This window comes from Ipomoea nil, unplaced genomic scaffold (assembly GCF_001879475.1).
Source record: "Ipomoea nil cultivar Tokyo-kokei standard unplaced genomic scaffold, Asagao_1.1 scaffold0164, whole genome shotgun sequence".
Classification (NCBI taxonomy): Eukaryota; Viridiplantae; Streptophyta; class Magnoliopsida; order Solanales; family Convolvulaceae; genus Ipomoea; species Ipomoea nil.
Window position 1 is genome coordinate 1,488,414 of NW_017616592.1, and position 55,587 is coordinate 1,544,000.

At 34.4% G+C, this 55,587-nt stretch overlaps 4 protein-coding genes across 12 annotated transcripts; 2 read left to right on the forward strand and 2 right to left on the reverse strand.

Annotated features, from left to right (window-relative positions):
• The first annotated feature begins 2,834 nt into the window (after positions 1-2,834).
• LOC109175061 (chloroplast processing peptidase) lies at positions 2,835-5,683 on the forward strand. Its single transcript, XM_019324323.1, has 5 exons — positions 2,835-3,424; positions 4,091-4,228; positions 4,811-4,897; positions 5,050-5,117; positions 5,207-5,683. Exons 1-5 carry the CDS (start codon positions 2,936-2,938, stop codon positions 5,361-5,363), a joined length of 939 nt encoding a protein of 312 aa, XP_019179868.1. The 5' UTR covers positions 2,835-2,935; the 3' UTR covers positions 5,364-5,683.
• Positions 5,684-18,012: 12,329 nt separating this feature from the next.
• LOC109175068 lies at positions 18,013-22,597 on the reverse strand. Of its 6 annotated transcripts, XM_019324358.1 has the most exons (6): positions 22,140-22,597; positions 21,903-22,015; positions 19,670-21,587; positions 19,366-19,467; positions 18,672-18,708; positions 18,013-18,641 (listed from the first exon to the last, which is right to left on the reverse strand). In XM_019324358.1, exons 3-6 carry the CDS (start codon positions 21,410-21,412, stop codon positions 18,142-18,144), a joined length of 2,382 nt encoding a protein of 793 aa, XP_019179903.1. In that variant the 5' UTR covers positions 21,413-21,587; positions 21,903-22,015; positions 22,140-22,597; the 3' UTR covers positions 18,013-18,141. The 6 variants fall into 6 exon arrangements, with proteins under 6 accessions (XP_019179903.1, XP_019179895.1, XP_019179877.1 ...); XM_019324350.1 differs by having other exon boundaries at positions 18,013-18,708; XM_019324332.1 differs by having other exon boundaries at positions 18,013-18,707; positions 19,329-19,467.
• A 14,058-nt stretch (positions 22,598-36,655) lies between these two features.
• Positions 36,656-40,342, reverse strand: LOC109175112 (pentatricopeptide repeat-containing protein At1g25360-like). Of its 4 annotated transcripts, none has more exons than XM_019324373.1 (3): positions 40,237-40,342; positions 37,246-40,173; positions 36,656-37,076 (listed from the first exon to the last, which is right to left on the reverse strand). In XM_019324373.1, the coding sequence occupies exons 1-2, from the start codon at positions 40,239-40,241 to the stop codon at positions 37,764-37,766; spliced, it is 2,415 nt and encodes an 804-aa protein (XP_019179918.1). In that variant the 5' UTR covers positions 40,242-40,342; the 3' UTR covers positions 36,656-37,076; positions 37,246-37,763. The 4 variants fall into 4 exon arrangements, with proteins under 4 accessions (XP_019179918.1, XP_019179913.1, XP_019179922.1 ...); XM_019324368.1 differs by having other exon boundaries at positions 37,246-37,433; positions 37,588-40,342; XM_019324377.1 differs by lacking the exon at positions 40,237-40,342 and having other exon boundaries at positions 37,246-39,804; positions 39,983-40,067.
• A 9,199-nt stretch (positions 40,343-49,541) lies between these two features.
• On the forward strand, positions 49,542-54,228 carry LOC109175561 (rho guanine nucleotide exchange factor 8). Its single transcript, XM_019324837.1, has 7 exons — positions 49,542-49,701; positions 50,457-50,573; positions 50,702-50,856; positions 51,486-51,560; positions 51,647-51,913; positions 52,577-52,897; positions 53,580-54,228. The coding sequence occupies exons 1-7, from the start codon at positions 49,542-49,544 to the stop codon at positions 53,988-53,990; spliced, it is 1,506 nt and encodes a 501-aa protein (XP_019180382.1). The 3' UTR covers positions 53,991-54,228.
• Positions 54,229-55,587: the final 1,359 nt, after the last annotated feature.

Here is a 55,587-nt window from a genome sequence, read left to right on the forward strand (position 1 = left end):
CCCCAAAACGACGTCGTTTTGGGAGGCGTGCGGCACACAGTGCTATGTGCGCCGTGGTGTAGGATATAACGATTGATCTCTCCCGCAAGTTTAAAAGCGGAAAATAATATATGTGTATTCTCATTTTTTACACTCAACTTTTATTTTTACACACAAAATTTTGATGTAGACACTTGTATTGGGATCTACATAAAAAAAATTAATTATAAATGATGGGGTGTGGACCCCGGCCCAAGAAGAATTGGGAAGCCCAAAGAGAATAAGATGTAGCCCAAAGGAAAAGAGCAGAGGCCCAAAAAGTAATAAAACCCGAAAGGAACTCAGACCGAGTCCAGGAGTCGGGCCGACCCCAAGGTTGGAACGAGGACTCGGTCGGCAGAAGTGACAAAGAGCCGTTGGAAGGCATTTAAGGAGGCATTGAAGAGCCCGGTCAAAGAGCCGTTGGGAGGCCCAGTAACGACAGTCCAACGGCCCTCCGACATAATTAGCAATCAAGGCCCTTTAAGAATGTATTTTAAAGCCCGAATTAAAGGAGGACCTACTATATAAAGGCCCCTCCCAAAATGTAAAAGGGGCGAGTCCATGCCCAAAGAATAGAAACACACGTTCACTAAAATTGCTTATTCCTTTCTGTTTTTAGTAGCTTTATTGAAAGGTGTATCCATCAACCAAGGTTGTGTTGGACCTCCCTGGGCCCAAAAACCCTAAAACCAACAATAAATATCTGTTGTATTGGGATCTACATTAAAAAAATTAAATTATAAATATCTGTCATATTATGGAGTAAAATTTAGAAAGTAAGATTTGAGAGTACATGTAATAAAACTATTTAAAAGCTATTTCAAACGAGGTCTTAATTATCTGCTTTATATATTTAATATTTTAGTTTTTAGTGAATTGAAGGATTTAGGGTATAAAATTAGACTTTAGGTTTCTTTGGCAAATAGTTGTTAGCATATTGGGTTAGCAGATTTGATTAGCTGATAACATTAGCTGGTTGTAGAAAGATGCTTGGTAAATTAGTTGTTAGTTGATAACTGATTACATACAGAATGATCTTTAAGGATATACTATATTTTCTCAAAAAACTGATTTGAGTAGTTTTCTGAATTTTAACGTTTTGGAGCAATAAGTTGTTACAAAAAGCTGATTAACCAAACACTCATATTGGTTACGTTGTTTAACCAAGTCAAGCAGCTTATAGTGGTTAAACAAGTCAAAATTTACTAATAAGCTAACTATGTTATCAAACATGACTTTTGTTATAAAAATTATAAGAATAATTTTTCCGACCGTGATAGTATCTAATATAATTATATATTCATATTTAATTACAATTAGTGTGTCATTAATACTCAATACGAAATATAGCCTTATATATCATATTTAATTTAATTGTATATAATATTATCAATACTAGTATTGATGACACCTTATAAATTTTTTTAAATTTATTACTTTAAAAAAATTTAAATTATGATTAATTCACAGGATAGGCAAGAAATAGAATAGTATTTAATGTAATAGTACTGACTCAAATTGAGGAAAACAAATATAACTCTCACACAAAAATCAAACTTAAAATTATATAATTACCAAACTCGCTATTTGATCTCATTTTGGTTGCCACCTCCATTAAATAGTTCCATTTTTTTAGATGATGAAAAAAAGTCATAACTCTTTTGAATGTGTGTAAACCTATGTTGTTTGGTTCAATGTAATTTCTTTACAATTGAATTGAAATTTGTTGAAACCTTAAATTACGTTGTTTGGTTGGAGGGATTTTACAATTTTACGGAACTGCAATTCCTTCCCTTTATTGAATTGCAATTCATGAGGTACCCCATGAATTGTAATTCAATGCTTGTAAGAAAGGAAAAAAGTGAAGAAATAACAACAATACTCAGGGGGCAAATTCAGAAATTTTCTTCAGTGGGGGCGATAGAAAAATAAAATGAAACACTTAGAGACTGAGCCATAAATATTGTTGACTAGGGATAAAAAAAAAATACATTAAAAGGCGATAAAGAAAATATTCAAAACAAAAACGTAATCCAAATAGAAATTACATTATTAAATCACTCATCTCGGTATTAATAATTAAAAGAAAATCCCAATGTTAGATATAAAGAATCCAATTAGAATTAGAAATTAATCTCATAAATCACAATTATAATCTCACTATTAATATTATAAAAAGGACAAAAAATAAAATTTAGAAAATCAATACCTTAAGGTTTTGAACTTAGGACACTCCACACACTACTAAAAACTTAACCATCTAAACTAACTCATTCTTTGATTAAATTTTTGTACATCTAGTATTTATACATGTTTATTCTGTATATATAAAGGACCCATACAAACAATATATATAAAAGGGATGAGGTGGGGGAGGGGGGCAGCTGCTTTCACGGCCCCCATTGTGGTTCCGCCCCTGACAATACCTTAGTTATTATTATTACGAGTATTACTATTACACAATGACATTTTAGTCTTTACAACATTTCTTTTCTTCTCATTCTCAATAATTCTATTCTCCATACCAAACAGTGTAATTGAATTCCTACATTATTCTCACCTTATTCCTTTTCCATGAAATTGTAATTCATTTCCTTCATAATTATTTACCGAACACCCTATTAACTTGTAAAGAATTACAAGAAAGTAAATAGCTCCATTCTTCTCCTCCCCAGAGAGCAATGACCAATTGGGCGCTACTAGTATACGTCTCGTTCATGAGACTAGTTAGCTGGTTTTATTTTTGTTTCCGGCCCGGGTAGCGCCCCCCTGTATTTCCAAATAGCTACATTCTTTTGTTTGGTTTTGTTTATTAATGCTATAAATAGTTAAATACTCCGTGAGAGTTAAAGTGGTATTGTTGTTTGCGGGAGAGCAAAATTAGATTGAATTCAGCTCAGTTCAATTCAATTCAATGATAACACTAAATTGCACCCATCCTTTCTCTTCGATTCAAAACCCTAACTTTCCCTCTATCCACTGCTCAAAAGATCCAATTTTCTTGCCTCATTTATCTAATTCTTCATCTAAATCCGTCCCCTTCAAACCCCTATCCAACACTCCAAAGTCCACACATTTTCTGCATAGGAATTCTGGAAGCCACAGCTTTCTGACCCACAGCTCCAAAAGGACTCAAGAATCCGACAAGGAGACCAAACATGAGGTGGACTCTGGCGGCGGCGGCGGCGGGGACGGAGGGGGTGGAGGAGATGATGGGCAGGTGGAGAAGCGCGATGGGTTCTTGCCAGAATGGCTGAATTTAACCTCGGATGATGCGAAAACGGTTTTCGCCGCGTTGGCTATATCTCTGGCGTTCAGGTCATTTGTGGCTGAGCCCAGATTCATACCTTCCTTATCTATGTATCCCACATTTGACGTTGGCGATCGGATTGTGGCTGAGAAGGTAATACCTTACCTTCTGCGTTTGAATGTTCTTTTATGTTGTTTAGTACGAAGTTGTTCATTTTCACACTTGTTATTCATAAATTTGGAAGTTTTATGGGCATCTGTGTGATGAGTGTGTTGATTTCTGTCATTGAGAGTAACTTTGGAAACTGTAGTTTGAAGTTAATTGTCATTTTAAAGCTGTTCTGCTTTTAATTCTTGAGGAACTTTGTGAATTGGTCTTGCCCACAAATGGCAAAATTCCCTCGGCCCCACACCCGGGCCTGACAGGATAGTCAACGGTTCATTAGGCGGGCTCGATATTGTGTCTTTGCCCACAATATACTTCTAAAGAACCATCTGAGCTGTCTGTGCGGGTACTCTGGTACTCGGTCTTGTTAAGTACAAGAGCTTATATGTTGAACTTGAACTAAAAATACACAAATCTAAGAAGGTTATGACAAGATTTTGCAATTTTGAGATTTGGAAGTAATTATGGTCTATGGAGCTGTAATTTGATTCATAATGCATATTTGCTCTTCCTCGCTGATAGTATGGGTCCTTTTCTTAACACTTCTCAAGCTTGAATGTTCAATATCAGAAACTTAGCGGAGTGAATGTTGGGTTTAATTTGATTGTTTTATTATCCGACCTGGGAAATTGATGCTCACTCTGTCATGTTCAGGTCTCTTATTATTTTAGAAAGCCCTGCCCTAATGATATCGTTATCTTCAAAAGTCCTCCAGTGCTTCAGGAAGTCGGATACACCGATGATGATGTCTTCATCAAGCGAATTGTTGCCAAGGAAGGTGATACGGTCGAGGTGAGACTATAAATGCTTTCTGTACCTGATTTGCTGTCACAAACCCGGGGGGCTTTAATCTTCTGTCTAATGTATACAGTCTTGCAAGAATGCAAGCTCATTTCATAACTCTAGATTTCAACGACTATGGGGGTGTTTGGTAAATAGTTGTTAGCTAATTCAGTTAGTGGGTTTGACTAGTTGATAGCATTAGCTGATTGTAGAAAGATGTTTGGTAAATTATTTGTTAGCTATACTGATTACATGCAAAATGACTTTCTAAAAAAGCTGATCGAAAAAGCTGCGCTGAGCAACTTTTTGAATTTGAGTTTTTTGGAGCAATAAGCTGTTACAAAAAGCTAATTAATCAAACACTCGTATTGGTTGTTTAACCAAGTCAAATAGCTAATAGTGGTCAAACAAGCCAAAATTGGCTGATAAGCTAACTATGTTACCAAACAAGGCCTATGTTAATTGCAAATCATATGATTTGAAATGGCGGACCTAGTTTAGTAATGCTGGACTGTCCTATAAAATTTAGACGGCTAATTTAGTAGTGGTATGTAAAGTTCATCGTTTGTGACTTTGAGCTTTGTAGTGCAGGTTCATGAAGGGAAACTGATCGTGAATGGAGTTGTCAGAAACGAAGATTTTATTCTCGAGAAACCCAACTATGAAATGACTCCAATTGTATGTTCATCTTTGCCCTAATTTAGCTCTATAATTCTCCCTGCTTCCAATAACTAAAAGGAAAACGAGAACCATTCTTTCCATAACGGTCTTTTAAAAACGAACCTAGACCTTCAGTTATGCTTACAATGTCTTCTCGTGTTTCTTTGCAGCGTGTACCAGAAAATTCAGTTTTCGTGATGGGTGATAATCGGAACAACAGCTACGATTCACACGTGTGGTAAGAATGTCGTTTTTTCTCACCTAATTTATTTATATTGGTCAAGATATGCTTTCTTTAGATATCAGTTTCCTTCCCTTCTCTACCAGGGGTCCACTTCCTTCGAAGAACATAATCGGGAGATCTGTCTTACGGTATTGGCCACCAACAAGAATTGGCGGCACAGTTTATCCCGAAGGCTGTGCTGTTGACAAGCCCGATACTACTAGTTTGGCCGGTGAAGATACGAGTTTGGCCGCCCAATAAACCCGACCCTGACAAGTTTTGACTATAGACGTGTAATCTTCGTCCATCCAATAGGATCGAACTTTGATAGACCTGTATACAGGGTTAAAGTTGTAGTCTTTGGGTGTATGTTACTTGGATCTTTAGGTATCTTTGGGTCTTGTGTGTATCATGATAATGCAATAATTTGTGAAAGGTTTATATACCACAGAGGATGCTGTAACATTTATATAGAATGCAGACTCATTACTTGAATTGAATGTTCATACTAAACATCTAGTATGCACATCAAGATTGAATAGATTGTTGATTATCTGAGAATATTCAGTTAGATTCGTATAGTTGAGGTAGTAGTACTCCCTTGGCTTCTAACTAGATCCGGCAATTCATATTTCATATAAATGGTTTGTTAACAAATTGATACGATAATAACACAAACATGATAATGTTAAACATAGACACGATTAGAATTAAAAAAAAAAATTAAATTTTTTTAGTACAATCTAACATATTTGTAATTGTTGTAAATATTTATATTTATGGCCATTAAACTATTTAGACCTTTCATTTGCTTATCATTTAATCATGTATTGATGTTGTGTACTTGAAAGGTTGTATATGACCACTATATAAAGTGAGTGAAGATGAATGAAAGGGACACACTTACATGATGGTTATACTATAACTTGGTGTTCTTCTCCTCCTCCTTTTTCTTCTCTTTACGTATACAAACACACACATATATATATATATATATATATATATATATATATACGCAATTCCGGGTGTATAATTGTGCAAGCATCACGCGGCGACTAACGAGTGAAAAGGCCAAAACTTAACACGTTATCAGCACGGGCCCAAGATAAGAAACAAAGTGATCAAGGTTCATCAAGGTCACAAACATGTTATCGGTGTGGATGTACGGGACACTGGTCTCGTACATGTCGTACACCAAAGCATCTGGTTGAAGCTTACAAAATGACGCAAAAGAAAAATGATAAGCAACCGTCAAGAAAGGAATCTCATCACACCAACACTGATTTGCCTGAAGCAAATGTAGTGATGAATGATGATGATGATCTTTTAAAATATGAGCTTGAAGACTTTGGTGATCAAGAATGATCTGTCTTACGCTCTTGGTTTATGAACCTATTTTTCGTATCGTTATTTTTGGATTATGAACTTATGTTTTTTTTTTCATATCGTTTTATGACTTGATTTCTATGTTTTCTATTTTATCATGATGAATGGTTCACCTCTTTTTTTAACCTTCACATGCTATTTTTTGTACCAAGGCATTGGTTAATTAGTAACAAACAACCACTGTTCGAGAAGTAACCCCGAAGATCTTACAACATTACAAAGTTGTTGTTCGCACAATGGAGCATGAACCAACATTGTGTTTGGTGGATAGTGCAACCACGCATACTATCCTAACGGATATGAGGTTTTTTCGTACCTTAAACAAATCAAGTAGTAATATTACTACCATTTCTAATGATCAGGTACAAATAGTGGGCTCCGGAAGAGCATCCATCATCCTCCCTAAGGGTACAAAGCTACTAATTGAAAATGCTTTGTTGTACCCTCAATCTAAACGAACCTTGCTGAGTTTCAAGGATATTCGTTCAAATGGTTTCCATATTGAAACCAAGACTAAGAACAAAGAGGAGTTCTTGACCATGACTCAGTTGATCACTGGTCAAAAGCGGGAGGTTGAGGAACTTGCCTCTTTATCCTCTGGGTTATATTATACCTATATACAACCCAATGATTCATTTGTGGCACTTACCATGAAACTAAAAAATCCACATTCTTTTCAAATGTGGCATGACCGTCTGGGTCATCCTGGGCAGAATATGATGGGCCGGATCATATCTAATTTTGCTGGACATAACCTGTCTAGATCTCAGGTACTTTCGCCAAATATGTTTACATGTGTGGCTTGTGCGAAAGGTAAATATATTGTACGCTCGTCGCATACTAAGGTTGGACATGAATCGCCTATATTTCTGCAGAGATTGCAGAGCGACATTTGTGGACCTATTAGTCCACCTTCTGGACCATTTAGATATTTTATGGTCCTTATTGATGCTTCCACTCGTTGGACTCATGTTAGTCTACTGTCCACGAGGAACAAAGCTTTCGCTAAATTTGTTGCGAAAATTATTGAGTTGAATGCCCAATTCCCAGATTATCCCATTAAATCAATAAGAATGGATAATGCTGGAGAATTCACATCAACGGCTTTCAATGATTATTGTATAGCCTTGGGCATCAAAGTGGAGCATCCTGTACCTTATGTCCATACTCAGAATGGCTTGGTTGAGTCTCTGATTAAGCGTATTAAATTAATCGCTAGACCATTACTGCAGAAGTCTGGTTTACCAGTCTCATGTTGGGGACACGCAGTATTACATGCTGCAGCTTTAATTCAAATCCGACCTAGTGCATATCATGATTATTCCCCCTTGCAACTACTACGTGGCGTAGAACCCAACATTTCCCATCTGCGTGTATTTGGGTGTGCAATTTATACCCCCATACCACCTACAAATCGTACCTCCATGGGCCCGCAACGAAAACTAGGTATATATGTTGGTTATGAATCTCCTTTCATCATTAAATACCTAGAGCCCATGACAGGAGATCAGTTTACCGCGAGGTACGCTGACTGCATTTTTGATGAAGATCATTTCCCGGTATTAGGGGGAGATAAAAGACCTTATTTAACGAAATGTCGAGAAATCTCATGGGATGAAAAGGATCTTCAGTATCTAGACCCACGTACTAGTCAAACTGAACTAGAAGTTCAGAAAATTATTAATTTGCAAAATTTAGCAAATAACCTGCCAGATGCTTTTACTGATAACAGAGGAGTGACTAGGTCCCATATCCCTGCTGTGAATGCTCCTTCGAGAGTTGAAGTCCCCGTGGGACCAAGTATGCACACTGACACTCCCATCGCCAGAAGCGCGGGAGACCACTTGGTGCAAAAGATTTAAATCCACGGAAGACGAGAATTGGTAAAATATCTCAGTCACTCCAGAAAAATGTTAACCGTCCTGAAGACGACCGTCCCGAAGACGGAGAACCCAGTGAACCTGCACGTGCTCTAAATAATACGAACACTGGGAATGCGGAACATCCAGATCAAAATATTTTGGGAAATGACGATGATCTGGTTGATGTCAATATAGAAACGACCATAAATTTTGTTGATACAGGAGAAACATATAACAGAGATTTAATAGTCGTCGACGACACTTTTGCCTATGCAGTTGCCTGTAATATTCCACAAAATAATCTGGATCCAGAACCAAAGTCAATAACCGAGTGCCGGAAGCGCTCTGACTGGTTGAAGTGGAAACAGGCAATTGAGGCAGAGCTCAACTCGCTTAATCAAAGAAAAGTTTTTGGTCCCACCGTACTTACCCCAAAAGATATGATCCCAGTAGGATCCAGGTGGGTATTCGTACGGAAGAGGAATGAAAACAATGAGGTGGTTAGATATAAAGCGAGATTGGTAGCTCAGGGGTTCACGCAGAGACCCGGAATTGATTTTGATCAAACATACTCTCCTGTTATTGATGGCATCTCATTCCGCTATTTAATATCATTGGCAGTAAGTATGAAATTAGATATGTAGTTGATGGATGTAGTGACTGATAAACATTATTTTTAGTGTTATTTTTAATGATATTTCTATAGTTAATTTACAATAATTGATTAATTTTATATCTATTTTATTTATTATTGTGATTAGTAGCTTTGTTAATATTATTCAATTTTAGATTGTTTTACTTATTAAATTTATTTTATTATTTGATTTTTGTCAGTCCAATAATTCCTTGATCCTAATTTAATAATAATATTATTAATTTTAGTAGTACATGATCAACAGGAGTTTAATAAAGGTGGATTAGTTATATATGGTTTCTAATAAGTTGATTATTATTATTATTATTATTATTATTATTATTATTATTATTATTAGCCATTAAATAAATTTTGTAAGTCAAGAAGGTATACCAGCGGTGATGGGCGAATTAGGTGGATCGCGAATCGGTCTTCCAACGCGAGATCAAAGCTTCGACTGGCAATCTTCAACAAATCTGGCCTTTGGAGATTGGAGATCGGATTGACAAGCTCAAGACATGAAGCTCCAGCATTATAAATAAGGAGCAAAGACATCAAGGTCGATCATCAAGTTCACTCCGGACCAATTCCGGTCGGAGGTGATTTCCAGTGTTCGGTCGTACGAATATTTGGCGGACAGTAATTCTGGTTCGGTGGTCGGCGAATTCTGATCAGCAAATTCTCTTCCGGTCGCGGCTGCAATTTCTCCTGGCGGCAACAAATTGGTGGTCTGGGCAGCAACAAGCAATATTCACGCGGCAATCTCCATTCTCCTTACTCCTTCTAATATCATTAATTCATTTACTTCGTAATTAGTGTTTGGAAGATTTTCTTTGTGATTAGTCATTGCTAAGTGTGTTTAGGAGTTATTTACTTAATTGTTGCTTCATTAGTTTAGATAATTTTGTTAATCTGCAATTCTGAGCACAACATCTCATACTGCCATTTCTTTCTTCCACTTTATTTTTCCCTTGTTATTAATCTATTTTGATATTAGGTTCTTGGTGAAAGGATGATATTGTATGGTGTTTCTTGTTAATTTTAAAATGCATTGCTAGTTAATTGATTTTGCAGTAGTTTGATTCTTATATTGCCAACGAATTAAGTTTTATTCTTTTTATAAGATTAATCGTGTTAAACTTTGACCGATTTTATTCATGTTCTTAGAGTCTCGTTTTCTTATTAGCTGCTGAGTTATTTGCGATCTTATTTGTCTGGTTTTTAGTTGCTCAATTCTTTTCTTGGTTTACTAAATTGCATTGCTTTAGTTTTTTTTATTGATATTAAGCTTATCACATTTTGAGTGCTTCAGAACATTTCATTCAATTTTTTCTTTTAAGTTTAGTTATTAAATTGCTTCGTATCAATTCCCTGTGGGATCGACTCTTGCGAAAGCACACTACTACTACAGAGACTCGTGCACTTGCGAGGACTTATTATTTAAATTGTCCATCAGTGACAGCTTACCTTTATGGGTCACTAGATGCTGATATATACATGAAAATACCCGAGGGTATTCAAAATTCCAATATGAGGGATAAAGATCGAAACATGTATAGCATCAAACTTCAAAGGTCATTATATGGCTTGAAGCAATCTGGTAGAATGTGGTATAACCATCTGAGTGAATTCCTCCTGAAGAAGGGATATGTTAAAAATGATATTTGCCCTTGTATATTCATTAAGAAGTCATCTAATGGCTTCTGCATTATATCTGTCTATGTCGATGACATGAACATTATTGGAACAAAGGAAGACCTTATAGAAGCATGTTCATGCTTAAAAGCAGAATTTGAAATGAAAGACTTGGGAAAAACCAAGTTCTGCCTCGGCCTGCAGATCGAGCATCTTCCAAATGGAATTTTCATTCACCAAGCCAACTACATTAATAAATTATTGGAGAAATTCTATATGGATAAATCTCATCCCCTTAGCACCCCAATGGTGGTCCGATCCCTTGAAGCGGAAAAGGACCCATTTAGACCTAAAGAGGATAATGAGGAGGTTCTAGGACCTGAAGTTCCTTACCTAAGTGCTATTGGAGCCTTGCTTTACCTGGCTAATTGCACAAGGCCTTATATTGCCTTTTCAGTGAATTTACTTGCTAGATTTAGTGCATCTCCGACCAGAAGACATTTGAGTGGAATAAAGCATATCTTTAGATATCTCCAAGGGACAAAAGACCTTGGTCTTTATTTTGAAAACAACCAGGACATTACTTTGAAAGGGTATTCAGACGCTGGTTATATGTCTGACCCTCATACTGCTAAATCGCAAACTGGTTATGTTTTTCTTTGTAGAGGTACAGCTATATCTTGGAGGTCCATTAAACAGACCTTAGTTGCTACCTCATCTAATCACTCGGAGATAATTGCTTTATATGAAACCGCACGCGAATGCGTATGGTTGAGATCACTGATACAACATATTCATCGCTCATGCGGAACAATGAGCAATGTTGATTCCCCGACTGTCCTATATGAGGACAATGCGGCATGTGTTGCACAGATGAGTAATGGGTACGTTAAAGGAGGTCTTACTAAACATATTGCTCCTAAGTTCTTTTACCCACATGAACTCCAGAAGAGTGGTGAAATACTCATTGAAAAGGTTCGCTCTAGTGAAAATCTGGCAGATTTGTTCACTAAGTCCCTGCCTACATCCACTTTTGAGAAGTATGTTTATAAAATTGGGATGCGGAGTCTAGGAAGACTGTTGTCTTCAGGGGGAGCGATAAACTCGGTCTAGGAGACTTTTAAATCCTGAAGATGATGCCCAGAAGGCTTATGGTTGTACTCTTTTTCCCTTAGCTAAGTTTTTTTTTCCCACTGGGTTTTTCTTAGGCTAAGGTTTTTAACGAGGCAACCGATGCAACACATGATTGATACTACATGTACTCTTTTCCTCGACTAGGTTTTTCCCACAGGGATTTTCTAGCGAGGTTTTTAACGAGGCATGAGTATAATTATTTAATGGCCAAGGGGGAGTGTTGTAAATATTTATATTTATGGCCATTAAACTATTTAGACCTTTCATTTGCTTATCATTTAATCATGTATTGATGTTGTGTACTTGAAAGGTTGTATATGACCACTATATAAAGTGAGTGAAGATGAATGAAAGGGACACACTTACATGATGGTTATACTATAACTTGGTGTTCTTCTCCTCCTCCTTTTTCTTCTCTTTACATATACAAACACACATACATACATATATATATATATATATATATATATATATATATATATATATATATATATATATATATATATATATATATATATATATATATATATACGCAATTCCGGGTGTATAATTGTGCAAGCATCACGCGGGGACTAACGAGTGAAAAGGCCAAAACTTAACAGTAATATCTATTTAATAATTATGTCAATTCTGAATTGTGATGAAATTTGAACTTGAGACCTCCTTTATGGAATGCAACTCTGAATTGGGATGGAATTCGAATTTGAGACCTTCTTTATGGAATGCAACTCTGAATTGGGATGGAATTTGAACCTGAGACCTCTTTTATAGAATGCAACTCTAAATTGGGATGTAATTCGAACCTGAGACCTCCAATATGGAATGCAACTGTTATTGTTGTGTAAGGCAATGTTTTATGGGCAAATTATTGTTGTTGTGTAAGGCAATGTTTTATGGGCAAATTATCGTGTGGATCATGGTCCACACAATACTATGTGGACTATAACAAAAAAGACATTTTTAATATACTAAAATTATATTATGTGTACTGAATGTACATTATACAAAATAACGTATTTTTTAATACTCAAATAATATGTTCTTTCTGAATACAATGTATATTTTTAATATACTAAAAGTAAATTATTTATGTATGAATATACAATATTAGATAGGATGGTCCACACAATAATGATTGTGTTTTATGTATATGTTCATGTTGACCAATTGGCAAATTATTCTGTGAACCCGGGTTCACCTTGCAACCTGGGTCCAAAAATGTACAATTTATATATTGAATGTTTCATAATTTACCTACTGAATGTTTACAATTTTGTATACTAAATGTTCACAATTTACATACTGAACGTTCACAATTCAAATTTAAACATTCAGTATGTAAATTGTCAATCATTATACCCTGCACCACGGAGCGCATAGCACCGTGCGCCCCGCGCCTCCCAATTATGTGTATTTGTTTATGTAGGGACTTGACGCGATTATGTGTATTTGTTTATAAATTATGTGTATGTGTTTATACAATTATGTGTATTTGTTTATACAATTATGTACATTTTTTATACAATCATGTACATCTTTTTTATACAATTATGTACATCCGAAACATGAAATTTATGTATATTATGTTAAGAGTTGATGTTTATTATGTTAAAAGTTTATGTATATTATGTATTATGTTAGATTATATGTATTATCTTTTTTTTTTTAAAAAGTATGTGTATTTTGTTATACAATTATGTACATTTATGTATACAATTATGTGTATTCTAGTATAAAATTATGTACATTTGTGAACCTGAGATTTTTTTTAAAAGAAAAATAACCGTCAACACAGGGTAGTGAAATTTCAAAAAAAAAATTACAAAAAAAAATCTGTAACTACATCGTTTTGCATCAGGGCGCATAATGCAATGCGTGCCCTGGTGACTGGTATTTGTCATAAATTGTAAACATTTAATATATAAATTGTATATTTTGATCTAAGTCCACCTTACAAGATGGACCCAGATCCATGGCATAACTCTCCTGTTGAGATTCAGATCCAATGACATGTTCAAATTTAACTTGGAGGCCTACTAAAGGCACTCAAAGGCCCAATAACAAGAATTCGAACTAAGAAGATCCAATAAGTTTTCAACCAATCGTTATACCCTGCGGCAAACGATGATGTACATCCATGTGCATCCATTCTGAATGCCGCGCGTTCTACCCTGCGGCAAACGATGATGTGCATCCATGTGCACCATGGTGCACACGGATACAAAAACAACGTCGTTTTGATTAAAAACGCGCGTTCCACTTAAAAATAATCCAGTTTCAATTCCTAGCAACAACATTATGTTGTTCATTCATTCTGAATTTTTAGTTATGAAATTATGGATGTGTAGTTATGCAATTCTGGATTTATAGTTATGAACTTATGGATGTGTAATTATGCATGGTGTAGTTATGCAATTCTGGATTTATAGTTATGAAGTTATGGATGTATAGTTATGCAATTCTGGATGTATAGTTATGAAGTTATGGATGTGTAGTTATGAAGTTATGGATGTATAGTTATGCAATTCTGGATTTATAATTATGAAGTTATGGATGTGTAGTTATGCAATTCTAGATGTATAGTTATGAAGTTATAAATGTGTAGTTATGCATGCAATTCTAGATTTATAGTTATGAAGTTATGGATGTATAGTTATGCAATTCTGGATTTATAGTTATGAAGTTATGGATGTGTAGTTATGCAATTCTGGATGTATAGTTATGAAGTTATGGATTTTTTTTTAAAAGTCGACGTCAAAACGACGTCATTTTTGCATCCGTGTGCACCATGCATGGTGCACAGCAATGCAGCATAACGCTCCATACCCTACACCACGGTGCACTAGCACTGTGCACCCCGCGCCTCCCAAAATGACGTTGTTTTGGTAAGTTATGTAGGGAGTTGACGTGATTATGTGTATTTGTTTATACAATTATGTGTATTTTATTTATACAATTATGTGTATTTGTTTATACAATTATGTACATTTTTTATACAATTATGTACATTTTTTTTATACAATTATGTACATTTTTTTTTTATACAATTATGTACATCCGAACAGGAAATTTATGTGTATTATGTTAAGAGTTGATGTTTATTATGTTAAAAGTTTATGTATATTATGTATTATGTTAGATTATATGTATTATCTTTTTTTAAAGAAGTATGTCTATTTTGTTATACAATTATGTAAATTCATGTATATAATTATGTGTATTCTAGTATAAAATTATGTACATTTTTGAACATGAGATTTTTTTTTTAAAGAAAATTAACCGCCAACACAGGGTAGCGAAATTTAAAAAAAAAAAAAAATCTGAAACGACGTCGTTTTGCATCAGAGCCCACAATGCAATGCGCGCCCTGGTGCAGGATATAAATTGCCGTTTTCAACTTGTACGCTTATGCTAATTGATGAGTTTTAAAGGTGAACCGAAAGTTCAATCATTATATCATGCACCAGGGCGTACAATGCATTGTACGCCCTAACCAAAAATGACGTTTTTATAAATTGTATGGAGAGTTGACGCGACAGACACCGTTCTGTCCGTCCAATCCCGTTATAATTTTTTATTTATTTATTTTTATTCTACACTTGTGTTTTATGTGTATTCTGTTAAGAGTTTATGTGTATTCTGTTAAGAGTTTATGTGTATTGTGTATTATGTATTATGTATTATGTTAGATTATGTGTATTGTATTAGGAGTTTATATATATTCTATTATACAATTTTGTACATCCGAAACATGAATTTTTTAATTTTTTTTTTAGAAATTAGCAGCAAAAATGAGAAACAACGTCGCACAATATAATTTGCCCAGAGAATTGGACCCCAAAAAAAAAAAAAAAAAAAAATTTTGAGAACAAATGAATTAATCTACTTTAAAAAAGAGTTTACTATGCAAACTCCCCAATTTTATCCCACTAATCAAACTTCATAATGTGACAATTATGCATAATGCATTTTTATTATGTGAGTCATGAGAAAAGTTGTTGGCCGCGCACCACAACGTCTAGTGACCATGAAATGTGTGGATCATAGTATATTTTTATCGGATATCACATAAATTCAAACTTATGACCTCTTGCATGGAGTTGACTTTAATACTAAATTGAAACATATGCATAATTTTGAATTCTTTTGTGTAATCATCTAAGGATCGTGATCCTTTCTTGATGATTATCAGTATATTTTTCAAAAGATCTTCCTTTTCAATTGTGATTGGCAGCATTTGTTCTTCTAAAGAACTCCACACAACGTAGGCAATACCATCTTCTGCAATGGATGATTGAGTTTCTTCTTTTATTGTGAACAAGCAACCATGAAATAAGAAGACATCATTTGTTAACCACAAAGTATAGGTTGGATTCACAATTCCATCTTTTAGCAAACGTTCAAGTTTGTCATCATTCTTTTCCAAATGATGAAGCATGCCGAGACTACGAGTCAGATGAAGGATTTGTGATCGCCATATGAGATAGTTATTGGAGCCTAGTTTGATTGAAATCTGGCACACTGATGAAATGATTGTAATATAAGCTTGGGTTCTTCCCTAAAGGATTAATAAGAAAACGGAAGAACTGGACTCTTGATACTTGTAAGTTTCAAGTCTCTAATACCATGAAAACTTCTTATAAACTTAATATTTTATTTAATTGTTGTGTATTTTTCATAAATACATACAAAGAGAAATGAGAATTAAAAAGGCAAAATAGCAAGATACAAGCTGTATACTATATTAACTCCTTGATTATAGGCATGAGTTGATGAGAATGATTCTTTTGAATATTTCATTGATTTTCTGTAACTCTTTGATTATAGGCATGAGTTGATGGAAATGATTTTTTTGATTTTCTGCACTGATATTGTTTTCGTCGTCTCTGTGAAATATTTTGTTTCCTCAATTAGCTTTTCTTCCTTATCACTATTGTTGTTCGAAATTAGCACCAATATAAGTTAAACAAACAAACCTTAGGTTATATCATATTCCTTAAAACTGAAAATCATATTTATTGAAATTGTGAACAATGTTCAAACTTTGGTTGATTCTTTATTCATTAAGAAATTTCTATTTATTTTGCACTAGGGAGTCTTTAGTTTCTAATCTTCAAAGGATCTCTTCAGAAAGTTCATTGAATCATTCTATCCCTGATGTTAATGTAGTATAGCCTTTAATACATAAAAACATGCCTGTTTAGCAGACATTAAGGTTTAGTTCTTCATCATACACAAAAGTCTATTTCTTTTGAGTGACAAGAGAAATCAGTAGTCACTACCTGTGCACGGAATAAACCCCGCCTTGTGATCCTAACTAGCAAAATACCTCTTCAGAAAGTTCATTAAATCATTCTATCCCTGATGTTAATGTAGTATAGCCTGTAATATACATAAATACATGCCTGTTTAGCATACATTAAAGGTTTAGTTCTTCATCATACACAAAAGTCTCTTTGTTTTCTTTTTTCTTTTTTTGAGCGACAAGAGAAACCCTGATATAACCATGATCATGGGGCACTTATTATTATTATTATTATTATTATTATTATTATTATTATTATTATTATTATTATTATTATTATTATTATTATTATTATTATTATTGTGGTAGAAGTAGTAGTAGTGGGATGACCACTTCCTTAGGTAGTTAGAGTAGTTTAAGGTAGTGGGGTAGTTAGAGTAGTGGTTAGTTTTATTATGTGTATAAATAGGTATCTATGTATTTGAAGAAGGGGATATTTGGGAAATTTGTATTTTGGGCTTCATATTGAATGGAAGATTGGGGGAGAAGAAGCACTCCACAAAAAACGCTTCATTTGGGGGAGAAGAAGCACTCCACAAAAACGCTTCATTTGGGGAGACGAAGCACTCCAGAAAAGCTTCATTTTGTATTCCTAAGTTTCTATGCCTGTGACGCGATCCTAGCCTATAACAAACCCGTAGTCACTACCTGAGGGTCTGCACTGGGTACCCTGCCTTGTGACCCTAGCCGACAAAGGACCACAAGGAGATAAACCGGCCTAAGTTGCCCATAGGTCATAACTGACCGACTCAAACCAAGAATAGGTTGTTCCCACTGAAAGTCGAACTTGTAACATTGTGGTTACCAAGTCAACAACCTAACCAACTTAATATACAAAAACCTCTTCGTTAATATAAGGTATATATAGTATAGTATACATATTATAAACAATCATATGTGAAAGAGATTGCCAATAGAACTCAAAAAACAAAAAATATGTGAAAGAGATTGGCATTTGGCACCTCCAAATGAATCAATAAATAAAGGGGGGTGAAATTTAGATGCATCTTTGTATCAGTAGGTGTATAGTTATTTACAGCTTAGAAGTTAAGATTTGCTGTTCATAAATCTGTGTACACAAAGTCACTGCCATGCAAAATCTGCAAGTGCATCCTCGAGAATCCCACCTAAGACGAGCTTCTCCATGTCAGCCACTACATTCTCAACTTCGTCGTAAGTGAACCCTTTCCTCCAACCCAAATCCCACGCCCCGCTAACTGCTACGTTGCACTGCAGATCTCTCTCGACCAATGCAAAAAGGGTGTCTGCAGAAAGAGTTGCAGTAATAAGATCCTTGTAGCTTCTCAGAGTTTCTATCCCGTCACAAATTTCACCCACCAACTTGTCTAGCGAGATATGTTCTTGTGACCTAATAGCTTTCTTCTGCAACTTTTTGCTCTCTAGTAATTCACTTGCACAATCCAGTAAGAGTTTAGTCTCGGGGGTTTCGTTGTGTGAGCTATCGGGCTTCAACTCTACAGGTTGCCATGCATAAATATCGAAAAGCTCTTCAGCATGACTGAGGAAAGATGTACTGCTTAGAAGCAAATTCTTTATAGTATCGGCTTCGAGGTTTGATTTGGGACCGATGCAATACTGATCACATTCCTTGGAGACACAAGAAAGACTTTCAGCTTCACTGTGATCATCTGCAACCAACAAAGCAAATTGTTATCACATTGGGTGGATACAAATTTCTCCGAGAAAAATCTACTGGAAATCCAATTTCACCTATTGGGATAAACAGCTATGCAATAGGTGATCATTCTTTTTTTTTTTTTGGTCAGACCACAAGGTGTCCTAACCAGGCCCTAACTGTAGGATGCACTTTTAAGCCCGTACCATACTTAGACTAATCCCCGTTTGCATCGGGCCGGCCCAATTAAGGGGCAAAGTACTGGCCAGATTAATTTTTCTATACGAGAGGGGGTTCAAACTCCCGACCTTTCTTAAGGGACAAGAGTGCATGGCCACTCACGCCAACCAAGCTGGTTAGGTGATAATTCTTTTATTCAATTAAAGATGTGGAAAACCCCAATGGAGGCTTTATTTACTAAGCTTTCCACTCGACTTTTTCCACACTTGTATACTAGCAAGGATATGCAAAGTGAGTATGTGATTTGGACCAATCAAGAATTTTCATAAAGCTATATGTCTAATGCATACTTGCCCGAAAAAAAAAAAAAAAAATTACTTAGACCACACACTAAAGGTAGATGAACATTGGCGACTTTTATCATTGATGCAAAGTAATGGAAAAACCGGCTTACCAATGATGAGAGTCTGGGAAACATCACACACTTCCTCAAGATGGAGCTTTTCTGGCACTTCATCGTCATTTTCTGTTTTATCAGTCTCTTTCTCGGATTTAAGGTTTATCTGTGCTTTATTGTCTCCCAGATTCTCAACCTGCTTCAACATTAGACATCAGTGTGGACCAACAATAAAGCTGTTATCCAAATAATGGTCTGCTATTAAGGACGAAGATCTATTCACTAATGGAGAAATATGGAAAAATAATTTTTAAAAATGGTTGACTATGAAAATAGGAAACAAGTTCCCTGAAGAAAATATGGTAGAAATTTAAAATGTAGTAGGAAGATGAACTCACAATAGGTACAGAGAAATTTCTTTCGGGCTTGTCAGTTTTTTTCATATGCTTCTTATTTTTGGAGTTACGAGACACAGCAGCATGATTTAGAGTAAGATTTGAGGCCATGCTCTTTTGCTGAGTAACTTGTTTTTGCGATATATTTGGCACAGTCTCCTGTTTCCTAAGCTTGACAGAGGTCACCTTCTCTAAGCCATGCGGTTTAACGGCCTCCCTAAATTTCACATTCTTCATTTCTTCTTTCCTCGTTTTAGGAGCTATCTTTTGAATCTTATCAACCCTTTTCTCGATAACTTCTTTCTTCTCTTGCCCCCTAGGCTTCGCAGGATTGATTGTTCTATTAGAAGATAGTTTTCCCGTAATCCTGATCCCACTGTCATTTGAACTTGCTAGTTTAGCCCCTCCTTCACGCGTAGAATTGGTCACTTCAGTTTTTTCTGCTCTCGAGTTTTTCTTGACAGCGAGACTAGGAGCTCCTTTTGGCTGTCCGGTGGGTTCAGTTGTGAATTCTTTTCTTTTCCAATTTGTAGGCATATCTTTGGGGTTCACAGAATATTGGGGCTTCATGATCACAATGGGTTCACAATATTGATCAACTTCGTTTTCCAAATCTGAGACAACGGGCTGATGGATTCCATGCTTTGATTCGTAAAAAGGGGAGCTTTTTAGTAGCCCCTTGAATTGCATAGCCCCGATAATTTCTTCTAGAGTTCTTTGCTTTGTATCCATGTTCTCAATAGGGGGTTTCTTTGCCTTTGGCAAATCGATTTCGAATGCAGGTCTCGTCTGATTGGAAAGCCTGTCTTTCTCCATCTGTTTCTGGGAAGTGAACTGATGGGGCTGTGAAGGGATTTCCTCGAGACCCATCAGCTTTGCAATCAAATTCGGTGCTTTTGGTTTCAACGGTTGAGCCTTTGGGAGAGAGGTGCCAAAAGAAGAAAACTCGTGGGGTTGAAACACGGACGATTGGCTCGAGCTAGTAGAGGGGAGATCGGGAGATGAAAGCAATTGTCTTCTATCGAAACAACGCTTTTCATAAGAGGATTGGCTCGAGCTAGTGGATGGGAGGTCTGGAGAAAAGTCGAGTTCTCTACTTCCATAACTCGCCTTTTCTGGCAACAAGTTCTGTCTAGCAAAGCTGTCCCTTATCACCTCCCTTAGCTCATCGTAACAATCCCAAGACGCCCCTCCATCAATAGAATGTCTCGGTTTGTGGAACTCCATTTTGTACTTTTGATCCCCTACAATTCGTTCAGATTTAGTCCTTTCAACACCCGAGCTTCTCAACTCGCCTTTCCCACTCCTCTCTTTTCTTGGCTTGTTCTTTGCCATAAACTCCGAGGCCTCGTGCAACTTCTCGAGCATTTCAAGAGACTCCTGCAAATCGAGAGCTCCTTTCAACAAGTCCTTAGCAACCTCCTTCGACTTCCCGTCTAACCCACCTCCCTTCGACCACGACTCAATCACTCGACTCAGCTTCTGAGCTCCTCTCGATACCTCCATGAGCTGGACAGAACACGAGGCGTTTAACTCATCTGCAGACCCTTGGCACACCCTTTCTTCGCGTTCTTTCTTCACACTCATACCTTCACGAACTCCTCGTTTTACAAGCTTATCATCATCCACCATCTTCGGGAGCTCGGTCTTGGACCTCCTAATCCTATTGCATTCAACTACACCCCTAGGATCATCACACGTCAGAAATGATCTGTATAACACAGATCTCGGCCTGTCTTGTGGCATATTCTGTACTATTTCTATCACACAAATTTCATAGAAACATTCAAAGGCTTATTCAAATTCTGCCCAGTGGATTCACCTCAACACATATATATATATCTCAGCCAAGCTGTCAAAAGCTTGATATGATGATGTAGACACAAAACACAGCTCTTTTTCAATCTTCAGCTTTAAAATACTGAAAGCATAAAGAAAAATAACAAATTAGCCACCTTCCAAAAAAAGAAAAAAATATATATATACTTCAAAATTTCCATATACATCAGTGCTTTTGAAAGATTCAAAGAATTTAGTAACCAGCTTTCATTTAAACAAACACAAACAGGAACTCAAGAACATTATTAGAAAGATTGAAGAGAGCAATAATGGTGAAATCCAAAGCTTTAATGGATCTACAGACAAAAAGCTTGAGACAGACAAACCCAGAATCATTTGTGAATCAAGAAACAAGAAATGTTCTTCAAAAACAACAATCACTGGATGAATCAAGTACCTGACACACTCTTTTTTGGCTCCTGATGGATAAAAACAGAATCTTTGATCAACCCAATTCTCCTCCTTTCATACTACCTCAAATGCAAATGGATGAAAAAAGGGCTAAAGAATCTACAGACAAGGAAACCCAAATCAAAATCTGGTAAAACACACACTTTCTGCTCACCAAGTAGAAGAAATTAAGAAAAAGACCAACAACGTTTGTAGCATTTTAGTGCCTCACTTTAATTCTCACCTGCATTGCAGCTCTATCTTTGACTCGGAAACCTCAGATCCATCCCAAACGAATATATACTATATACAAATCCAAACTAGCATGTGAATCTTGACTTTCTATTCTCCATCCACTACAATATCTCCATGATTTCAAGAACTAAGACTTTTGGCCCCTTTGTTTAGCTTTTCTTTTTGGCTTTTTTTCACTAATATAATCCAGTGCTGTAATATAATGAGGGAATTAATGAACAAAAAAAATGTGGGTGGTTGTTACAGAAATTATGGTTTGTCTTATGTGGGAAAAGGCAAAAATCTGTCGGAAGCTTTGACGAGGGAAGGTCGGATCACAGATTACACACACAGAACACACTCCCTGTGTGCACAGTTGTACAATGAGGGAGAAATTGCCGTGAAAATGCCCGTGAAATCATTAAATATTCCACCCTTTTTAAGCTCCTTGGTCCAATCTGGGAGCTTATTCTCTTGGATACCTTAATAAATTGCTTCACGAGTCAGGCGGTAAACGTAAACCCTTCCTAATGTCTAAATTGAATACTATGCAATTAATAATAATAATAATAATAATAATAATAATATGCCCTGAATGGGACGATTTAGTGGGTGAAGCATGATTCTTGTATCAAATAAGTAACGGGTTTGATTCTTGAATTAATTAACTTTACCACAAGTTAAAAAGAACTCCCGTAGAGATGCAAACGAGTGGATCTCAAATCTAGGTCTGGTTTTAACATGTGGTAGAGTTAATTAATTCAAGAATCAAACCCGTTACTTATTTGATACAAGAATCATGCTTCACCCAGTAAATCGTCTCATTCAAGGCATAATATTCTTAGTTTCATTTTCCACACACTAGTTTCATTATAGCAACACTAAAGTATCATTTTAATTCTATTACAATTTCATTTGACGATTATGGTCCACATAGCACTGTTGACCATGGTTCACTGTATAACAATTGACTTTGTTCTATTGGTTCGAATTGAGTTAAATTAAAGTTCAAACTATATGTGTGTGTGTGTTGGGGAAGGACACTATTTAATGAGTTGGCTTGAATTCAAATTTGATCAAAGTTGAATCAAGCTGTGAACGGCTTGACTCATTTGCATCCCTAATTGGCCAGACAGATGTTTGAAGGGTTAATGTCAAGATCTTGTCATTGAAACGTAACATTAACTACCATGCAAGTGTATAAATAAAGTTGTTCATTCGCTATTAACTAGCTTTAAATTTTTGACGTGGTAATAAAAATTCGATTCAAAGTTACATATATTTATAATAGAAAGGTTAAGAACAAATTAAACAAATGCTCTAAGTCTAAGGTATATATTTTTGTTTGAGAAAATAATTCACTTTTTTATACTAAAAATATTTATCGATTTGGCAATTTTATAATATAAAGGATTTTGTAATTTAGTTAAACCCTTTGACTTATAAAATTGCCAACCACTTTTTTTTATTATTTTTTTTAAATGCGCAATATTTTTATTGTATGCACATTGTAACAACTTTAGTTGCACAATTAGATAAGCCTAGATTTAAAGAGTTAATTAATGTTAATATTTGTCCGAAGCAGGGCCGGATTTTAGGCTGTGCAAGCTGGGCTACCGCACAGGGCCCCTAATTTTAGAGGGGCCCCAAAATTTAGAGGTTCAATATTTAATTTTTACCTAGCTAGTTTAAAAATAAAAATTAAAAAGTTTTCAATTAAACTTTAAAGGTTTTATGAAGAGATGGTAAGAATGTGTATTTATTGTAATTTAACTTGGAGGTCAAAGGTTCGAAACTTGCATGTATTAGTTTTAAAAATTATGATTTTGGTAGGGCCACATTTATTTACTAGAACAGGGCCACCAAAACTTAAAATACGGCCCTGGTCCGAAGTATCATAGGGGTAATATACAACGATGATTAGATTGGAGGAGATAAAAATAGGATTTGGTAGGTTTACTTTGTCTTGTTCCTAAACACACTTTCGTCCATGTATAGTAGGCTATGTGTTATAGACACTAGATGTATTGCACAATTTATAGGAAAATCATAATTTTATCTTTGCAAATCTCATTTGGTATGGTGCAATGTGATTCATTATTCAAAATTGAACTATTATCAAACTCCATTTAAACAGGTTCTCAAAACAATTTTTAAAATTCAAGATATTTTTTTATAGACAAACCGCACTCATTGCATTATAAGTACAAAGGTTGAATACTTTCAATTAAAAAGACTAATCAATGCATAACTACTTCTAATGATGTTTAAAGTACTATTAAACAACTATTACGGATATAGGTAGCTGAAAGCTTAAAAGGAGCTGAAAGCTGAAAAGTTATAAGCTAAGAGCTGAACACTGAAGAGCTATTAAGCTAGTTGTTATATTTGAAAGTATTTGGTAAAATTAGCTTTTTGATAAGCTGATAAATGTAAAAAGACAAAAAATGACATTTTCATAAAATTTAAACTAGTTTGTTTAATTTAAATATGAAACTTTAACATTTTATCTTTAAAAATATTAACATTTTGAAATAAAATTATTAGTATAATCATGATCTAGCATCCTGAAGTAGCAATATTGTTGCGAATCTCTTCATCTCATAATAATAATAATAATAATAATAATAATAATAATAATAATAATAATAATAATAATAATAATAATAATAATAATAATTGTGGTAAAAGTTGCGGATAAAGGAGAAGAGAAAATGATTTTAATTGAAAAGGGTAGATGATGTCATTTCTTTAAAATAATGAGGACAAAGATGAAAAAAAAAATTAGGAAGCTACTAGCTTATTTTGAAACGCTACTTTGTCCAAAATAAGCTCTTATTTCAAGCTAAGAGCTTATTTTGGGAACTTACCCAACAGAGTTTATAGCTTATTAGTAGTTTAAAATAAACTATAAGTTCCTAAATAAGCTCTGTCAAACAAAGCCTACATCAAGAGATGATTTACAAATCATATTAACTACCTTAATTTATGGAATTTCAACCTTAATTATGGAATTTCAATGTACAAATGCACATTAATGCATACACATCACTGTCACAAGTTGTGTAATATTTACTATGTTTGCTTGGAAAGTAGGTAAGATAGACTATACATGATAAATGCCATACCATATGATGGTTGTATATAGACTGCGATAGTTATTTATTATAATATACTGAGTTTAAGTTAGTAATTAAAGTGAAATTTTAGTAAAATACTCCGTATATTTATAACAAGATTGACCCCGTAATGAAAATAGTTTTTAAGAAAATTACATTAATTGTAGTCGTACTGTAAATTTAGAGTTGATCAACGATTTGGTCCCTCAATTATTAGCAAACTGTCAATGTAGTTTCTCAATTGCTTATTCATTGATTTGATCCCCGAAAACAATTATTTTTAGTCGATTTAGTCCGGCCGTCGATTTAGTCTCCGAAAATAATTATTTTTAGTCGATTTAGTCTCTCCGGCCGTTGACGGAAGACGGCCTGAGGGACTAAATCAACTAAAAATTATTATTTTCGGAGACCAAATCGATGAATAAGTGATTGAGGGACTACATTGACAGTTCGCTAATAACTGAGGAACCAAATCGTTCATTAACTCTATTTCTTTAATAATCAAGTTTTTATAGTGAACTATCATATTTAATGCTTGACATTAAGGTCTCATTAAAATCATAAGAATGAAATTCATCACTTTACTGAAAACTCAAAAATTAAACGGGTATTTAGTTGAAGACTTAAAAGGTAATTGTAATTATATTATTTTCCTCCCTAACTTTAAAAAGTAGAAATTTTTCACGATTTAGTTGGAAGGAGTTAGAAATTTGAAATTTTTTCGTCATGTGGAATTGGAACTTCTAACCCCCTCCCCCCTCACCCCTCTCCCGTCAGGATTTTTAATTCAATGGAGGTTGGGAAGGAAAATGGAGCTATCTGATCAAGACAAAAATACCCTTCCCCTAAGTAATTAATTAATAGGTCTGGTATGAAACGATCTCATGTAGACGTATAATACTTTTTATATAAAATATATGGAGTAATTAACTTTTTTTTTTTGAAAGAATAAAATCAATTCATTAAATCATAAGTCAAAATATCCACAATGAACAAAGGCGGTGCATGTAGCCACTCGCCACAACCTGATTCAGAAACGGCTCCGGCCTCTAACAACAATATAGGCAGCACGATTTACAGATCGTTTAACAAATTGGAAACATATATCAATAGAAAGTATTAGATATCTCACATAGACGGTTTCACACAAAACATACTATTCTAAATTAGTTTTTATTTATTTATGAATTATTATATTATTATAATTATAATTTACTCTATTTTGTTATACTATTTTTAATGTAATTAATTTTACTTTATAATGTATTATAAAAATGTTATAATAATAGTAATAATATATTATTATTATTAACATCATTCTTATTATTGAATTTATTTCATTTTAATTTATTATACCATTATTTTTATAATGCATTGATCGACATTTTGATTTTTATACTTTTTTTTTTTTTTTTTTTTTTTGTGTATCAAGGGTTTCCACCGTCGAACACAATGACTAATCCCCTCGGTGAATTGTAGGCACCTCTTTTGGGTGGAACAGCTGGCCTGGAAATTTAAGGCTGCTCCATACCCAAAGCCAAGGATCGTCGAACCATTAACCTTCATTTAAGGATGAATGAATCCCTTCCACTGAACCACAACCTTCAGTAATCATGCATGCATGTCAATCATGTAATTAAATACTAAAATAAAATTCTTTCAAAAAAATACTAAAATAAAAATTTATAATAATTATATTCCTTCAACCGAATAATATTTCCTCTCAATAATAATACAATGTTAAAAAGATTCAACAATCGTTACAATTTTCAAGTACTGAATTACTAAAACACCTTTATATTATTTATTTATTTGGTTATTTATGTTTTCATATAAAATAATAATAATAATAATAATAATCTAAAAAATCTTCTATAAAATTATTAAATTTATGTCAATGATTATTATAGGGTTTTTGCAATGTCCCATCCATGGACTACTTGAAATTGTATTGCATGCAAGAGGGGGTACCTAACAACCATTAATGATTAATAGACTAAAATGCCGTAAAATTAAATGATGTTATCCTTTTCACCTACCATAGGAAACTATTTGAGGGCAACTCGAACTAGATTATTTGAATTATTGATTTTGCGGCCACAATATTTTAACTTTTATTTTTTTGTAAAAATTATTTATTAACCTTCTTGATTTGGATTGATCCATTATAGACAACATATGTTGATTTACTTCTTTGTAGTATTTTGTCCAGTTAGGATCACAAATAGCGATTGCGAGCTTTCTCATAAGAGAAAATTTCAATTTTGGTCCACTGACTATTGGGGTTGTGTTAATTGCAACACTTGACTTTTAAAAATGTTAATTGAGTACCTTGACTATGCAATTTCTTTCAATTTTGGTCACTCCGACCAAATTACCGATCAAATCTCACCGGAAATTTTTAATAGGTCAAATAATGAGGGCTTTTTTAGTCATTTTACTTTTTACCTTTCTGCTTCGGCGAGCAACTCCATTTCCGGCGAGTATGCCGGCTCAAAATCAGTCGCTCCGGCGAGGCTCAAACCCACACCCACTATTGTTCTTGACTGAGGCTCCGGCGAGGCTATTTTTAGATGGCAAAGCAATGAGAAACCAGACATGACACAACATTGAATTTCACCACCTTCGACACACTACTGTTGGTTTTTTCTATTACTGGAGCACCGAATATCGGAAAGAGTGGTGGGTTTATTTTGCTAGGGAGAATGGGTGAAGCGCAGGCAAACGGCGGCGGAACGGAGTTCGGAGTTCAAGAAACAAAGCAGATGGAAGTAATCGAGGCGAAACAGGGGAAGAATAGGGAAACAAACAGCGCAGAACCGCTGCAGACGGCTGCGACGGCGTTGAGGTGGGAGAGCTTTCTGACGAAGATGGTGCTCAGAGTTTTGTTGGTGGAAGCTGACGATTCTACTTGCCAGATCATTGATGCTCTTAGTTACCTTACTCTGTTCAGCACTGCTTCGGTTGGTAGCTAGTGGTTGAGCATTTAATTCATCCGACGATTTTACTCTGCCGACTCCCATCCCTCTCCTCTCCGCCGCATCTAAGAGAATCGGGAAACTCATCGAATTTCGCCGGAAATGGAGAAACTCATCGGGGAAGAAAGAAAAGACGATCAAATGACTAAAATACCCTCCTTATTTGACTTATTAAATTTTTCCGGTGAGATTTGGCCGGTAATTTGGCCGGAGTGACTAAAATTGAAAGAAATTGCATAGTCAAGGTACTCAATTAACATTTTTGAAAGTCAAGTGTTGCAATTAACACAACCCCAATTGTCAGTGGACCAAAATTGAAATTTTCTCTTTTCTCATAAATTAAATAAAACCATTTTTATATGAGAATGGTTCCCTTACAATCATATCCTTCTAATTTATTAACTATAAATACCAATTAATAGTGAGTAAAAGAATACAATTCATTCCTTTTTAAAAAAATTATAGAGCAATAACAATTGCAATTAATAAAGTGCTTATCGAATTGGCTGGTTAACAATATTGAGATTTTTTTGAGGGATTGGGCTCGACTTCGATCTTCTTAATAATAAAATTATCATAGAAATCTTTTAATTTTATTATTCATCCGTAGTTAGTCTCTAATATTTATAGGGTATATTCGATTAGGACTTTTGCAATGCAAACATTTTTTTTTTTAAACCAACCATATTGATTGTATTAATGAATCATAGCATCCCAATACATTGAGTATTCTTGAGAAAAAGCTAACGAAGCTAAGGTATGCGCATGTAAATTAACTTGTTTAGAAACATAATTAAGATAGCAAAAATTAAACGAAGCCATAGATAGTCTGCAATGGTCTATCACGACCCCAGCATAGGACAAGATAGCTGACGAGCTGTGGTGCAAAGCGCTCCGCAATTCTGAATAATCTGTGAGAAGATCCACCATCGTGACATTCCTTCCCCTTAACCAGGACAAGGCTTCCTTACAAGCCGTAGCTTCCGCCATAAGAGGTGAGAAACAGACGGGTAGCTTGCCACTTGTTGCTGCGATAAAAGATCCGTCCGTGGCTAGGAGGACCGCTCCATACGTCGATTCGCCGGAAGGTGGTTTGTAGTCGGCGTCGATATAGCAGCGCGGTCGTGCATGGAGTGTAGGGGATGATGCCACCGGCTGCTCGCGGCTCTGGTTGCGTAGTCGGGTTTGATCGAATGCATGCAGGGATGCCACGGCCTGTCGCCGGACAACGTTGGGGTGCAGCAGCGATCCATCCCATACCGCCGCATTTTGGCTCCTCCAAAGATGGTATAGCACGGCTACCATTAATCCATTCTGCTCCTCCGTCAATACTGCCAACACACCCATAAGCCATAAGAGAAAAGAATCTGCTACAATATTCATGATAGGTAAGCGTGCAACATCCCAAACAAGTCTAGAATAATTGCAAAGTACTAGAGCATACATAACATTTTCATGAGCCAAGCCACACATTTGGCATGTAGGATCCCCATCTACCTTCTTTAAAATAATAGATTTTTATAAATTTTAAATGACTTTCATAATTTTTTTAGACTTTTGTAGAAAGCCTATAAAAATCTACACATATAAACTTCTAATGACTTTTTTTTTTTTTGTTTTTAATTTTAAAAGTATACAAATTTAAAAAGTCATTAAAGGGTGTATTCAATTAGAACTTTCGCAAACATTTAAAATAATAGAGTTTTATAGATTAAATGACTTTCATAATTTTTTTAGACTTTTAATTTGTAGAAAGCCTATAAAAATTTACATATATAAACTTCTGATGACATTTTAAAATTTTTATTTTAAAAGGTCTACAAAAGTCATTAAAGCTCTAATATTTAATGCACCATTAGATTACTATTCACTTTAGTCCTTGACTTTTAATTTGAACAAAATATGTACCTTAACTTTCATTTTTTACTAAAAATAGTCCTCGTTAAAATTTCTGTTAAATGGGTATTAAATCTAAGGGGTTTATCATCAAATCAATAATATGATTATGATTACATCTTTTAAAGAATTATATGGTAACATACTTAATTTCAAATATTCATAAAAATTAAGTTAATAAATATAAAAATCGTATTGTAAAATGTACTGTAAAGCAAAATTATTATAAATATATAAATTATTCTCATATTGTTAAGCCAAAATTTTATTATTCTTAGATTAAAATTTCAAAAGATAATTAGTTATCATTATTTCAAAAGTACAATTATTTGATAGTTATAGTATCAAATAAATTCATAAATGATACAAATTTGTGGTATATGTTGATAAATTACAATAAGTAAATACTTATTTTGAAAATTTAAAAGTATAATTTATTGTTGACCAATGAAGTTTAATACACAAGCTTTTAAAAACCCTTTCACCTTTTCAAAAAAAAAAAAAAAATCCTTTCACAAATAATAAATGATTAACACTACACTTTTATCTTAAATTTACCTTATAATATTTATGTGGTAATATTTGATTGGATATTATTTGGATTTGATTATTGAGTAGATTCACTTTTCAACTTGTGGGAGGATGAACGAATTAATGAATAACCAATTACTGATGTATATAAAGAATTTTAGTATCACTCAGGATGTGAACACAAGAAGGTGATTAAATTCAAGAGGGAAAAATAACATACATAAATAAGAGTTAGTAATATAAAGTTAATTATTTATAAATATATAAAGTATTTATTATTTACATATAATTAAAATGAGATCACAATTAAAATCTATGAGAGAGGATTATTTTTTAATATTGTCATAATACATTTATTTTTTTAATTTACAAAAAGTCAAGCATTTGCATGCTACCCAAATGTATACTCTGGATGAAATCTACTTCGTGACCTAGAAGGAAATAGACTACAATGAGGTAATTAAACCAACCTAGGTAAGTTGTCCGTAGCTTATCGGCTCAAACTAAAAAAAAATAAAAAAAAATAAAAAAAAAAACAGCTCCGCCTACTGAGAATCAAAGTTGAAAGCTTGTCATTATCAAACGGATTGTCTGACCAACTTAGCATGGAGTTTCTCCAAAATGTATTTATTTAACAATTACAATTGATGGTGTTAGGATACTTGGATTGGGCATAAGCGTGGCATTAGACTAAATTAAAGGAACAATTCATGAACCATATTCATATTAATTATTAAATTAACTCACATAATTCTCTTAAATAGGTAATATAATCATATTAATTAATTTGACAATAAAACCCTTAGATTTAACACTCATTAATAGAAATTTTAACGGATGATTATTTGTGGTAAAAAAAAATGAAAATCAATGTAGGTGTTCTGGTCTAATTGAAAGTTGAAGACTAAAATGAGTACTATCTCAATAGCCAGAAGACCATTTATGATATTAACTCAAAATCCTATAGACAACTTTTATACATAACCCCCCTCCCCCTCCCCCATTAAATTAAAGAGTTTCACCCACTGACAAACATGGTAAAAAATAGTAGCATTAAGTACTTTTTGGAGTGTACCAAGACAGGGCATGTCTTGTAATATATGGAATTATATTACGGAAGTATTTACGGAGTATTGTTTAATTTAATCTGAAAGCATTTTACAGGTCAGCTTATTTGCTCCACTTGAATGCAAGGTAAAGATTGAAGATGGACTTTTCAAAATTCCCTTTTCAAACGGCACAAAAAAAAATTGAATTTCAAAGAATTGTTTCGAGAAGAGTTTACTAATCTTTGGGACCTTCTGATCCTTTCGGCGCCAAAAAGAAAAAAAAAAAAAAAAACAACTAGGGTATGTAAATAATGTACTCCGTAATATGTCAAAATGGGATGCACTATCAGAGCAATTAAATTTATAAGTAGAATAAAATTGTAAATAAATTACTGAAAAGGAAATACTTTATTCCTCTTTTAAATTTCTCCGTCATTATTTTACCTCATAATGTGACTTCTATTCATTGGGTGTTCATGAATTGGTAACACACCACTAATTAAAAATAACATTTTGTTATCAATTAGATATTGCATGCCATATTACCATGTCATGAGGGATGGATGGGATGAGAAAAATATGATGGGTATTTAGCATTACTCTCAAATTAGTATGCATTTAATTTATCAATGAATTTCTGTAGGTAAAATACTAAAACTAGTAGATATTTAAGCCAATAACTATTTTATTTTATTTTTTTAAAAAAAGAAGCTATAACTATTTAATCTATAGTTAAATTTGTTGGTATTTTTGAGTGAATAGGAAAACTTGCAGCCACTATCCGAAAGTGTGCTTTCGATAAATCCCGCCTTGTGACCCTAGCTAGTAAAGGACCACAAGGAGGAAAACAAGCTTAGGTCGTCCATAGTTGACGGGCTCAAATCAATGATGCAAATAGACAATTTGTTGGTATTTTGTTACTTTTTTCTAGTGAGTTGAGAGTATCCCGATGTGTTTACTAATTGAAAATAAAAATTAAAAAGATATTTATATAGTAAAAAGTTATTTATTTATACATTTTTGTTATTAAAAAAAAAAGGGAATAAAAATTGGAGAAAGAAAAATTAGATAATTAAAGTAAATATTTTTTTTATCAAGATTAAGAAAAATGTAAATTTTTAATAAAATAATCTATCACACTACAAGATGTGAAAATTAGAATGAACGTTAAAGAAAATAATGCATCGCAACTCTTTTGTTAATTAGAATATTCGAACCACCAAAAAAAAAAAAAAAAAAAAAAAAACTCCGAAAAAAAAATCGACATCATTTAATTCCCTAGTAACTTAAAATGAAACTCCTAATTATTAAAAACTTTCAAAATGTCCAACAAAAACCATCATTTGTTATACCATGGCAAATTATGATCCATACATTGTTATATGGACCATAAAAAAAAATACATTTTTAATATACTAAAAATACATTATTTATACTTTTAAAAAAATACATTATTTATGTACTGAATATACATTATAAAAAATAAAGTACTTTTAATATTTAAATAATGTACTTTTCCTGAATACAATGTACATTTTTAATATATTAAAGTACATTATTTGTGTACTGAATATACATTATTTGACAATATGATCCACACAATAATGATTGGTTATACCATATACCAAGGTTCACATTACATTGTTGACCTTGGTCCAAAATGACATTTAAATTATGTACATATAATTAACATACTCCGTATTATGTACTTTTAGTTCATAAATTATGTACCTACTATAATTAACATATTATACATGTATCGTTAACATATTACGTACTTGCAATTAATAAATTATGTATGTATTATTGTATTATAAGTTATAACTACTACAATGAACATATTATGTACCTGCGGTTAATAAATTATGTATATATATTTAACATATTATGTTCCTTCAATTATATTTATTTATAGGTACATAATCTAATAACTGAATGTACATAATATGTTAAATACAAATACATAATCTAAATATCGTTTTAGACCAGAGTCTACAATGCAAAGTGAACCCTGATTCATGGTATAGTTTGCCAAAAACCATCACATTAAATAAATTTATTTTATTGCAGTTCAAAGAGTCAATTATCCACCACCGAGGTTTGATCCTATGACATTCCCTTAAGGAGAGCCACAAAGGTGCCATATGAGCACGATGTGCTTTACAATATTTATACATTTAATAGTACAATTTATGAAAAGCAAAATAAGAATTATACATGGCTACTTAATCAATTATCAAAATTGCATTAAATATGTTCTCTTAGACGGGAGAATTGATCTCTTTTAGATAGAAGGAAATTTATCTCAAAATCTCTTATGTAAAATCTTAAAATTATGTCACTAGAGACTAGTTGATCATTGAGGATAATTGATCTTTTAGTTAATATGCATGATATATTCAAACTTTTTTTTGTTTTTGTTTTTGTTTTTTGTGATGAGAGAAACTACACTTATTGTACGTCTAGCCGGGGTTTATTATACATATGAGATAAATTGTACTAATAAGAATACCATGTGCAACTGACTTAACTGAGAGATTTATGATGATAGTTGAACTCGTGACCTTCCAGTACAAGAATCATGTTCTATTCAATTCACTCGTACATTCATTTTAGGACTAGACTTACCGTTGCTTTTGTTTTATGGTACATGCATGCATATCAAAATCCTTAATTTATGTAGGGTTATCTCTCCATGTTCTTCATGAGACTACCCTACAATGTTATTAAATCCTTGAACAGTTTGTACTGCAGTAGGAGTTGCCATGCTTTTAATTTATAGTTGGTGGAGTCATTGGTAGGGCACCAACTACCAATAATTTAAATTCAAAATTTGTAATATATGCTGCTTGCATTTGTTTACACATGTAGTACGTACTATATTTGTTTGGTTTGTAACTGCAAATAAATAAATTAAAAGTACCTAGGCTACATTTGATAACATCCTTATATAACTTTCCCCCCCCCCCCCCCCCCCCCCCCCCCCTTAGTGAAGTGACTAAACGGAACAAATTTTTACACGACAAAATTTAACATGAAAATAACAAGTTGGGTTTAGCCTTAATTAACATGTCATGAGTCATTAACGGTTGATCCATTAAGGTAAATTATAGTGTGGTCTATAATCTACTATATTATATAAAAATAATATTGTATGTACATAAAAATGACACCAATAGCAATGAATCTATGTATTTAGTATTTACATTGATGAATTTATGTATTTACGTTAGTGAATTTATGTATTTATAATAATGACTTTTATGAACTAAATTTTTTTACTTAAAGTAATGACTTTGTGTACATGTAGATTTATATTTAAAATTTGAAAAAAAAAAAAAGAAAATCAATAGGAGTGACATTTAAAAGACTAAAAATTATGGAGGAAAAAAATTATAACCACGGACAAGTTAAGAACTTATTAAATTTTGTGTCTTAATTAACAACTCTAACATGTAAAACTTAACATAATAATATTAGTTATGTTGTTTAGATGTTATTTTTATCATTTTTTTTATTTCGAAATTTTTTTTTAAAAGAAAAACCATATATATATATATATATATATATATATATATATATTAACAAACCTATTTGCACAAATTATCAGGTAATGAAATGTAAGTCGCTTGGTCTTGTAATGTACATCAAATAGTAACTTACTTGTTCTCATGTTGATTAACTAGAAATGATAGAAAAATCACATTATATTCAAAGAGTAGTTAGAAGAAAATGCGATAAATAATATCCTTGGTGTTAATAATGGTTTTGTAGTGATAGAAGAAAATGCGATAAATAATATCCTTGGTGTTAATAATGGTTTTGTCACACCACTACAACTAACAATAAAAATGTATGGAAAAGGACAAAAACCGTTGATTGAAAATGAGATAATCATCATATAGGGGTGATCTCACAGGAACCCAAGCCTATATATGTATGTATGTATGTATGTATGTGTGTGTGTGGGGATTATAATAAAAAATATATTTTTAATATAATAAATGTACATTATTTGTGTATTGAATATACATTATACAATATAATGCATACTCAATACACAAATAATGTATATCCCCTTAATACAATTTATAAATATTAAAAGTACATTATTTTTGTAATGAATTTATATGATTTTACAGTATACAAACTATGGTCCACACAATAATAATTGTACACACACATTGTGGGTCGGGTTGAGTTTTATCACTTTTTATGCGGGTTTTGTATATAAAACTTGCATGCAACCCAGTCCATTATGAGTTTGATTTTTTAAGACTTACTTCAGACAATCATTATTGTGTGGACCATACTATCAAATAATGTACTTTTAGTATATTAAAAATGTACATTGTATTCAGGAAAAATATATTATTTGAGTACTAAAAGTACATTTTTTTTTGAAAAAAAATGTACATTATTTTGTATAATATAAATTCAGTACACAAATAATGTACGTTTAGTATATTAAAATATACTTTTTTTATAGTCCACATAATAATTTGTCTACCTCCGACCCACCACAAACAATCATTTAAAAGAATTCCATCCACGCATGGTGGATTCAAGTGGATATCTAGGGACGGATTAAAATTATCATCCCTATTGTTTTATTCTTTACCTATCATTAACAAACAATCAATGTTATATATATCAATGTGGGATGGTGTTTATTCTTTACCCATTATATTCTTTGTTTTAAATTCATTTCATAAACCAAGCATATTGTGGAAATGTAAAACTTGTAACTTGTCTACATATTCTACAAGAAGTTGATTTTTGAAGTTTGCTATGGTTTTTAAATTGAACAAGTCCTGAACTTGTAAAAAAAAAAAAAAAAAAAAAAAAAACACCTTTGGTCACTACCCAATAGCGTGCACAAGGTATATCTTATCTTATGACTCTAATTGATAAAGGATCACAAAAAGTAACCCAATATAACTTGCACATAACTGATCAGGTCAAACCAAGGCCAATAGTCCTGTAGTGTTATTAGATTTATTGAAGATGGATTGACAGCTGATGGGAACATGTCTTAAAAGTTTATCAAGGATCTCTACAATAAAAAAATAAAAGTTGAGCCAAATTTTCTTGGAACATAAAAACACTTTTAGCAGTTTACAACTATAACTCTTTAAGCATAGTATTATCCCATTGTGAATGTCCAATTGGAAGACATCAAAGCTTTTCACTAATCCTTCTTATTCCTTTGTCTATAGTTAGAAGGCCAAGCTGTAGTCTTTCTTCACATATTTTTTCATCTCAAACATACTTTCAGCATCTCCTCCTCCAATCTGTTTCTCTATATAACAGCAAGCAGTGTAGTGTAGGCTCATTGAGTTTCACATGTCTGGCTTGCAACCTTCTCCGAATTCTGCAAATAGGTGTCCTTTGAAAGGAAAATTTTCAGATTTTCAAGTTCAGAATACCAAATTATTGGTTGAATTTGAACTGTATAAACCAAGATTTCAACAACCACAGAAACTGATTCTAAATAAATGCAAATGGAATTGAGTTGAATCTTAAACAATAGTAAAGCTCACCACCAAGCCGGCCTGTCCCGCAGTTAAATATTCTCATTCATATTCCGCAACTGATTAGAGATTTAGAGTTGACGACCTGAATCTGAGCATGTTCTGGAGCAATGGGCTTTGCAGCAGCAACTGTCTTGGCTGGCTGCCTTAGCTGCGTTTAATGGCTTCCCAGGTTACATTTTCATAGCATTTCCAAACTGAAGTAGATGTTGTCAAAAGACAAGCCAAACATTGATAGGCATGTTAATATCTTAATGCAAAGGGCTAATGGTTTCAATGAATCTCCATAGCTGGAAACTAAAGTCCAAACCTCTTCAGGAAGAGAGACATAAAAGGAAATTGAACAATTACTCTGCCATTGAAGACTTCACTGGAGGATGATTGGCTGAACAGGATGAGGAAAGAAAGGTCAGGCTTCCAGAATAACTTCTTTAAGCTCCACTATCAATAGCTTGGCATCATGAATGATACTTATCTGTCCAAACATCCAATTCTTTTAATACGTAATTACAATAGAATCTCTCTGCTCACCAGTAATTTCCACATGAGCATTCACCATCCCTGAAGTGATGAAATCTCTTTCCATCTCTCACAATAATCTCCCTTGCCTCTACCTTTGACATGAACTTAAATGCATTATGGCAGTCCCCACATATCCGGAGGTTCTTGAAGACCCTAATCGTGGCACTACGAGGTAGCTTCAAAAGCCCAAACACAACAGCAAGTTTTTCGCTATGAGTTGACAAAGCATACTCCTTTTGTTCAATTTCCATATCCTGTAACACATACTTCGTATCTGGAATATATCCAGCTTTCCTCATCTTTAGTGCTAATTCCTCCAGATAGTTGTAAACTGCTTGGATTTCAGGGTGCCTAGTATCGTCCACCAAGAATACATGGACCTTGTTTTCAACTTCAATCCAACTACAGCCAGGCTCCTTCTTGACCCCTCGTTCCCTCATTAATTTTCGTACATTGGCAGCATCACTCCATCTGCCCGCAGAAGAAAACATGTTTGCCATAAGTATGTAGCTTCCGTCATTTTGTGGAACTAGGTCAAAGAGTTTATCTGCAGCTTGCACTGCCAACTCAATGTTTCCATGAAGTCGACAACCAGAAAGAAGAGCTTCCCAAATGGGTGCCCCAGGCTTAAAGGGCATAGTCTGGATCACATTTGTAGCTTCTGAGAACCTTCCAGCTCGAGACAACAAATCAATTAAGCGAGAATAGTGATCTTCTCCTGGACTTATGCCATACACTCTATGCATTAAATCAAAATAATGCTGTCCTTCTTTAACTAACCCTGCATGACTACAAGCAGATAGGACTGTAAGAAAGCTTATGCTGTCAGGAGATATACGCTCTTCCAGCATCTCTTCAAAGAGTTTTATCGCATGAGCACCATGTCCATGCTGCCCCAAGGCTGCAATCATTGCATTCCAAGACACAGAATCGAAAAATGGCATTGTAAGAAACAGACACTGCGCAGCATCAATGTCTCCACATCTTCCATAGAATGTAATTAATGCATTTCCAACAGAGAGGCTTGAATCAAATCCACACCGTATAATCTGAGCATGGAGCTGGCGTCCAGTTTCTAGCGCAGCAAGCACTGAACAAGATGCAATGGCTCCTGCAAAAGCATAGTCACATGGCTCAAACCCATTTAATTTCATTTCGTTGAATAACCTTAGACCTTCTTCCCCAAGCCCATTTTGTGAGCATCCAGATATCATCACTGTCCATGTTAAGGAATTCTTCTCTGGCATCCCAGAAAAAAACAATTTAGCTTCATTAATCCGTCCAGCACTCACATATGCAGACAAAATTGTATTCCATGAGATCAAGTCCTTGGTGGTCATCTGATCAAAAATTTTCCTAGCATCATCAACTCTATTGCATTTCCAATACAACGTAATCAAAGAATTATATACTGACACATGAGCATGCTCCATAGGTGTTGTTTCTGTCCTTACTATGTAACCATGCACCTGCTTTCCATGGAGAAATAATCCAGCATCAGCACAGGCACTGAGTACATTTGAATATGTAAATCCATCCAGTTTAATCCCTAGCAAGTACATTTGTCTAAAAAGTTCAAACGCTTCAGAGATTAAACCCTTATGCACATACCCTGAAATCATTGCATTCCACGCCACAACTAACTTCTCATCCATCCCATCAAACACTCCTCGTGCAGCATCAACATTATCATTCCTTATATAACCCACAATGATTGTTGTCCATGACAATTCATCCCTCTTGGTCATCTCATCAAATACCTTCCTAGCTGATTCCATTAAAAGCAATGAAGACACAAAGGGTGAAGATGCGCACCTAACGTACACTGACAAAAGGGCATTCTGTACAGAAGTAATCGTCCCAGTCCCGGACTTGATAACAGCACAATGTAGCTGCTGGCAGTGCAGTTCACAATCGGCTATAAGTGCCAAGGCTGCGAGCACACTAGTGTAAGTGTACTGGTCAGGCTGAAAGTTGTTTCTTTTCATATCATTGAAGACTTGTATAGCAGCATGGCCATCATTTTGATGCGAATAGCCCGTGATCCTAGCGTTATAAAAAACCGTGTCGCGCATGCCTAAAGGGGTTCTATCAAAAATCTCTGCAGCGAGGTTGGGGTCCCCAGAAGCAAAATATGCAGCAATCATGGTCGTTCTAGCAACAATATCCGGTTGGGGAATTTCGTCAAACAGGTGGCGTGCGTACAGGAGGTTAGAGGACTTGCAATAGATATCGATGAGGCGGTTGAGGATGTGGGCACGAGGCTTGAACCCGGAGGTGATCATGTTGGCATGGATGCTTCTAGCAAGAGAAGACGTAGCAGGGGTGTGTATGTTTGAGGAGCAGAGTTGAAGGTGGGCCGCATAACGGGTGGCGAGTTTACCATTGTCCCGTTGGGCCAAAGTTTCAACAGACCTGGCAGCGACATTTTTCATAGTCACAGATGTTAGCAGTAATAGTATGAGGTTAGAAAGATACTTCATTCTCCATACATGAAACTCGGAAGCTTTTCTTCACCATGAAGAGTGAAGACATATTTTGGTTGTTAGCAGTTTAACATACTTCCTCAGTTTAAAATCAACTTAGTTCATCCTACATATTTTTGTTTTCCATGTAAAATTAATATGACAATTTTACTTTCACCATTCTTTATTAATTACTCTTATTATTATTATAGAGTTAATTCCACTAAAGATCTCTTTGTCTTTTGGTAACAATTTTAAATTTAGTCCTAGACTATCGTTTTAGTCATTTTACATTTCAGATTATCGTTTTTTGGACACTTTTAATCATTCTCATGACTTTCTCTATTTTTAGTAAAGGCATTTTTGTCTCTTTATATTTTTCTTTTATTATTTTTCCGATTTCAACCGATTTAATTTGTTTAGAACTAAACCTTTGATTTTTAATAACTATATTTTTCAACGGATTTTTAATAAAGTCCTAAACCAATTAAATCGGTTGCAACGGGAAAAATAACTAAAGAAAAATATGAAGAGACAAAAATGCCCTTACTAAAAATAGAAAAAGTCATAAGAAGGACTAAAAGTGTCAAAAAACGATAGTCTAAGATGTAAAATGGCAAAAACGACGATAGTCTGAGATGTAAAATGGCAAAAACGATAGTCTGGGACTAAATTAGGAATTACCACCAAAGACAAGAGACCTATGATGAAATTAACCCATTATTATATTATTATTGTTGTGTGGGGTTATATGTGTCATTATATTCATTATTCCTTACCATTCCAAACAATGAAATTCATATTCCCAGTAATTTTTTTTTCTACCAACCAAATAATGAAATTTATTTTCCATGGAATTTCAATTCCATTTTTTTTAAAATATTTTTTAACGAACCAAAGGAGCTATAAATGGTAACCGTGTTACACTGAAGACATAAATTTGTTTTACAAATCATATAAATAAAAGTCATACACCAAAACAGGTCTCCCCTACAGTGAATTGAACATTTTGGCAAACAATTTAGTAGCCATACTCTAATCCTCCTGGATTCATAAGATTTAACTTTCAAAAACTCAATTCATCCGATCCTCAATAATGTTGTATTGGCAAGTCAACAGAAATCGGACACACTAATACAATACAAAATTTTAAAAAACATAAAAGCATTATTTGCATTGATCATAATGATACTACATACTTTAAAATCAAATCATTGAGTGATCAATGCAAATAATGCTACACATGATACATATGAGAACTATAGAAAAGGTGTGGAAATGAAAATGAAGTCTAGCAATTACCTTTGCAGAATGACCTATACCGAAGAGTAGAAAAACCTTAAAGTTAAATGAAAATGACGTCTTGTCTTGTGTATTGGGCGGTTCGATTTTGTGAACCATTCAGATTTTGATTTGTATAAATTATACTTAATTTGTTTATTTTTAAGTATAAATTGTTGAAAATAATGAACCAAAGTCGATTTAATATCGCAAAATAATATTTATATATACACACAAAAGTATATAAAATATTATTCGATATATATCCGATATATATATATATATATATATATATATATATATATATATATATATATATATATATATATATATATATATATATATATATATATATATATATATATATATATATATATATATATATATATATATATATATATATAGGCTCCGGATCCCATGAGACCCCTATTATAAATGAGATCATGAGACCTCATCCTATCCATCAATTCATTCTAAAAGGATGGTTGTGATTGAATGACAAATATATAGCAAGTAAGGATATTTTTTTAGTAGAAGGACAATAATGTAATTGTAGTAGAGTGGTTAATTTTGGATAGAATTAATTTGGAATCTTTAGAATTATATTAGGGTATATAATAATGGTAATAAGTTGTAATAATATTGTTGTAGTGTTGCATCAACATTACCGTGCGCAGAGGAGGGTGCATGCCAAAACAGTTTTAAGCTTGTGAATGGACAGAGGTATGTGTTCAAGGACTTTATTATTATTATTATTATTTTTTTTTGTGATTTTCGACTACAGGTGTGTGCATTAGTTAGTGAAGGCGTGTGCAACACCATAGACCCGGTACGTTGCGTGTAAGTTAAAATTTTGTTCTGTAATGTGAAGTGCACGCAGGTAGGTTTTTGATCTAATAAGAAAAATATTTTATTAAACCATTAGGGAACATGGTAGTCGCTGGTGTGTGCATGTAATTGCTTTGGCGTGTGCGAATTGTAGAATGGGGACCTGTCAATTATGATCCGTTTAGTGTGTGGATGGTGCATTTATACGCATCTATATGTATTTTTTTTCATGAAAGTGTTACTAAGAAATAGTATGAGCTGTCTGTTTCAATTTATTAAATTTCAATTTTAATATAGGGTGGTGTGTGCATGTAATTGCTATAGCGTGTGCGAAATGTGGAATGGGAACTTGACAATTTTGAGCCCGTTATTTTATATCAACATTTATTGTTAGGGGTGGGGGTGGATGCCTGTTGTTTCTCTGTTTTGAAAGAAAATTACTGGTAGAGTAGTATTTGTTTGTTTTGTTTTGTGGACCACAGTTTTTGAATACGGTGGTGTGTGCGTATATGTGCAGTAGCATGTGCAACGTGTGTGGATGATGCATTTAAACACATCTATATGTATATATTTATTTCATGAAAGTGTTAATAAGAAATATTATTAGGTGTCTGTTTTAATATGCCAAATTTAGATAGTTTACAATGAAAATGATAGCAAAATTAATTTTTCTATGTTTGAATTCATCTGTTTTCGCGCTATATATATATAAGGTGGTGTGTGCGTTGATGTTCAGATGCTTGTGCATTTTGCTGTAACATGGAAGTTGCATACACATGTCACTGTACACTTCGTTTATTTATAAACAAAAATCATGAACCAAAAAAGAAATTATACATTCGCAAAGTGAAAGTTTATTACATTTGGTCTACATTACTAAAATCAGTGCATTCAGTACATTTAATAAAGGACATCAAAAAGATGAAAAATTAATCAATGTAAAAAATAAAGTTCAATAAATAATATATTAAAAAATATATAAGGAAATATCTTACTCTCACAATAAAAGCAATATTTTTTAAGATCTGTAACAAAAATATAAGACACGCAAAAACACATCTATAATGTAAACAATGCACCCACAACACAATACACACGCACCCACCCAAGAAAAACAAAAATCCTAAGAAACCCCAATTTCTCAAAAAGGAACACAAAAAAAAAAAAAAAACCCTAAGAATATATAAAAGTTTAAGAATATATGAAAATGCCTCACACAGACCAAAATCTACGGAGGCTCACCATATGCACACACCTAATCCACCAATGCACCGACCAAAACACACACATGCACCCACAAAAATTAAAAGACATATTTGAAAAACTACTAAAAGTTGGCAAAGAAGTAATAACTAAGGACTTTTCTGATTCCATATAAAACAAATCATTACCTTGAATCAAATGTAAAACTATTTTAGTTTTACTTTTACAGGACAAACATTAACTTGAATCTAATGTTATTGTACAGGATGCAGTGCAGTGGTTACCATGGGACAGGATAAACTAGAGGGTCAATCACATCATCAGTCCAAAACTAGAGTAGAATATTGCAGAGCTACAAGGAATTTGGCTTCTGAATTTATTTCTAATCATTGCTGCATTCAAGTACTCCCAAAATACTTAACAGTTAAACAATCCTTGGTTCTTGGAGAAGGCTAAGAGGTCATTACATATCTAATCTAATGGTCCAAAACTTCCCCACACATTGGTTCTTATTTAGAGGACAAAACATTACCTTGAATCAAATGTTATTGTAAAATGCACCCACCACACAACACACATGCACCCACCCAAGATAAACAAAATCCTAAGAAAATCCAATTTCTCAAAAAGTAACACAGGAAAAAAAAAATCTACGAATATAGAAGTGTCAATGTAGCGAAAATATTACATTTAATCATTAATTTATTCACTGGTGAGTATGAAAGGCATTAGCTGCCACCCCTTGCATTCCCAAAGCATTATGATTCCCTCCTTCATCTTCATCAGAATCCAAAGTAAAAGCATAGCAAGCACCCATTTCCATCTGTTGCACCTCTGCACCAATCAGTCTATACTTTCTACTTTCCTGCCTAATCTCATTCTTCTTACAAACTATACAGAAAACTACAAAAATAATGGCCACAAGCAGGGCAAGATGGCAATTGAATTGAAGCTGAAGAGAAGGAGATACTATGTGTGTGGGAAATAAATATTCACTGGTGAGTATGAAAGCCATTAGCTGCCCCTAGCATTCCCAAAACAGAATTATTCCCTCCTTCATCTTCATCGGATGTGCCCCTGGTCATTATACCCCCCCACACCGGAAAGAATCAACAACAATACAAAAAAAAAAAAAAAAAAAAAAAAAAACACACACACACACAAACACAACAGGTCCTCACCGGGACCCTACCCACCCCCCCCCCCCTCAAAACACAGCCATGCAATGAACCTACAATCTCGAAAACACGCAAAAAGAAAAAAGAAAAAAAAAAAACCAACATTGCACTAGACGAAATAACCTGCGAAAAAGAACCGAAAAAAAATCCTAAACCCCCCCACCCCCCCAAAAAAAAAACAGGAACTAGAACACTAAATAACCCCGCTGACATTGCTCTCCCCACCGTAAAAATGCAAAATCAGTACAAAACACACAAATAAACGAAGCAAACCTAATTGACCAAACGGCGACGGAATACCTGGAATAGAACCGGAAGACCCACCCTTCTGACCCTCGGACCGCTTGTTGGTAAAACCCGCCATGACTTCTGCTTGGACGGCACGGGCTGAGCGTAACAGAGACGGGGCTTCTCGTAGAATGAACGGACGGCGAAAAAAGGAACCGCAGAAGAAACTAATGGAGACGGAGAAGATAACAAAGTCACGCAAGGAAAAGGAGTTGAAGAGACGGCAATAACTCTGCAAAAAATCTTGATATGCGATTTGAGACTATAATTAGCCCTGCACACGCCTAAAAAATCTGCATACTAATTAATATACCGTAATAAATATATCAACAAAAAGACACCAATGCCCCTAATTCTAAAAAACCAGCGCACATGGCCTTATACATCATTAAATCTGGAGCGTTAAAAAATACAAATAAACGAATAAGATTGAGCCTTACGATCTCACATGTCAGTAGGACCTCACCGAATCCAAAATCTATATATATATATATATATATATATATATATATATATATATATATATATATATATATATATATATATATATAAACAAAAAATGGAATTTATAATCCTCAAATTATAATTCTAATCTAACGAAAAGGAAACAAAGTAAGGATTTATTGCTTTAAAGCATAATCCCAAACCGGAGAAGAAAGGAGATGAAGAAGAGTGGTAAGTACGATTCGAGCGTAAACTCATTTTCCTTAAAATCTTATTTGTCACCTCCCAAAAGTGATAGGAGCGTTGTGGCCTAGGCTTCCTAGGATAAAACATACTACGGTTTGACGTTTGAGCACCCAAACGAACGAACCCGGCGAACTAGAGCATGGACAGAACACACCCGCAAGACAAGAATCGGAGCAGAGTTTTGAGAGAGTAAAATCTAGTGTGTGTGTGTGTCTGTTGTGTCTCCTTCACTTGTTATTTCCTCGTAAATTTGCTGCTCCAACAACAAACTTATATAGGAGATTGAGGTGCAAATAGCATTCAACAATAGCATTTAAATCCGATTTAAAAATCAGATTATAACCTTCAAAACTGACTATTTAATATGGAGTTTAATTCTGGAATTAATATAGAATTAATTTCGTAACAACTGAATTAACCCATTCAAACAGTACAGACATGTACCGTGCCGAGCGGACGACTTCGCGAACCGAACGTACCGTTCCAAAAGGTACCGCGCCTTCGGATGCACCGTGCACCAGAAGACCACTTCGCGAACCAAACGTACCGTTCCAAAAGGTTCGCGAACCAAACGTACCGTTCCAAAAGGTACCACGCCTTCAGATGCACCGTGCACCAGAAGACCACTTCGCGAACCGAACGTATCAAGTCGACTTCGACTTCGCAAGAACCAGCATATATGAGTTCAGGCTTGGGTCTAGCCTTGTCACACGTGACAAAGAGCCTCTACACTATATGATTCAATAAGTATTAAAAGAGCTCTTGTATAAATAGTGGGGCAAATCCTCTTTCCAAACCAATGTGGGACAAAAGCTTCTTCCAAGCTTTTCCCTTCATTTTTCCAACTCAAATGGGTCTACTTTGAGAATCAATATCTCATTCACCCATTATCCGTTTTGAGCGTACAATATATCAATCTCTTTGTCTCACTATGAAGAACCCGAATCCAATTTGACCCGACGCAAATCGGAAGTGGACCCCACTGATAATTGTACCACAAAATAGCTACTTAAAATGTCATTTTAATGCTATTTTTCCTACATAAATCACATCGGATATTATGTGTTCAGGTGTAGTCAATTTTAGTCGAATTTTGATTTTGTTTGGATTGGAAAAAAAATTAACAACTTTAAACTAAACTAGTTAAACCTTACAATTTTACAGTTTAGTGAACAAAAAATTACAAGTTATAAAATACAAATTACATGTTACAACTTAAAATTTTATACAAAAACTAAAATATAAATTTAGAAATATACAAAATTATATTGTCCATTGTCCAACTCAAACACTCCAAAGTCTCCAACAATTTTACAAATTACAAGATTTACAACTTCCAGCAACTCAGCATTCATTACCTACCTGCTCAAAGTTAAATAAATGAAAACCATTATCACAATTGTGCTGAGAAAGGAAAAAGTGTTTAGATTGCTATATTTTCATATCAAGGTAGGATTAGGGGCAAATTACTACTTGAGTTGTAGAACAAAACCTAAAAGTCATGAGCAACGTAAAATACAAATTCAAAATTCTTTGATTCAGACAAAGGTGGAAACTTCATTATAGCCAAAAGAAAAGACCTAAAAAATTAGAAAATAAATGAGGAAGGGAGAGTGATATACCAGATCAGATTACTATAAGACTCTCAATATTCAATCGATGAATCAAGGCAAAACGCTAAGACCTACTGAACTGATATTAATATACCTGTATTTTACTCAAGGCAAAATTCAATTTTGTCTTTAAAACCCTAAACTATTAAATTGTGGATACTTTTAATCCTTCTTGTACTTTTTTTTTTTAGTGAAATTTTATTTTAAACAACTGTAAATTGGTCTAATCACATTTTTAAATCTTTTATCATTTTTGTTCATCTCTTTCGCTGTATTCCACCCCAAATAATCCACCGAAATCCCTAAAAAAGAAGGAATTGAATGTGCCGGTTTTTACTAACATTTCTATGTGAACTATAAGTTCCAAAAAAGTGAACCTGGAGGTAATAGGGTGTTATCTTTGTTTTTTCTGAAGGGTGTCATCTTTGTTTTTCTGAAATGTATCAATAATAAAATAAAGCACAAGGTAATCTGGAAGGTGTGGTTGAGTGGAAAAGATTCATCTATCCTTAATCAAAGGTTAAGGATTTGATCCTTGGCTTTGGGGTTGGATCAGCCTGGGGTGCCACGATAGTATCGGGTGTTTAAAGGCAAAAATGATAACTTCACATTAAATGTGAAATTGCCACAAAAAACAAGAAATCCCATTTGGAATCAACTCTATTAATTTCAATGAATTCCGTCTTTAAAAATAAATGAAATGTTAAAATTTGATTTACCAAGTAAAGTGATATTCAGCGAACATACAATCATATTTCTTTGATTTACGAAAAAGTCCGTAATTACTATTCGAATGTGGATTTTGAGTGAAGCTCTGCATATCTCACATTCTCACCTTGTGACCTGGCCTGGCTAGCGCACAAAGGACAACAAGAGATAAATGACAAATTATAATATAGCCTATGAATCACATTGAAAGGTGGATCACTAACAAATATTCATTTTTAGTATAAAAGTTTATTTTTATATACTAAAAATTCATTTTTAGGTAATATACAAATAATAAACCTTCAGTACACTAATATTCAAAAAATAAACTTTCAATATATTAAGAATGAACTTTAGTATACTAACAATGAACTTGAATGTCAAGTGATTCACCTTACGATGTTGACCATAATTCATTTATATGATTGAAAGTAAATGAGTCTAGATTCTCATAACTGATTTGATCGGCACACACCAAGAAATTAAAGGGGGTGTTTGATAAATAGTTGTTAGCTGATTTGTGTTAGTGGGTTTGACTAGTTGATATCATTAGCTGATTGGAAAAAGATGTTTGATAAATTAGCTCTTAACCTATAGATGATTACATGTAAAATGATTTTTTTTTTTAAAGCTAATAAAAAAATTTCTTTGAACAACTTTTTGAATTTTAGCGTTTTGGAGCAATAAATTGTTACAAAAAGCTAATTAATTAAACACTCATATTGATTGTTTAATCAAATCAAACGGGTAATAATGATTAAACAAGTTAAAATTGACTGACAAGCTAACTATGTTACCATGGCCAAAATAAAAAATACCTCCCGTGCCAAAGAGTGGAACTTGGAACGAAACATACCTACAATCTCGATCTCTCTATTGGATTTACATACATGCAGATTGGGTTCATGAATTTCCAGAAAGAAGTTTTTAGTCATTATTATTATTATCAGCAGAAAAATAAAAAAGAAAAGCCGGTTGAAAATACAAAAATTGTCCTTGCTTGTAGGAATAATAAGAGTTAGTTGTTCAATGTATGTATTCCCGGGCTTTTTGCTAGTGTTAGAAAATAAACCATCCATTCTCCAAACACAACCATGCATGCTCCCATACTCCCAACAAGCTAAGGGATGCGCACATCAGAAACTCCAAAAACAAAAAACAGAAATCCCCAAAAAAAACCTAAAAATTTTATAATCTCCCTATCTACCTGTTCCAAATTAACCAAGGGAAATTAATCATCTAAAAACCCCCTTCACCATTTCTCCAAATCATCATCATTTTCTTGATTCGAGCCGAGGGATTTTCTTCATTTTCTTTAATTTTCGTCCTCCAATCCGTCGTCACAATATGACAATATATTATCATATGATGACCTGCATTTTTGCATTATTGCATTGCTGATTCCCCATATATTGGTGCTGGTGTTCAAGAATTCTTCATAGAGGTGATTAATAAGGGGTTGAAATATAGGTGCCAAGGTAAAGGCGAAGATTAAAAAACTCAAACACATATATTCAAAGGTTAAAAAGATGTTTGAGCATGAGAATGGCAAAGAAGCAGACTTAGAACATCATCAGACTGCTGATATCACCATTCAGCATGGGGATAAGGGCCCCACTCCCTCCTCCACCAATGATGACCATGTGTCTGCAGCTCCTCCTCCCCAAAAAGAAAGACAACCACCTTCAGGTTAATCCAATACTCATCATTTTTTTTCTTAGCTCGAAACCGATGAGCTGACTCGATAAGACTGAAAAAATTTAGGCTCATAAAAAATTAAGGAAAAATTGTACTTTTCGTCTCTGAGTTATAGGGCATTTGTAGGATACGTCTCTATGTGTTGGTCATATACTGCTGGAAATTATGGAATTTCCGACCACCTGAAAATGATCTTAAATCAAGTCGAAAGCCTTGTTCCGACCACTTTTGGTATCCGGAAAAATCTTTATTGCTATATCCGACCGCTTTTTGCTTTCGACTTGATATAAGATCACTTTCAGGTGGTCGGAAATTTTATAATTTCCAGCAGTGATACTCACTTTTCGTCCCTAAGTTTCATTGACGTTGTACTTTTTGTCCCTTTACTAATAAAACATTAGGGACGAAATTTGTTATTTTAGTATTACTCAGGGATGAAAAGTAAGCACGAAAGGACGAAAAATGTCATACTCACTTTTCGTCCCTAACTTAGGGACGAAAAGTGCAATTTTCGCAAAAATTAACTTGAAATTGATAAGTCTGATGGCCTTGACTAGCACGAAGCCTAAAAGGCTGGTCCAATTGACATCCCTACCTACAACATCACATTTTGCCTAGTCACACGTATGGAGTTTTACTCTTACTCGGAGAAAGTCTGACCCAGGGCTATGATAAATTTTTAAGTTAAAGCATGTCTTGAGCTAGGATTCTGATGAACTTTTGTGTGTGTGTGGATGGATTCTTAGATATGGACATGATGAAAGAAAGGTTCTCTAAGCTGCTGCTGGGGGAGGACATGTCAGGAGGAGGAAAGGGTGTTTCATCAGCTCTGGCTTTATCAAATGCCATCACAAATCTAGCTGGTAATTAATTAAGCTTTTTCTTTCTGCAGATATTCAAGAATGTTGAATTGGTATCATGAAATTGCTATAACTCTTGTGTTGGATTGATTGATTATTGTTCCATTTCATTTGCTTGGATTCTTGTTTAGCTTCTGTTTTTGGAGAACAATCCAAGTTACAACCCATGGCTCCAGACAGGAAGGCAAGGTGGAAGAAGGAAGTAGAGTGGCTCTTATCTGTCACAGATTACATTGTTGAGCTTGTCCCTTCTGAGCAAACGGGAAAGGATGGAAAAATCATGGAGGTAACACAACATTATTCATTATAGTTCGATTCCTGGGAGAGGCTTATTGGTATTCTTGATTTAAGCCGGTCAGCTATAGACAATTTAACCTGCTTTACATCCTTGTGGTCTTTTGTCGACTAGGATTACAAGACAGGGTTTACCAGTGCCCACTTTCGGGTCTGCGTGTTTCCTTAGCCACTCAAAACATTATAATTACATTATTCATTGTAAGGTTACAAGTTTGATCCCGGGAGTGGTCTATTGACCTTCTTGATTTGAGCCAGTCAATTTTGGACAACTTACACTGATTTATCTCCTTGTTGTCCTAGAATTACAAGACAGGGTTTACTGGTGCATACTCTTGGGTCTGCGTGTTTCCCTTACTCAAAACATTATAATTACATTATTATTGTAAGGTTACAAGTTCGATTCCTCGGAGTGGTCTATTGACCTTCTTGGTTTGAGCCGTTCAATTTTAAACAACTTAAGCTGATTTATTTCATTCTGGTCCAAGAATCACAAGATATGGTTTATTGGTGAACACCCTCGGATCTTCGAATTTCCCTAGTTACCCAATACATTATTCATTATTATAATTATAATAATATCAATTCTCATATATATGATTTCATGTTTGTGAATGACAGATAATGGTGACACAAAAGAGAAGGGACCTTCTGATGAACATACCTGCACTAAAGAAGCTTGATAACATGCTCCTAGTAAGAAACCTAGCTGAAATTCCTTCAATAATATAATTATATATATTTTCCGACCGGACATCATTGAATTGTATGATTCACTGCAGGACTGCCTAGACAACTGCAAAGACCAGAACGAATTCTGGTATGTGTCGAAAGACGCGGATGAATCAGAGAAAGGTGTGCAGAAGAACGCCAAATGGTGGCTTCCCACAGTTAAGGTTCCGCCGAATGGGCTGTCTGAAGCATCCCGGAAATGGCTGCAGTATCAGAAGGACTGCGTGAATCAAGTGCTCAAAGCTTCCATGGCCATAAATGCACAGATTTTGTTAGAGATGGAGATCCCAGAAAGCTACATTGAATCACTCCCAAAGGTAATAAACATTTATTAAATGTTGATGTTTTTCACTTTTGGTCATCACCATTTTCACTTTTGGTGAGAAGTTTAAGAACAAAAAAAAGAAAACTTCAATTATGATCCCTCGACTATGGTTTTAATTCAAATTAGGTCCTGACTATTCAATTGGTTCTACATTTGGTCCTTCGTCCAATTTGTAGGCCATGCCAATTCAATCTAATTATCTAAATCCCAGTCAAGCTGTAAAATAGGTATCGAAAAGTAAAAAACAAGGTACCGAAAAGTCAAGAGCTGTGTTTTGCGTTTTTTTTTTCCCAGTTTAGGTTGGCTGGCAAGTTGAACGAGAGACCAAATGTGGGAAGAATCGTATAGTCATGCACCAAATTGAAAATCTTGATAACGAGGAACCTTATTTGGAAGGGTATCATAGTCGAAAACTAAAAGTGAAGAAATTTAAAAAATAATAATTTTACCCTTTAGGATAATTTACCCATGATTAGTCCGAAAGGACCAAATATGAAAAGGACTTAAAATTCGTAAAATCAAATATAAAACAAAATTAACAGTTGGAGACCAATAGAAATTGTCTCATAGTCGTGGGACTAAAGTGAAAAGAAACTCTTATATATATATAAACATGAAATTTGAGTGATATATATGTGTGGTTTGTACTGTGTAGAATGGTAGATCAAGTCTGGGGGATTATACCTACAAGAGCATAACAGTGGAGTTTTTCGACCCGGAGCAATTCCTGTCAACGATGGACCTGTCATCAGAGCACAAGATACTTGATCTGAAGAACAAAATAGAGGCATCTATAGTGATCTGGAAGAGGAAGATGAACCAGAAGGAGGTGAAGTCTGCTTGGTCTTCAGGTGTAAGTTTGGAGAAGAGGGAACAGTTTGAGGAGAGAGCAGAGACCATTTTACTCCTCCTCAAGCATCGTTTCCCAGGCCTCCCTCAATCCTCCCTCGACATCAGTAAAATCCAGTTCAACAAAGTAACTCCATCTATTCTATCCTTTTTTTTTTTTTTTTTAATATAATAATCCTTAAATTTGTAATTTAATCAGAGAAAAGGGTCAAATAGACCCTAAACTTTATCTCAAAAATCAATTAGACCTTTAAAAAGTGCAATTAAACCTTTAAACATATCAAATTAGGTCAATGAAGTCCAAAACCGATAAAATGACCTGATATTACTGATCATTTCAATCTGACGACAGATTCCGATGACCAACGACAAATTCCGGTGATAGGCAACGACAAAAAAACTGTTGCCAGTCACCTTGTATTGCAGAAGGCGACCAATTGGTCGCCTTCCGCCAGAGAAGGCAACCAACCTTCTCCATGGGAAGGAGACCGGATCTAGTCACCTTTCCCGCAGAAGGTGGCCAGTTGGTCGCCTTCCGTCGGAGAAGGTGACCAACTGGTTGCCTTCACCAATAGAAGGTGACTGGCAACCACTTTGCCGTCGCCGGTTGCCGGAATTGAAATAACATGTAATAATAATTTTATCAGTTTTTGGTTTTCATTGACCCAATTTAACATGTTTGAGGGTTTAATTGTACTGTTTTAAAATTTAGAACCTAATTGACTTTTGGAATAAAGTTTAAGAGCCTATTTGATACTTTTTTCATTTAATCATGGAACTTTAAAAAACTACAATTGAATGGTGTTTAGGATGTGGGGCATTCTGTGCTGGAGAGCTACTCGAGGGTACTAGAAAGCCTTGCGAACACAGTAATGTCTCGCATTGAGGATGTCCTGTACGCGGATTCTCTGACACAAGAGCCGCCGTCCCCGGAATGCTCGGCGTCGGATTCGTCGACTCCGGGGGCGCCGCCAAGCGACTTGGCTAATGCTTCCGCAGAAGACGCAGAATCTGGAATGACATTGCTGGATTTCATGGGCTGGAACCTGGATTCAGGAGGCGGAGGAGAAGCAGAAACCAAGAACAACAACAACTCCAACGAGGAAACTGATGAGAAATCCCCCATGGCGACAAAACCCCTAAACGCTAACTCAAAAAAGATTTCCTACGTTGAGAAGATCGAAAGTAGGGCCGTGATTAGTCCGACAGCACGCCATTAAAACCGCGTCAAATAGAACCTGCCCAGAAACCAGAGAGAGAGAGAGAGAGAGAGAGAGAGAGAGATCTATGTACGTATGTATATGTATAGTATAGACAGGTTAACCGACCAATTCAAGTGTAGATACTCCAAAAAAAAAACCTTTTTAAGGAGTTAATGGATTAGTTAGTTAGTGATTTGTAACTGTTGGAGCTCCCATACGCACCCATTGTGGATAGGGAATTGAAGTTCAAACACATTATTATTATTATTATTAATTGTATATGATTAATAATTCAATAATACCTTTAAATATACCTAGTATTCTTGGATTATAGGTATTGTAATATGTAATATTTGGCATTATATAATATACAGATTTTTGCAGTTGAAGCGTTCCAAATAGCAACAGGTTCAGGAATTATGGGCAAAACCTTCTTATGGAAAATTGAAATTAAATATTGATGCTTTTGTCCACCATGATTCAAATCACATTGGTATGGGCTGGATTCTTCGCGACCATCATGGCCTTTTTGTGGCAGCGAAATCTGATACACGGCCGGGACCTTTGCAGTCTAGAGACGCTGACGCGCTTGCAGTTCGGGAGGCTTTAAGTTGGCTAAAGAATAACACTGCTGGGATGGCCTTATTGTGGAAACAGATGCTGAGATGTTGCTTACTAGTCTTCATAAACCGTGTCTATCACCGTTTGGTTTGCTACTTGAAGACATTCAAACCTTGCTTTCAGGTTTTCATCATGATATTACTTTTCGCCATGTTCGCAAAACTGCTAATACTGTTGCTCATCTTTTGGCTAGTTACGCTTTTTCTCATTTTGCTAGTGCGACCTGGATTGATTCGAGTCCTTTTATTTCAACAGCTGTAATCCCTAACATATATGAGTTCTAATTAATGCTATTTCCGTTTGTTTCTTGTCAAAAAATAAATAAATAATTCCCTTCATTAATTATCATTCCCACTTCATGAGACAAGATGCTATTAATCTACATCACCATTTTTAAGCTTCATTCCAAAACCCTATACATATATGTTCCTAAGAAAATACAGACTTTTCTGATGTTGTGTAGACACTGTAGTGAAACGTGTTGCAGTATAATCTTTGATTTATGAAAAAATTTGTTGTTATTGTCAGAAAGTGCGCTCTGACCCTAGCCAGCAAAAAATCACAAGGAGGGTGATTCTAGCCGACAAAAAATCACAATGAAATAAATTAGTTTAAATTGTCCATAGTTGATGACGGAATTAAACTAAGAAAATCAATCTACAACTCTAATAAGAAGTCAAACTTGAACCCCTCTGTATTAGGAAATGGGAAACAAAAAATGGGATAATAAAAAAATATAATACAAGAAAGGAAACATGAATTAAGAACACATGTAAATACTTTTTAAAAAAGGGTATTATTGTAAATATTTTAATTTCTTAATCATGCATAAATATTAACAGGGCGTTTGGTTGGAGGGATTTTAAATTCCCTTCCCACTTAATTCCCACCTAATTTCAAAGGTCATTAAATTCCGTAGTTTGGTTGGAGGGAATTGCAATTCCCCCGTTTTCATGGAATTAAAATCCCATGTCCCCCCCTGGGATTTTAATTC

What these genes read in the sequence shown, in the direction of transcription:
- LOC109175561 (XM_019324837.1), top strand. Translation starts at nt 49,542, where the DNA reads ATGTTTGAGCATGAGAATGGCAAAGAAGCAGACTTAGAACATCATCAG. An exon ending in AGCTTGATAACATGCTCCTA is followed by an intron (nt 51,561 to 51,646) that starts GTAAGAAACCTA and finishes GATTCACTGCAG; the next exon opens with GACTGCCTAGACAACTGCAA. An exon ending in ACATTGAATCACTCCCAAAG is followed by an intron (nt 51,914 to 52,576) that starts GTAATAAACATT and finishes TGTACTGTGTAG; the next exon opens with AATGGTAGATCAAGTCTGGG.
- LOC109175061 (XM_019324323.1), top strand. Translation starts at nt 2,936, where the DNA reads ATGATAACACTAAATTGCACCCATCCTTTCTCTTCGATTCAAAACCCT. An exon ending in ATCGGATTGTGGCTGAGAAG is followed by an intron (nt 3,425 to 4,090) that starts GTAATACCTTAC and finishes TGTCATGTTCAG; the next exon opens with GTCTCTTATTATTTTAGAAA. An exon ending in AGCTACGATTCACACGTGTG is followed by an intron (nt 5,118 to 5,206) that starts GTAAGAATGTCG and finishes CTTCTCTACCAG; the next exon opens with GGGTCCACTTCCTTCGAAGA.
- LOC109175068 (XM_019324345.1), bottom strand. Translation starts at nt 21,412, where the DNA reads ATGCCACAAGACAGGCCGAGATCTGTGTTATACAGATCATTTCTGACG. An exon ending in GAAATTTCTCTGTACCTATT is followed by an intron (nt 19,468 to 19,669) that starts GTGAGTTCATCT and finishes ATGTTGAAGCAG; the next exon opens with GTTGAGAATCTGGGAGACAA. An exon ending in TTCCCAGACTCTCATCATTG is followed by an intron (nt 18,708 to 19,328) that starts GTAAGCCGGTTT and finishes TGTTGGTTGCAG; the next exon opens with ATGATCACAGTGAAGCTGAA.
- LOC109175112 (XM_019324368.1), bottom strand. Translation starts at nt 40,241, where the DNA reads ATGAAGTATCTTTCTAACCTCATACTATTACTGCTAACATCTGTGACT.